This window comes from Nelumbo nucifera, chromosome 1 (genome assembly GCF_055504915.1).
Source record: "Nelumbo nucifera cultivar China Antique chromosome 1, China Antique-T2T, whole genome shotgun sequence".
NCBI classification, from domain to species: Eukaryota; Viridiplantae; Streptophyta; class Magnoliopsida; order Proteales; family Nelumbonaceae; genus Nelumbo; species Nelumbo nucifera.
The window spans coordinates 21,978,629-22,050,717 of NC_142649.1; the positions used below are offsets into that span (position 1 = coordinate 21,978,629).

A 72,089-nucleotide genomic window follows, 5' to 3' on the forward strand; every position below is an offset into this window, starting at 1 on the left:
TTAGTTATCAGATGAGGTCAACTATATTCTCCCTTTGGTATCATGATTACAACTTGGAAAGCTATAAAATTGTACTTTTCCATTTTAAAGAATGCTACTTAGGCTCAGTTTGGAAGGAGTACAAATACAAATATGTAGCCTGCAAATCTATGTATTTTTGTATTATTTTGTATGTATTTGTGTCGTATATATTTGTGTTTGTACTCCTTCCAAATTGAGCCTTAATGACAATTTAAAAGACAGAATCGTGCGTATCTTCCCCAAGTAAAATCTAGAGCTCTAATAGTTGATATAAATAAGATAAAGAGGTTAACTTAAAGCCCATGAATACTAACCCACTCATTTTTTTTTTGGTTTAACGAGTTGCCTGAATATAACTGACATCATAAAAAAAGAACAATTAGTAGTTAAAATATCATATAATTATGACAAGTGCAGAAATCTTGCTGGAAAATATCATCAAATTCCTTGTAATTACCAAAAAGAGATTTTACTCTTACTCTTAGGCTATGTTTGGTTTGAAGGAAAAGGTAAGTATAGGAAGGGAAAGGTAAGGAAACCCATACAAGATTTGTAAAGGTTTCCTTACCTTTCCCTACTTTTTCCTTCAGACCAAACATAGCCTTAGAGTTACTACTTTCCATTTCTATGCAATCAGATAAGCAAAACTCCATCTACAACTTTCCATTGTATTTTGTTCACAACCAATGGGTAATTCTTACTTTCTCCTTGTTATTTTTTTCTTCATTTTATTCTTCAATCATAGTGTTTTAAAATAGAACTTTGTCCATCGTTAGTATCACCTTTAACAAACTTGTTTTCTGGCCTCCTTAACATGCTTATTTGGAACTTGGTAGAAGCAATTGAATGCCTTATTCCAATTCTTCAATCCTTCATACCAATGATCAGAATTAATCATGTATTTGGAATTGGCTTCTATAAGGACAAGTTGTTTTGGAGCTTCTTTTTGTTGGGTATTTATTTAAGGTAGCTATAGACACAATTTGGAGCTCCACTCTTTTCAAGATGCTCATTTTAGGACACATTCTTCCTCTTGCTGATAGTTGGTGGCTTTTGTTCAGAACTTCAAAGGAGGAAATAAGGGTCTGTTTGGTTCATAGTTGGAATCAGAATCAAAATCAAAATCTTCCAGAATCAAAATCAGAATGGTCCATTTCAATAGTTTGTTAGGTTCATGTAGGAATGGGAATGGGAATTAGAATCAGTAGGAATTGGATTTCATTCCCAAGGGGGTAGGGAATGGCCATTGCCTCAAATGGGGGAATGCCATTCCAGCAGGAATGAGAATGGGATTTCGATTTTTCCCAACCAAACAGTTTGAATCAGAATAGCCCATTCTGATTCCGATTCCAGGCCCCTATTCCCATGAACCAAACAGGGCCTAAATATTTTAATTGTTCTAGGTACCAACAATACTAGAATATTCTTGACCCAAAGATATCAAACATGGTGATTGAATTCTTTCACACATAACAACTCCCCCAAGAAATAAATAATACCAATATGGTTTTCATTCTCAAAAATAATGCCCTAGTAGATACATCCAACCATAGACCCATCAACCTCTATAACATACTATATAAAATTATTTCCAAATGGGTGGTTTAAAGGTTATAGCCTATCTTGCAAGAACATGTACACCTCCCCTTATCGGTATGAGTTCTTAAAAGATAGATAAATCTCAGATAATATCCTACTAGCCAAGGAAATCATTCACATGCTAAGAACTCAAAAAAGGAAAAGGGTTATAACTAAATACATCAGTGCATCTCCGCTCCCACATTCTCAAGAAAAATAGGAGGAGAATCACATCACCACTTACATCTAAGCAAAGGATTACGACAAAGAGACACTCTCTCCCTCTACCTCTTCATCATAGGTATGGAAACCTTACCCAACTGCAAGGGAAAGATTTTACTGAAGGAGTTCTATAGGATATTAAATTCAGGCGAAATGGGTTAGAAGTCACACACCTATTATCCACAGATGATGTCATACTATTTTGTAAAGTTGATCCTACACAAGCCTAATCCTTGTCTCGCATCCTACAGGAATTTGAAGCATTGTCTAAACAAAAAATAAATTATGCAAAGTCATCCATCATGTTCAAATGAAATGTGCCACATCAACACCAAAAATTCCTCTCAAACATGCTCAACATTAAACAACCCTTAAAAGGCTCCAAATACCTAGGCATCCACTAAGGTCTCAAGGAGAGAAGTGTGGGCTCTTACAAAGAGTTGACAGAGAAGCTATCTCAAAAAGTAAATCAATGGAGTACTAAAGCCTCTCTCTCAAGCAGGTAGGAACACTCTCATTTAAGTCAACTCTCCAATCCATACCTGTTTATACAATGCAACCACCATTTTGCTAGTAGAGACACATTCCAACATAGAGAGAACAATGAGAGAATTCTGGTGGTATAACAACAAACACAAGACGAAGCATACAATATCTTGGTCCAAGATTTTCCTATCAAAGAAAATGGGAGGTTTAGAGATCAGGCACAGTCTCCAAATGAACAAAGCAATGTTTTGTAAACAGGTATGGAGACTCCTTACTTGCCCCAACATTACATGTGCTAAGGCTATAAAATCCAAGTATTTTCCTAGATCCAATATTGTTAAAGCAAAAAGAGGTCTGTCAAGTTCACATTAGTGGAAATGTGCTCATGATATTTTGAAAGATCTGAAGCTGAACTTGCTTTGGCTACTGAAGGATGGATTGTCAGTTCATGCCTTTCACGATCCCCGGATACCAACTATCCATGGCAGTGTCCCTTCACCATGAGTGGCAATTAAGTTCCCCTAATCCAAGGAACCTAAAAGTCCATGACCTCATCCAAAACAATCAAAATTGGAATCACTCCATCATTTCTCATTGCTTTGAGTCCTCTAGTGTTCAACACATCTTAAAAACACAGTTGAACCACAATTTGGATTCAGACTAACTAATTTAGAAACCAACATCTCTAGAAACTTTTTAGTTGCTTCAACCTATCACTAGGTATCCTCTGCTCTACCATCCTCATCCACTCCACACTTACATGGAAACACCTTTGGAGAACCAAAAATCTGGAAAGATTCCAAATTTTTGTATGGAAGCTTCTATGGAACGGAATGCTCACCAAAGACAAGTGTTCTGCTTGGCTATCAACAAATGACCTAAAATGTCCTTTTTGTCTCTCAACATTTGAGATAGACACCCATATCTTCTTCACCTATTCATATACCAGGGCAATATGGTTGCTAGGACAAGTAGGACTCAACCCGAACAGAGTTACAGATCAATCAACCTTTATCGTTATCTCTGGCTAGTTTCAATCTTTACAAAATTCAGTTGATAAGGAGACCCAACTCTACCTCTTTAGAAAGGGTGGTGTTATACTCTACTACATCTAGACGGAAAGGAACAAACTCATCTATCACAATGAACTGATTTCTCTCATCTCAATCATTAATCAAGTTTTATCATAGCTTGGATCGTATATAATTGCTCCAACTATAGCATCGCCTCAGCATATGCCATCCACTAACACTCATTACCTACAAAATGGTGGTTCTTTTGATCCCACCATAGGACATGCAGGATGCACTTTCATCATCCAATGCTATCGAGTCCAGACCATTGCGGAAGGCATGTCCTAGTTGCTAGAGTGGTCACGTTGATTGTTGGAGTTGTAACATTGAAGATCACATTGTAGGAGATCAATAGACTCCTATTAATTAATAAAGAACTGGAGCAGAATGTAACGTGTTCAAAGACTTCAAAGTCCTTGATGGAAGGACTTTCTGAATGCCTCAAGATTGCCTATAAACAGAGACAGTCACCACTTGTCAAGGCGTCCTCTTAGTTACTTCTATCCCATCGTTGGAAGCCTAGAGTCGAGTGGAGAGTGTCTCAGACCAACAAACTGAGTTAAAGTTTTTTTCAAGTCTCGAGTAGCCAAAATGGAAGGTATATATGCCCCTATTTGATTTTCTCTTTAGTTTTAAAATGCTCAGAGGTGAATGTTATGTGGATTTCCATAATTTTTTTTTTCTTCAAATTGGTATCAGAGCCATCTAAAATGCTTAAAAAAAATTGCATTTACCGGCGATTTGGCTGGATTCCAACCAAATAAATGCCATAAACAGATCCCCATTTGACTGCCGTCCATATTTGATCTATTGGAGGCTGACTAGCCGCCAGAAATGACCAAAAATAGATGGTCTGAAATTGGTGTTTTAGCTCGGGTTGTGCAAAACCCGATTGAGCAAGTCAAGCGAAGAAGACGAATTTTTCGGGTCAACTATAACCCGTTTTCAACAAAATTGTATCGTATATGGTGGGCCATCGCGGCCACGGTACCGTGTCCGGCATAGTACGCACGCCAAACTGTTTCCGTCCGAACCAATCTATTCGAATCAATTTAATCCGGTCTATTCGAACCAAATCGGTTCTAAACTCACCAGAAAAAGTTTTGGGGCTAGTTCATATGTTTTAGAGTGGTTCTTGACTGGTTCAAGGGATATTCAGTATATCAACACCTATTTAATATTTTTTGAATATTTATTCTAAATTAAGTTTCTTTTCTGCACTTTTGTTTGGAAATTAAATGCCTAGTTCAGCCTTAAATAAACTCTTTTTGTATTATATTTGATGATTAAAGGTTTCCCTTTTAATTTAATTGAATGAAAAAATATTATAAGGGTGAATATCATTACTTTTACTTTTAAAAGATCATGCATAGACATTATTACCATCAATCATATTATGTTCTCTACTTATATAGAAACTAAAGAACGTGGAATATAGTGATTGACTATTCATTTGTTCTTAAGAACAAATTGAGGACCAAAAGCCAAAGCATTTGGGTGTCAAATTGGTATCAAATACTTTGTGATTTGGCCATTAGTTGACCATTCCATTGAACCCGTGAATGATTAACCCAAAGGTAATATTATTTATCGTGGTTTAATTGGAGTGATCAAGGGAATTTCATCTGTGTATATTTATTATTAATTACTTGAATCCAAAGCTTTAAGTGATTAATAGTCAATATATGCATATATGATTTGCCTTGTAATGTAATTAAACTCACTTGGTTACTATGAAATCATTCTTGAACCCAAAGGAGAGAGGGTGATTTCATATATAACTTTGTCATTTGCAGTTTGTTTATTTCACTCCCAATGTGTAAATTTGGTATTTATATTTGCATGGCAGCCTTGAACACTCAAAACCTATTTGTTCAATTTCAATCATTCTCCATTGAACTCTTGACTGGAACCAACTACAAGAGATAGAGAAGTCAGATTGACATAGTCTTGGGATCTTGTGGGTATGACATTTTCCTCACACAACCCGAACCTTTACAGCCTTCGACAAATGCAAGTAGCCAAGTTCACACTAGATATAACAGTTGGCAACAAGCCAATAAAATGGTTCTTCTTATTATTCCAAGTCAAATTTTTGAACCATTTAAAGCTGACATTCCCATTTCTGATATTGCTAGGGAAACCCTTGATACTATCAAGAGTCAGTTTATAGGCTCCACAAAGGCCATGATCATGAATTTTATTTCCCAACTCTTTGTTGCAAAATTTGAACAACTTGAGAATATTAGAGAATTCATCAGTAAAGTATCTAGGATTGTTTAACAACTACGTGATTTGAAGACAAACCTGGATGACAATTTCCTTGTTTATGCGGTGTTATATGCTTTTCCTAAGTCATTTGAAACCTTTGTGGTTAATTACAACACTAGTACTCACAAATGGAGTGTGAATGAACTGATAAACCAATGTGTTCCAGAGGAGAGACAATAGAAAGGCAGAATTGAATCTGCACATGTTTATGCTCTAGGATCAAAGAAGAAACAGTTTAAGAAAAACGAACAAAAGGAAAAACCATAAGTATAACCCTAAGGAGCAAAGTTTCACTAGGCCTGAGTAGAAGAGGGTAGAAGGAATTACCTACAATTATTGCAAAAAACCAGGACACTACAAGTCTAATTGTTGGAAGTCAAAGAAGGAGAGCAAGCAAGGAACCCCTTAGCCTTAGTGTGCTTAGAATTGAATTTTGTGGATATACCCTTAAATACATGGTGGATTGATTCTGGGTGCACTATTTACATTTCAAATGCCTTATAGGGGTTCCTAAATGTAAGGAAGGTTGATTTAGAGAGCATCTACATCTACTTGGGGAATGCAGAGCATGTCGAAGTCTTAGGAGTTGGCACTTATAGACTTATCTTATAATCTAGATTCGCACTAAATCTTATTGACACTTATTATGCACCTTCTATTAGAAGAAACATAATTTCACTTTCAAATTTAGATACTTGTGGGTATTCATTTTATTTTTCTAGAGGAAGTCTTACTATTAGTTATGGTTTGAATAATATTGGCTTTGCAACTTGTTTAGATGGGCTTTACAAGTTAAATCTTGATCAATCATATGAAAAATCATTGTTGCTTGTGAATGTTGAATCTTGTCATATTGACAGCTTGCCACTAAAAAGAAAAGTGAGGGAACCTTCATCTATGCTTTGGCATCGAAGGTTAGGGCACATATCTAAAGATAGTCTTAATAGACTAATAAGAGAGGGTGTAAGTACCATGGTAAGGTGGAAGTTGGTCAGTCTCTGAAGGTCCGGAGATAGTGGCGGGAAAGAAAGAGAACATGGGGAAGGGAGGAGAAGAGAGGAGAGAAGGGAGTCATTCTCTTTATGAGAAACCCTAGGTCAAAACTGTTATTATGTTGTCTCCCCCCCTTTGGGGAATAATTGCTCTCCCCCTTTTATAGAGAGAAAGTTAAGATTATTAAGGAGAAGTTCTTTCTTGATAGGAAATGGGATATTTTTTGTTAGGAAAAGATATCTTTCCTTTTGTTTGACTATTAAGGGATCATTATTAGAGAATCATGTCCATTCCGGATTTTCTCCGTATGTGACCATATTATACTGACATGGTGTGGGTGATGTCATTGTTCGGTGGGCCACTTTTATTAGGGTAACATGCGTAATTTAAAGGCGCACGTGTAATCGACATTTATTCCTGATTCCGCAGTTCTGTAATGGTCTCGGGTTCATCACAACTTTGCATGCATCCGAAGTTCATCGCGAATCCGTGCGCGTCTTTATAGATCATCACAGATTCGCACGTGTTTAAGCTTTACCGCAAGTTTATGTATGTCTAAGGTTTATCGCGGATTCACGCTAGCCGATGCTCATGACGACCCGGATCAAGTATGAGTTTGTGATGAACTCATTGCAAATGTGTGATGGGTTATAGATTCATCGCAGGCATCCATGTAGTGTTGATTTGATACCCTCTGTATTCTAATGGTCTTAGTGACCACTATGTACCTACATTAGCCCCCCTACTTATCGGTAAGTGGAATTTTACTGATAAACATTTTTGTCATCGTGTTTTCTTCAAGGTTTCGCGATGGAATGATGAAGAAAAGATTTATAGATGTTGTGGCATTCTGATCTTTTTGCATTAGGTCTGGTGATCATTCATGTTCTTGATGATATGCTCTACAAACTTTGCATGCGGGAAAAAAATTTATTTGGGTATGTTTGATAGCCCCCCTACTTAATGACAAGTATTAACTTGTCAATAAGCATTGTGGTATTCAACTTAATAATGATCTTGGATGGGAATCGAGAATTTTCATTTTGTGATTCAGTCCCTCTGCCTTTTTGAGAGGGTGTCGTGTTAACTCGTACTTGTTTTCTAGGTCATTGGAGTTTTTTGAAGGTCTAAGTGATGGAAACACCATAGGAGCATTTTGTAAGGTAAAGCTCAATACTTTATGTACTTTTGCCCCCTTATTTCTTGATAGAAGTCATTGTATCAATAGACAAGTGAAATGAATTTTTGACTACTTTAATGTTCAACTCTCCTTGGATTTTAATAAAATGTCTTCTATCGAGAAACAGTTAAGTGAGGTTTGCTAGGTGTGTGATCTTCACCTTAAAGTGGCCAAGGCCAGTCTTTTGAAGGCTACTGATGTCTCGCCCAAAATTATTACCCTTGGCTAAGCGGTCATTGAAGCGTAGTTTTAGGTGTCGAATCCACAGAGAAGTTGATTAAACCAACAAAAGGAGTTATCACTAAGAGTGAATAACCTAGAGAAAATGATTTTCTAAAAATAAAATGAGCAAAAATATTTGAATAAAAGTAACGATGATTAAAGGATGAAAAGTAATATTGTGATGAACAAGGTTTCGAGATTCACTTGATCGATTTGCTTAACTAGTCTCGACTTTGATTCCTATTTATCACTCAATTGCAAGTTTCACATCCCAATCAAACAATCGGAAAATATAACTTTGAATCCAAAGACAAGAACAAAAGTATTTGTTCTGAGAGAATTAATTTTTGATAAAGAACATAATGATCTATTCTTACAAACTACCCAAGAACGACAATATATCAAATTGTCAGTATTGCAGTCAATGATCAACTCAGAAAATAAATCTACCAAATCAATTATTTTCTAACAAATTGCACATAAAAAGAGCATGACTAATCTTATATGGAAATTGAAGATTATAACTTTAGGGTTTATCAAAATAATAAAAGAAATCTCTAAAAAACAAAATTAAATATTGAAATCTCTCAAAGAATCAAAGTAAAATAACAAGTAAAACTCATCGATCAAGATCTTCCCAAGCCTTGTTGAAGCTTTAATCTCGCTTGGACGTCATTCTCCCCTCTTCTCCTCTGTGAAAAACTGAGAAAATAATGTCAAAATAACCTCTGCAAGTCGTCCCTTTTTGGTCAGATTTTTCTTTTTTATTGTGCTACCAGACTCCTCAATCTACTCATCCCGGATCCGCGTCTTATCCCCAATTTTTGCCTAGATAGAGATTTATTAAGAGACAGTTATCAACAGATGAATTGTAGCCCTATCTTCTTAGCTATTCATAGCATCAAGAATCATTGAATTTCGACATTTGTAGAAAAATATATGCCCAAATATCGAACCCTGTTCAGAGTAAAGTGGGAAACGAATAAACACTTATACTTGGGTCATTGAACTTGGGTTTGAGTTTCTTGTACCTATGTTTGGGCTTTCTTCCACTTAATTATTAATTCTTTCAACATAAAAATTGCACAAATAATAAAATTGACACTTATAAAATTATTAAAAAAAATATCACTTTTAAGCTCTTTATTTTACAAATGTCAATTGCTAAACACACTTTAGATATACATTTCCATGCTTTCATCAACTGAGAAGGTAGAAGCCCTCATGGAGGAGTGTGGTATCCAGCGGAAGGTAGTGGCCAGATACGAAGCGAAAGCAAAGGATTTGATTGACTTCGAGGCACGGGGGGAAAGGCTTTAGAAAATATAGTTGTTATGAAGAAGGATTGGGCTTCTATGTGAACATCCATAGTCACTCATTTTGAAAATCACATTTGTGAAAAGAATAGATAAAATTTTTGTCTTATGCCAGTGTCAAAGTGCTTTGATTTATTTTGCGTTAATGCCTTTTTCGTAGTACCAATGGGTTATTGGCCTTGGCGTATTACGCTCGGGTTATAGCGAACTTAAACATAGAAGAAAGCTTTCCCATTATATTAGTGCTCCATATGAGAGAGCCTTCGCAACGACAATTTTTTTGATTTTGTAATAAAACTTTATTGCATATTAGTTTGTAGTAAAGAGTCTGAATCAAAGTGGTGTGTAATGCGACTTGAAAATTGCATGGTCTGTGAATTTTTGTCGCAACTTGTATCAGTGCAAATGTTGAATGGTAATCAAATCATTTAAAGTTGATTGTTTTGTGTATTTCGTCTCCAATAAGTATTTTTCCTAAGTATTCTGGAAGTTAATCGCAATTGAATACCATTGTGAGTATAATCGGCCTTTATTTGTGAACTAATATAGAAAAAGGAAAGCGTGTGTGCCCCTTAGTTTGGAGGCTTAGCGCAAGTGTTAAACATTGTTGAGAAGAAAGAAAGTTGCAAGTTTCCAATGGCATTTGAAGGGACTTCGCAGGTTTTTAGATAATATCGGAAATAGTAGAATTCAAGTATTTTAGAGTTGTGCGCCCGTTGGACTCTATCGCAATCAAGTATTAACACATGCATAGTGAACTTTATCGCAGATCATTAGAAAAAAAAATGAACAGTGTTATTCCAACATCTGATATGCTATCAGGTGCGAAGGAGTTATCCCAAATAATGTTGTGTAAATAAGTAGATAATTAATATGTTCATAGAATCGGAAGTTTGAATTACTTTGTAAGGAAATGTAGTTTTGCTACCCACGCAAGGATCGAGGGTAGTCCTGCCTTAAGAAGGCGAGGCCCTTTATGGGCGATATAGTTGGGGTTTAGTCATATAGCATAAGTTGGAGTTTCATTGCAACCATGTTTGGGAAGGCAACTAGCCCTAAGGGTTAATTATGAGCTTCAGACTTTTGTGGCCTAAGGTTTTGGTCATCGCATAAGAGGGCTATCTGAGCTTTCCTATGGAAGTGAGATATCAATGGTCAAAATTAGTGTTGTTCTTTAGCAAAGTGTTATTGTCAATGTACGGAACGAGTGAAGTTTGTTCCCCCTTAGACCATTGCACTTATAAGTTAGACAAAGTATCTGCATTTATAAGTTAGACGAAAATCATACCTGATGTCGCCAAAGCTGTATTGGGGCTGTATGGAACATGAGAGTGCCTGGGATTGCTAGTGCCTTCTTAGGGTTGCTAGGGAATATGAGTGTGTGCCTAGGATTGTTAGGCCTTCCTGGGGTTGCTAGGGAATGTGAGTGTGTACCCGGGATTTCTAGGGAATATGAGTGCAAGCCAAGGGTTGTCAGGTGATATGAGTGCAAGCATGGAGTTTCCAGGTGATATGAGCATGCCTGGGGTTGCTAGGTCCTTCACGGGGTTGCCGGGGAATCTGAGTGCGCTTGGGATTGCCAGGGAATGTGAGTACGCCTACGGCTGCCAAGGCGTTCCGGGGTTGTCGGGGAATCTGAGTGCGCCTAGGGTTGCCAAGGCCTTCCTAGGGTTACCAGGGAATGTGAGCACGCCTGGGGTTGCCAGGGAATCTAAGTGCGCTTGAGATTTCTAGGGCCTTCCTGGGGTGGGTAGGGAATGTGAGCACGCCTGGGGTTGCCAGGGCCTACTTGGGGTTGCGAGGGAATCTGAGTGCGCTTGGGGTTGTCAGGGCCTTCCCGGGGTTGTTGGGGAATCTGAATGCGCCTAGGGTTGCCAGAGAATCTCCTGGGGTTGCCAGGATATATATATAAAATAAGTGTGGTCAAGATTCATTGCACAAATCAAAATATATCCATTATCAACAATTATATCATATTATTCAGAACATATTGATGTATCATAACTTCATTGCAAGACTCAAAATACATTGCAAGATATGTAATGAATGCTTTAAAAACTCGTTTCAAAATTTGTTAGCCTATCTCAAAGTCATATTTTTACCGTAAAAGAAGAACCATGTTTTTAAAACCATGCCTTTGAGAAACAACGATAAATTTTCGAATCTAACATATTTTACATATCTTAGGAATATCTTAGGAAATGGTATTGACAGCATGTTTTTGGAAATAGCTATTCAAATGGAAAAACCTTGCTAGAATAGTGCTTTGTGACAAAAGCGTGCTTTTGGGAAATAACTGTTTGGCCTGAAATACCGTTCTCAAATAGTGTGTTTCAATGGTTATTCGGAAAATAATGTTTTAGTTTGAAAACCCAAGGGTAAAGCCTAAGTTATGTGATTGTGCTATGGATTCAAAGGAATGTCTTCAAATTTGGAAAATGAGTTATGAGAAATGAAATTCCTTAATGTAACAATCCACTGTAAGTGAACTTTCCAAGTGACGGTGATTCTAGTGTAAAACCTCAAAATAGATTTTTGACCTCATGTAAATTCCTGACCACTAGATGCTAAGATGCAAATAAGTTAACGAAACGCAAATGATAGTTTCTATTAATAATCACAATAAATAAAAAATAATAATAATTTCTATTCATTGGAAAATCCAAAATAAAGTACATAAGAGCATATATCAATAGACTACACTAACTCGGTTGGTTGAATTTATTGTTTGACTTTGGATTGGCCAGAGTTGGATTTGGGTTAGGCCCACCCATTAGAGTCACAAGCAGGGTATATAGTCACTAGTTTCGGGTAGATTATCAACAAAAAAATTGAAGGATCATAATATTAGATCGTAATTTAAATATCAATAAACAAAATAATCAAATAAATAAAACAACTTTTCAAAGTCTAACAAACAAAAGCCTCACTAAATTACATAAATAAAATGGCATTTTAGAATCGAACAGAATGATTTTACCAGGATTTTCACTAGATTGTATGGATTGAATTTCAAAATCTAACAATAAGATCAAATGGATTCCAAAACTCATTGATTCTGAAATTTCGAATGGTATTTTGAGACAATCACCCCCCTTTTTTAAGGCGGTTGGTGAAATCAAGTTTTTAATAAAGTGGGTCCACTTCCAAGACATGTTAATCTATCCTTCATTGCGTGTATAAACAGGGTGTCTCTGTGTACAATAGGGATAGAGCATTTCTGAATTGATTGTTACAAAAAAAAAAAAAAATCTAACATAATTACCTCTATTGCAGTTAGTCGTTCTCCCTTTTTAATAAACCCCAATCTATCCCGTTACATGCTGCACCCTCAAGTTTATTATGACTTATGGATCATCATTAGATTTTAAAAGACAGTGGATGGTTACATCCTAAATTAGGTTCTCCCCTACCTGAGATTGGCTAGATAGAGCTATAGGGATGTCAACAGAGAGGTAGCCTTAAAAGCCTAGGTGTTAAATACATCTTCATGCTATATCAGGCAGAGCGCTGCTCATACTATATGAGGATCAAAGAAAACCTAAGACTAGTGCATGATAGTCAAAAGAGGTTAGAACCAACTTAATTATTCATAATATACTTGAATAATATTTTGAGTTCAATATCTTCCATCGTTTCCTAATAGACATGAATATATGTCAAGTGTAGCAGTACACTAAAGCAGGATATAATGTGCAACATGGTCTATTGTGCAGGTGTCATGTGTCCTTTGCAACATCCAACCATATTTTTTTCTCTAGGTTAGCCTTGAGAACAAGCATTTTCCACGATTTTCCACGATTTTTTTTTTACCTAAAAGGAATACAGAACAAAAGCGTCTACTTAGTAGAGAACAAGCAAAATACCCCAATTTTACAATTTCCAGACCCTCAAATCTTCCTCCCCCGTTTATTTTTAATCGCAGGCAAAAGGATCTGGCGAAACTTTCACATGCTTTTGATTAGGCTCTGAGTTCTAGCTAGGTTTTCAAAATTGAAAATATCATTGAAATAACTTCAGTAATTCTAAGGAATCTCATAGGAAATTTCCAAAACTCTAAATTAATCCGAATGGCAACCACCGACCTAAGATTTTAGAATTTTTTTTATCAGTAACAGAGTTTAAAATCATAGATTGTACGGGACTTACCTGAATCGGCAAAGTGAATGGAAGCGGTCTTCTGGGCACTGAGAATCACTCCCCCTTTTTTTATCCAAATCGTTTCGCATTGTTCCCTTCCGCAAGCGTCAACTAGAAGTCTGGTCTTCTCATCTTTCCGATCGGTGCACATTTATGTGTCGCAGGTGCCAAGCGGTCGCTGTTAAAAGGCGTTGGTGATGGACGCGGGAGTTTTAAATATCCCAGTTGTCGATTCCTTTGATTTCTCGGCCTATTCTTCGTTACATGAACAGCAAAAGTTTGACTGTCGGGCGGCTGGCGATACCCTATTGTAGGTTCCATTCTTGACTGATTAAAATATGGCCTTTCGGTTGCAGTTTCTCTGTCTACTGATGTATCTTCGTTGTCTGCGACGACAGGTTCGATTCAAGCGACCAGGTTTGCGAGAACTGAGGATTCGGATAGTGAATGGGGTAGCAAACAGTAGGACAATGAGAAAAACAACATGATGGAAAGAAATAAAATCAAGAACAGTTGGGCTTCTGCCTGATTCGAGTGGGAAACAAAGGAAATCTCGTTGCTGTGCATCTGCTTTTGTCGAAAAATGACAGTAAGCAATAAAAAAAAAAGAGAGGAAAACAATGGGAAAGGATAAAAGAAAGTTATAGAAGGTAAGAGAAAGGGAGAGAAAGACTTGAATAGGGTTTACCGCCACTATTCAATCGAGGAAGACGATGAACAGTGGCGACGAGTAGTGTTTACGCGAGTGAGGAGGAGAGAGAGGGAGGAAGGTGGAGGGATTGAAAAATTCTAGGTAGGAGAGGATTTAGAGCGAGGATTTGTTGTCACCGTTGGTTACGCGTGAAGACATGCTGCAACGACTTGCAACAACAAGAGAGACACCTTGATGATCGTTGCAGCAGCTGGAGAGACGCTTGGATGATTGGTGGTGGACTTGAGAGATATGGACGGAGAGAATAGAGGAACAGATAGAGTGTCAGAAACTGAGAGAGTTATTGTCGCCCTGCCGCTAGTTCGTTGGTTGAAGACGATGAATAGTGAAGAATCGCGATCTGAAAAAGGAACAAGAAAAAAGACAAAAGAAGAAGAAGAAGAAACAGAGAGGGAGAGAGATCAAGGGCTAGAGAAAATAAGAGGGGGAGAATGAGGGAGGGATTTCACCGCCGATTGGCCGCTGTGTGTCGAGAGGTAAGGGAGAGTTAACAACTGATTCATCCTTGTATTCGAAGGTCTAGAGATAGCGGTAAGAAAGAAAGAGGACGTGGGGAAGGGAAGAAAAGAGAGTAGAGAAGGGAGTGTGATAAACCCTAGGTCAAAACTGTTGTCTTCCTCCCTTGGGAATAATTGCTTTTCCGCTTTTATACAAAGAAAGTTAAAGTTATCAAAGAAAAAGTTCTTTCTTAATATTTTTTATTAGGAAATGAAATATTTCCTTTTGTTTGACTATTAAGAGATCATTATTAGAGAATCTTATCCCTTTCAGATTCTTTCCATATGTGACCCTATTATAATGACGTAGTGCGGGTGATGTCATCATTTGACGGGCGGCTTTTATTAAGCCCACATGCGTAATTTAAAAAATGCACGTGTAACTGACATTTATTCCGAATTCTACAGTTCTGTAATGGTCTTGGGTTCATCGTAACTCTACATGTGTCTGAATCACCTACATGTGTGGGATTGTGTTGTCGATGGTAAGATTCTATCTCCAAGATTACCTAAAACTTCATCCAAATCCATTAGTTGCTACTTTGTGGGGTATCCAAAAAGATCAAAGGGATATAAGTTGTATGATCCGTCAAACCCTAACTCTAACATCATCGAATCTAGGGATGTGAAATTTTTTGAAACAAGTAATGACAATTTTGAAAGGGGTAAAATTCAAATGGAAGACTTGATTGATAAAGTTTTATCGAATCTCACTCCAAATGTTATTCCAAATAATGCCGATGTTGGACCCTCACAGACACCTCAGAGAATTTGAAGACCTGCAATTTCAGATGATTACATAGTATATCTTACTGAACCTGATCATGTGGATAATGATTAAGGAAATTATTCAAAAGCCTTAAAACATCAGAATTCTGAGCAATGGTTGGAAGCCATGAAAGAAGAAATTAAATCTATGGAACATAACTCAGAATGGGAGTTGGTTGACTTGACAAAGGGGAGTAAATCCATTGGTTGAAAATGGGTCTTTAAGACCAAAAGAAGCTCTAATGGAACCATTGAGAAATTTAAGGCACGATTAGTTGCTAAGGGATTCACTCAATGTAGGTACATAGTGCTTGCTCAGTCCCTTAGAGCACATAAAACACTAGATTGATACCACATGGACGCTTGCAATCAGTTTGTAGCTCATCTTTCCTCTGCAATGAACTCATAGTACAACGTAGGTTTGCAATGAACCCACGGTTCATCACACGATTGCGATAAATCCATGCTTAACAAAAGCCAAAAAATAGACTCGAGTTGAACTTGCGATGAGTTTTTATACACTTTTAGTCCTGCGATGAACCCTAGACCGCTATGGGATCCCAGTTCGTTAAGAACCGAGCCTAAATATTGACTGCACATGTAATTTCAAGGAATGAGTGTAATAGGGTGCCATATAGGCTTAATAAGAGGCTACCCGCCACGTGTGACAGGGTGCGCACGTGGGTTATGAGGATCTTCGGGTGAAAGGAAAGTCAGTCCTCGAAGAGATCCCATAGGAACACGTGGCAAAACCCTACCAATGCTTCTTAATGACTAACAACGAATCTAATATTTCCTTTCCTAGTAGAAAACAAACACTTTTTTTGGCTCCTTCATTTCAGAATCTCAGGATCTTCCCTATAAATGGAGGTCCCACTCATAACGAAAGGCATTCATTTAGTCATTGATTAACCCTATCATTAGACTCTTGGTTCAGCCATCTCTCTCCACTCTTCTCGCTTTAGCCCTCTGATTGACTCCTTGCCCCTGGTCTTCCTCTGTCCTTCAAGGAGACCATCTCCTTAGCCTAACCACCCTACCTACACTCAAAGAGGAGTAGATTACGATGAGACTTTTTCGCCAGTATCCAAGAAGGATTCATTCCATGCACTAATGGCATTGGTAGCTCACTATGACTGTGATTTATTTCAAATGGATGTAAAAATTACTTCTCTCAATGGAGAATTAGAAGAAGTTATTTATATGCTTCGACCTGAAGGTTTTGTCATAGAAGGAAAAAAACAAAAAGGTCTATAAATTAAAAAAATCCATTTATGGACTTAAACAAGCTTTGAGATAGTGGTACATAAAATTCCGTACTGTCATAACAGTGCTTGGATTCAAAGAGAATGTTTTAGACAATTGTATCTATGTGAAGGTTAGTGGAAGTAGAGTTGCTTTTTTAATATTATATGTTGATTATATTCTCTTAGTAGGAAATGATCGATCAATGTTGTTAGAAACTAAGCAATTTTTATCTACCTCATTTGACATGAAAGATCTTGGTGAGGCATCCTATGTTTTGGGAATTAAAATATGCCGAAATAAGTAGTTGAGACTTCTTGGCCTTTCACAAGAAACTTACATAAAGAGAATGCTGAAGAAATTTGGCATGGACTCTTGTTCTTTTGGAGTCTCCATTTGTTAAAGGGGACACTTAAAGTCTTAATCAATGTCCTAACAATGATCTAGAGTGGCAAAAAATTTCAGAACATCCCTTACGCGTATGTAGTTGGAAGCCTAATGTATGCCATGATTTGTACTAGACTTGACTTGAGTTGTACGGTAGGAATGCTGGGGAGATCTCAAAGCAATCTATGATGGAAACATTGGAAAATAACTAAAAATGTAATGAGATACCTTCAACGAGCTAAGCACTATATGCTCATATATGACCAAGTTGAAAATCTGGAGGTGACCGGAGATGCTGACTCTGATTATAAGGGATGTCTATATTCCAGAAAATCTACTTCTGGGTATGTTTTTATGATGGTTGGAGGAGTCAAAAACAGACATGTGTGGCATTATCTACCATGGAGGCAGAATACATGTCTTGTTGTGAGGCTACAAGGCATGCCATATGGTTGAGAAACTTTCTAAGAGGATTGTTCGTCATTGACTCTGTATCCAGACCCTTACAACTTTATTATGATAATTTTGCTATAATTTCACTTTCGAAGGATGCACGACATCACTCAAGAGCTAAACATATCAATGTCTAGTATCATTTTGCTCGTGAAAAGGTGCATGATGGGTCAATAAATATATCCTATGTTGCCTCAGAAAGCAATTTAACAGATCCTATAACTAAAAGACTTCCAATTGGCACATTCAAACAACATGTTAGTGATATGGGAGTCCGTGATGTAAATGAATTTATTTAATTAGTGGGAACTTGTTTTGTATTTCAGATATTTGTTATTATGTGCACATTTGATTAAGGTACCTGATCACTACCAGTTATCTCTTGTCATCCTGATATCTAGATGACATATACCATTATGTTTTGTTGATCATTACTAGGGTTGTGAGCTCATTCTATTGTGCCCAGTTTGGTAATTTTGTAACTTGGGGTGGTGATTATGTAAGTACTTTGACATGAAAATGGGTTTTGCTTGCATTAAATTGACAAGTATCTCTTCATGCTCAAGTATTTGCTAAATCATCAAAACCAAGGTAGTTAACATCCTTTCCTCAGTTCTTTAAAAAATTCCAATCTTAAATAAATAAACAACAAACAACAGACTAAGTGGGAGATTACTGGAGTGGTCACATTGATTGTTGAAGTGGTAACGTTGAAGACCACATTGTAGGAGATCAATAGACTCCTATTAATTAATAAAGAACTGAAGCAGAATGTAACGTGTTTAGAAACTTCAAAGTCCTTGATGGGAGGACTTTCTGAATGCCTCAAGAATGCCTATAAATAGAGACGGTCACCACTTGGCAAGGCGTCCTCTTAGTCACTTCTATCCCATCGTTGGAAGCCTAGGGTCAAGTGGAGAGTGTCTCAAACCAACAAACTGAGTTAGAGTTTTCTTCAAGTCTTGAGTAGCCAAAATGGAAAGTATGTGCCTATTTGATTTTCTCTTTAGTTTTAAAATTTTCAAAGGTGAATGTTATGCAGATTTCCAACATTTTTTTTCTTCACCACTAGGTTGCATCCAGCTATGATGTCGAACTGAGAGCACTTATAGCAGGACTGAAAGCAACTTTGCACCTAAAGCTACAACAACTATCGATATTTACTGACACCTTACAACTAGGAACTCTGTTATATGATAAGAACAAGTTGGAGAACTGGTTAGAGCAACTAGGAGTGGAAACAGGGCGGATTCGGGGCGGGGATCATATTCCCCGTCCCTGCCCCCGATTCTAAAATTAACCTCCATCCCCGTTGGGGATAAAATTTGTCCTCCACCCCCGATCCCTGAAGTGGATGGGTTTCCCGTGGAGACCCGAATCCCCGAAAGTTTTTTAGATAATAGTATTTTTTGAAAAATAAATTTACTTAAAATAAATAAAAATTTTAAATTATAAATAATGTTTTAAATATGTTTTGATATATATATATATATATATGTATATATATAATAGACATTTAATATAAATAACATTTATATATATACATATATAATTGGGGTCGGGGCAAGGCGGGGACCTCAATCCCCATCCCCGACCCCATCAGGTCGGGAAAGTCTGGTCCCCATCGAGGATGGGGAAAGTTGCCATCCCTAAGAGAAATTGCAATAGATAAGAATTACGTGTCTTTTGAAAACTTTACCTCATACTTTTTGCATGTAAATAAAGCACTAAACAAGGATGCTCACACTTTGGCTTATATAGCATGTAAAGGCCAGTTGACCATAAAGTATGGAACTCCAGATGCACCTATACTAACAACATAATGAAGTTGCTTCCTTTTTTTGCAAAAAAAAAAAAAGAAGAAGGGAAAATTATAGTCAAAGCCAGCTCAACGTTTAAAATGACATTGCAGGTTGGTTCAGAAACCAACAAAACTCTAACAGTCAACTATACATTTGAAATTATAGAAACCCCTACCATGTCATTAGAGGCTTATGTGGTTGTTGCCAACATGAGATTCTTAATCCATGTTAGACACAGCATGGATTATTTGAAAATAAAGAAAGGGTTTTCACTTTCTTTCCTACTCCAACTTTCAATCTCCTTCCCACTCTCTCACTCTCACAGTTGTCTCTCCCTGCTCAACAACTGTGAGATTTGAGAAAAGGGTTTTACATTCTCTTAGTTATTCTCTCTCGTTCTCTCCCTCTCTATCAATCTACCATTCTTCCTCAATCACTCATTCTGCTTCTTGTTTAATATACCTCCCTTATTTTCTCTCTCTTGGTCGATCTTTCCTTCTCTCTTGGTCGATCTCTCCTTCTCCCCCATTCTCTCTCTCAGTCAATCTCCTTCTCCCTCAATTTCTATTGTTCTCTCTCAGTTTCTTTCCTGCTCCCTCTTGCATTCTTTTTTTATTTTTCTTACACACTTATACAATATTAACCAGATCGTATTAAAGAACATATGACCAACTTGGTATGGTTCTAACTCCCTCAGCCCAATTTGATAACAATTCACAAGAAACTCTTGGACATGAAATTTACACCAACTTGATAGAAATTTATAACTTGATTATACAAGTTGTTGGTCCCTTGACTAACTTATAACTTGTATGGTCTGATTAATACCGTATAAGTTTCTATGAAAAATTAAAACAAAACGAGGGAGGGAGCGAGAGAAAGATTGAGGGAGAATGAGAAATCGAGAGAGAGAGAGAGAGAGAGAGAGAGATTTTGATTTGGCTATAGACCAAAGCTGAGAGAGTGGGAGAGACAGAGGGAGCGGAGGTCGAGAGATGAATGTGAGAGTGAGAGAGTGGGAGGGAGATCAAGAGGGAGAGGGAGTGGGAGAGATAGAGGGAGTGAGAGAGACAAAGGGAGCGGGACATTGAGAGATAGAGGGATTGTGAGGTAGATGCTTTGATTTTGGTATAATTCTTTTGCTGTGTCCAACATGGATTAAGAGTCTTGTATTGGCAATAGCCACATAAGTCTCTGATGACATGGCGGAGGTTTTATAATTTGAAATGTACAACCATCGGGGAAGTCGGGTCCCGTCGAGGAAGGGGAAAATTGCCATCCCTACCATTGGGTATCCTAATTAGGCAAATGATGTTGGGCACTTACATACAAAGACGATAAAAAAAAGCTTTTTTGTTTAAATAAAAAAATCAAATACTCTTTTTCTGTAAAGTTTGGAAGGAATCTGACATTGACACATAAAAATTTAAATTTGCGTTGCATTTGGAATTCCTGATTTTATGAATTATCTCCTTTTTGTAGTTAAAAATTCAGTGTATACATTGTTTATTGTGTTTATTTACTAGGCATTTTTTAGCCTAAGTGATGGGTATCATGTGCTTGGAGTCTACCCTTATGGTTTAGCAAATTAATTAAGTGTACCCTTATTGTTTGAAAATTGACTAATGCTACCCTTAGTGTTTCTGACAATTAACTAATACTTCCTTTACCGTTAAGACCCCTTAATTTTCCGTTAACAAAAAGATAAAAAGACTATTTTATCCTATTATCGCCTGTGAACGGAACTGTTATGCCAACTCTCTATCTTCGACCACTGTAAAGTTAGTGGTCATGAAAAACCCCTATTTCTCATGGCTGCAAAACCCTTATTTTTCTAGTGGCATAGTCTAAACTGTTTGACCTGGCCGATCGAACCGATCACCCGTGACCCGGAGGTAAAAATAATTTGGCCTCTTAGTTGATTTTTAAAACATTGGTGGAGATGGATGTAAGGGTGCATAGAGGTTCTTTGTGTGTGGGCTAGTAAGATTAGTTGAAGTGGAATCTATCTATTTATATAGCAAGACAGTCCACCCATCCCTGTCCTTGCTCCATTAACCTCAAGTTCAGCTTTAGTCAGGACACCGTTTGTGCAAAAGGAGGATGCGCCACGCGTCCACCACTTTGTGTGAACATTTGAAGCGTGTGGGAGAGTTTAAAGCCGTTAAAAACAAAAAAAAAAGTGGAATCCATCCACTTTTTCGAGTTTTCACTTCCCACTCCTCTCCTCTTCTCTTGCTCACTCATAGGTTCTCTTCTCTTCTCTCTCTCTCTCTCTCTCTCTCTCTCTCTCTCCCTTCCAACCGTCATGACAAACAACCATTACTAGTAGCGACAAACAACCATTACCAGCGGCAAACAATAACCATCACCGGTGATTGGGGTCAACCTCAGGTATTGACTTTTTTTCAAGTCTTTTCCTTTGCATCTCTTCCATGAAAAAACTAACCCTAACCGGTTTGGATGGTAGGCATCATCACCAGATACCGGCAACCAACAACCATTACCGGCGACCAGATGTCTCAAGTATTGGTTGTTTTCAAGCTTTTGTTTTTCTTCCCCTTTGCATCTCTGCCATGAAAAAACTAACCCTAACCGGTTTGGATGGCAGCCATTAGCAACTGTGACACCAAATACCGGCGACCAATGACAATCAGTTTCAAGTTTGTACATCTTCCTTCCTTTTTTCCCCAAAACCAAAACTTGTCAAGGTACAAAACAAACTTGCATTCATCCATCCTTGTCAATGTACAAAACAAACTTGCAACAGGCTCGCAATTACCCCTAAATTAGATAAAATTGTACGTATATCATGAGAAGAAACATTTTGAAATGTTGTCAAATGATCAAATGACGAAAGGACCAAAACTGACCCGACCCATTTTAATTTGATGAGGTATTGCACAACCGACAAACCCATGCCAATGTCTTTGGTATAAATAGGTAAACTAAGAAAGTGAGATGCAATTGGTATTGGTGGGGAAACAAAGAAGAAAAAACATACATAGAACAATGACTAGCGATTTATAGAGCTTGAAAATGGCATTGATGCATGTTGCCTGTTGGATATTAAACCCAATATATTGGGTATTAACACACCTTTTGATGTTGCACGATTTGGCGCTCCCTTATAGAGAATAGTATCAGAGTACTCGAGTTGCTTTACCCGGGGTGGGTATTCTGATGCTTAAGTCAGCGAAGTGTTTTGGATGCTTAGAAAGCAAGAATGCAAGAGAGCTGTGAGTGCTATATTGCATGTACCTTTTCTAAGGAATGGGCCACCTTTATATAGGCACATGTTGTCGTGGACTTCACGTAATGCGCCAAAGATCATTGGCTCGACTCGTTCGAAGGTGGTTTCACACCTGGAGACAAACTCTACATAAAGCAATAACTCTTATTCAGTTGCCTCCGAAGCGGGCGGGACGGGAGTCCATTTTGGTGATATGGTTATGTGATCTTAGAGGAATCGGAGACGATAAACCACTCATGAGTTGTGAGGGAGGTCGCCCGTCATGTCTTGTAGGTTGCCAACCGGGCCTCTGTGAAGTCGGTAGAGGCAAGTCGCCTCTTACGCTGACCTGATACCTTTCAAGGCATCCATAGGTCGACCTGCCGAGGTGGGTCAAAGAGGTCCGAAGTGCTCCCGAAGTCAATGCTTATGTGGAACTGAGGTGTCATATGAAGATTCTTGGATGCCACATGTTGTGATGTCACTAGAGGGCCAAATCACCCCTCATCAATTGCCCCCCACTCCCGAGTCGAGGTCGTTACAGAGAAGGGAGTAGTTCATCATGGATCCTTGCCGAAAATATTGGTTCAGTTGGCCAGTTGTCAACTCGGCCTGCTCTCCCATTCCAGTCTAAAGAGTGTGCTAGCACGTGTAGTAGATTTGAATTTCAAATCAAGCACGCGAATTCGAAATTTGAATTCGCTCTCGGAAGTTGAAATGACATGCTCCCCTTGGATTAAGTGCATCTTGTCCATCGATTGTGTGCATCCCTTCTCCATATAAATAGGGGGCCCCTTGACGGGTCCCATTTGCATTGTGTTGGAGTTTTTTGAAGAGTTGTAGAGCAAGAGGTTGAGGAGCTCGAGAAGAACTAGGCAAGGTCAATCATCCTTTAGGCAAGGTCGACCTTCCTTTTCCCATTAGGGATGGCAACTTCCCCATCCCTAACGAGGACCCGACTTCCTCGACCCGGTGAGGCCGAGGATGGGGATTGTTTTGGTGGGGCAGGGACAAGGACGGGGATTAATAGGAATCCCCTGTCGAGGTTGGGGTCAGGGGTGGGGATTGAGGTCCCTGCCCTGCCCCAACCCCGATTATATAAATATAAATATAAATATAAATATATATATATATTAAATGTTATTTAAATTAAATATATTATTATATTATATTATATATATCAAAACATTTTTAAAATATTATTTATAATTTAAAATTTTTATTTATTTTTTTAAAAAATATTGTTATTTGAAAACATTTCTGGGATTTAGTTCCCCATGGGGAGCCCATCCCCATCGAAGATCGGGGATGTAGGACAAATTTTATACCCAACATGGATGGGGTTAATTTCATAATCGGGGTCAGGGACAGGGAATATGATCCCCACCCCGAACCCACCCATCCTTTGGTGAGTCCCTTCCTTTATATTTAAGTTGTGTCCACAAGCAGGTTAGGGAGGGAGTATTACCAGGCCGCTCGAGATGAGGTGGGGACCTCGGCCAAAGAGTGATGAGGGTCCCAAAGAGGGACCTTGACCTCTCAACAACATCCAAGGACGAGGTTGGAGTTTGGTTCTAACGAACTGAGTGGGAAGTAAATTGATGCCTTACTGATGACTTTTTCCCAGTACTTATGATTATATCTAGCCCGGTGAGGGTCAATACCCTTAGAGCCATGGGTGAATAGAAGTTTGTTTATTCGAAGAGGCACTGATTGTCGGACTTTGCTTCCCACTTCACCCTTTTATTTGCAAGGTGCTTACAAATTACGGCATCTCTCTAGGATAGTTTCACCCTAACTCTATCAAGAGAACTAAACTAAGGAAGGTCCCGAAGATCGAGTTCGATGAGGCGCTGGTGGAAGAGGTCAGATTTGTCATAGAATGGCAATCCTTGGCCGATGAATTTTTGACCAAACCAATGCTTGTTTAGGCCAGTCTGAGTCCCATAGGTAGGTTGCCCTTATTGCACTTTGTTCGACCAATTTGATATGTTTGATTTATCTAAGCCTCCTCTCTGTTTTTGGACAGACATGTCCACTACGACATCCATTCTTGTTGTAGCGAGAAGGGAACATCCCAAGAAGAAGAGAAGGGCTATCGCGTCTTTGCACACATCGAAGACAGAGCAAGAGATGGTAGAGAGGAGGTCGGCGACAAGGGAGCCTGACGTGGTGGACATTGACGACGGAAGCGCTGATCCTACGTTCACTGACCCCACTTCTCAAACCAAGTCAGACAAGTTCGCTCTGCCAGGAACTTCTTACATACCACCAGCTCTATCCCCAAGGGCTCTAGTTCGTGCGGCCCCATCTTCATCCAAAACTGGAAGGTCACTACTACAGATCGGGTATGGGATCCTCGCGGCGCACTCGAAGGGAGTGGTGGTATTCTTCTCCCTGAAGATGCCCGACGAGCTTGGTGAGATGATGTTCTGTCATGCATTATCGGTAAGTGCTTTTATACTTCAGAAGCTCGCTTGTGTGTCTATTTCATGCTAATTATCCTTTCATGTAGGTGAACTTCATGGGCCAAGCTCTATTTCATCAAGCCATCACTTTGGAGCAAAATGCCACAAAGATGAAGGTCGATATGGAGTCCCTTCAATCTCAGTTAGAGAATGCTCGGCTTGAGGCTCAAGAAGATTGTTGACGATTCCTCGACACATCAACCAACTTGACATGTCTTCTACAATTTCCTACTTTTTATTATTTTTATTAAATTTCTACAAAATAGTCTCATATGCTATTTTTTACTGCCTTATTTTATTTTATTTTCTTTATTTCAAAATGTCATTTCAATTATTTCTTTTATTTTAATCACTTTGATCAAATAAACCATCATTTTACACTTTCATGTAAGGCCCCATTGGTTTTTCATTTACCTAGGTAAGGTTACCTAGATAAATGCAATAACCCATGTTCTTTTGTTTCCTAGGTAAGTTAAACAATGACTGTTTCACCCATTAAAAATATATTATTAAAAGGGGTAGTCATTTACCATGGGACCTACGATTTATTGGAAAAACTAAAAAGAATATGGGATTATTGATCAATGAGAACTACTTTCCTGTTGACCAACTCCCCCTCTCCTAATTTACTTGAAAAACAAATGGGTCTTAAGAGAAGCAACAATAAGTGCTAGCCTGTTTGAAAAGGGTTGAGTTGGAGATTCAGCTAAGCTAAGTTGGTTCAGTTTCTTTGAAGCATTACAAATAAGCTAAGTTCAGAAAACCGATTGACAACCAATTTGGGCTCTATAGATTTTTCACCAAATATAGCTTATAGGTTGTCTAGGTGGGTCCACCTTAGAATGCCAGAAGTTGTTGTGGGAGGGCTGAACTAGAGATTCAGCTAAGTTGGTTTAGTTGTTTTGAAGTGCTCTACATAAGCTACCAAAAGAGGCTGAGGTAGGCAACCCACAATATGACCAATTGACAACTAGACGACTAGACTTGTTCACAAATCGGGTTTTGGGTTCAATCTTTGGGTTGGGAGTATGGCAACACAGCGGGTTCAAGGTGGGGATCATATTTCCCATCCCGACCCCAATTTTGGAATAAATCCCTGTCCTCGACCCTGATCCCTATTGGGGATAAAAGTTGTCCTTCATCCCCCATCCCTAATGGGGACGGGTTCCCCGCGGGGACTTGGATCTTCAATTTTTTTTCGTTAACAGTATGTTTTGAAAAATAGATTTACTTAAAATAAATAAAATTTTTAAAATATAAATAATATTTTAAATATATTTTGATATATATATATACACAAATTATATAAATAATATTATATAATATATAATATATATAATCAGGGTTGGATTGGATTCGGACTCCCAACAAGCTTTAGGGTGTGATCGCCTACCCACATCTACCAAAAGGAAATCGCAACCGCATAGGGATGAAAGCGGATTGGGTTCAAAATGGGGTATATTCAGATCTGACCCAATAATAAAAATTGCAGAATCAAATCTCACAAACATCAATTCAAATCTGAATATGTAAAGAATTTAAGTTATTCGAATATGATCCAATTCAATTTAATTTCTGAAAATTTTAATAAATTATTAAAACGAAACAAACATCACAATTTATATAAAGAAAAATAAAAAAGTACAAGTATTTTTTCAACTATTTTCATTATATATACATGATATTTTATAAAAAATTACAATAACACAATATAAACGGATTTATAAATAACATACAATATCGGATTGGATTCTTAGAGATTGGATAGGGGTGATCCGAATTAGATCCATTTTAATCGAACCCAAAACTCGAGATAGGGGATCCGAACCCCAGAAAGTATTTGCACCCCTATAGTAGGAGCTACAACTGCATGTAGGGAACATAAATAACAATTTAGGGTCCATTTGGTTTGCAGCCGGAATTGGAATTGGAATCAGAACCAAAATCCTTCGGAATTTGAATCGAAATAGTTTATTCCCATAGTTTGTTTAGTTCAGACAGAAATTGAAATGGTCTGCTGTTTAGTTACGAGAAAGTGATTGCACCCCTATAGCCGCAACTACAGCTGCATGTGGGGAACACCAATTACAATTTAGGGTCCTTTTGGTTTGCAGTCGGATTCAGAATCAGAATCAAAATACTTTGGAATTGGAATCAAAATGATTTATTGCCATAGGGGTGATCCGAATATTAGATCCATTTTAAGCGAATCATATTTCTACGTCAAATGGACCAAGTTTAGACAGATTCTTGATTAACAGATGTCAATAACTAAATATTTTAATCTATGCTGTTGTTGATGTTTTTTTCTTGTTTTAATTTAACACCCCATACGCATAGATCATCTTTTTTCTGTATGTTCTTCAATTTCTTGTTGACTTCTTTCTCGATCACTATGTGTTTTTTTTCCTATGTTAGTGGACTGAGTTTAGACCGATTCTTGGTTTTAACCCTCAATTCCATCCGATGAATACTCTGCACCATTTTGATCAATTATATATAGACATGAAGTAATATTACAAACATATTAGGGTCTATGAACCTGGGAATGGGAATGGCCCACTCCCTTCACTGTTTGGTTCATATTAGAACTGGAACTGGAATTGGCTGAAATGGATCCTCATTCCATTGGGGAGGGGCAGGGAATAGGATTCAGATTACACCCAATCAAATAATTGGAACCGGAATGAACCATTCTGATTTCGATTCCAGACCTCTAATACCACATATCAAACAGACCCTTAATCTTTTTTATCTATGTTTTGTTTTTCTTTTTTATTTGATAAGTAAAAAACTGTATTAACAGAGACAAAAGAGGAAAACAGTCTATACAATGAGGCAGACTGTCCCGAATAATTACATCACTGCCTGAATTATTCATTGGAGAAGCTATTGAATGAAAAGCCCCATTAAAAGACCTAGGCAAAAAAACCTAAACATCTACAAAAGTAGTCGTTAAAGATTTAATAGTATCCACCTAATGGCTAATGAGAGACCTCCCATGGTAAAGGAGAATAACCAGAGTCCAAAAAAATCAACCACTGATTTAGCATCAGAAAATATTAGCACAGTCTTCCACCCCGCTCCGCTTTTCACTGCAATTCATTCTACCTCTTGCAGCAAATAAAATTTCTTTCTCAGAATTATACATGCAAATACTAAAAGAAACAACAACATTCCAAATTACCCCTCCATCACAGGTACAGATAACACCAAAAGAGCTAATAGAAGAAGATAAGATTGAGGGAGGCATAGGTCTAGCGAAAACTGGCTCGGGAGGGGAGTCCATCAGTCAGGATGTGAGAGACCTAATTCAGAGCACAAATTATTTCTTGTTTTCACCATCCAGTTGGGAGAATGAGCAAGATTGTTAAAAATTATATCATTCCAAGCCTTCCAAAATAGAAAATAAACAGTGGCCAACCTACTTAACATATAATTATCCAACTCCTTTGAATGGCACTGACATAAAATAAAAAGCAGAAGTTCATTGACATAATCAAAATGAGACACCATACTTCTAAGGCCACATAAAGAAGCAAACAGAACAGCTTTCAAAAATGAAAATTTCACAAAAAGGTGTAGAACATCTTCTCCTTGCATACCACAGAAAGCAAACATTCTCCACCTGCATACAAATTCTGGTTAGAAAGGACTTAGTGGGAATAAAAGAGTTTGTATTTTGGAGGTATTTTGAGTTTCCAAGCCTTCTGAGCTAGTCATTTATGATTTTCTTCCGTTCTTACATTTGAATCCTGCCCAAGGTAATCATAAAAGAGTGATAAAATATTTAACACTAGGAGCTCCTAGCCATAGAAAAATTTCCCTACCCAGAGTTCTGAAGACATGGGTTCCTAAAATGAATTGAACTTCTTTATAAGAAAACAACTTATTTAGCTTTGTCACATTCCAATCCCTATTCTTCATGATCACCTCTTTCACTGTTAGAGCTTGATCCCCTCTAGCTGGTGGGCCTCCTACCAGAGTTCTAAAATTATTTTCATCATAGATCCAAGGACAATTCCAGATTTTAATTTTAGCATTCCTGTAAATTTGAACCCCCCCCCCCCTGTTTTGGAAACAAAGTCCAAATTGCTTTACAAATTATTTTCCAGATTTGATAAGCTTCCTTCAGAAATTTGTAAGCGAGTAGCTCATCATTTTTTTATTATCTGCACTATAGGAGCTTGACCCATAAGGCAAGCTCATGATTTTTATCTATGTTGTTGATGTTTTAATTAATTTATGCATTTACAGTGGTTCCTACTTACGGTGGTTTGATAAAGGAAAGGTATTACTTTGTTCCAAGAGAGAAGAAATCACATAATGCATCAAGACCAAATCGTGTGGTAACTCACCCTATTAAGGAATGAGGTCGGTGGAAGGTTACACAAGGCAATAAAAAGATTTTTGATGAAAAAAGGAGGATCGTGGGGTACAAGAAGAGTCTTGTATTCTACCAATACAAGAAGGATACCAAGAAATCTAGCAAATCTAGAGAAAAAACCAACTAGATTATGCATGAGTTCAGCCTTGCAGAAGATGATGGACAAGTAGGTAGCAGGTTCCAACAGTGGGTCCTCTGTAGAATTAAAGAGAACAAGAAAGAAGGTGATGATAAAGAAGAAAAGCAAGGAGGAGGAGGAGGAAACATGGTCGGGGATTATAGGAATCAATGATGCATTTGTGTCCTCAATCCCATATTTAGAACAACAAAATTATCATCAGCAAGAAACAATATTGGAAAATCAACAAGGTGCTAACAACATTACAGATGCAGTGTTGTGGCCAGAGGGGGATGAGGAAATGATCAAAGGAAGCATTGGTGTCATTCCAGGGAATAGTGTGGCATGTGTACTAGTGTTACCAGTGGATGATGAAGAGACAGAAATGAATGAACTGGTGGAGATGATTGAAAACTCTATTAGCTATTCTCCGGAAGTTAATACAACTCATCCCAGTGTAGACATTGAAGAACAACAACAGTAGCTACAATAGCCACAACAAGAGGATAGTGTAGTTCTTATGCAGGAGCGTATCTACTATGATGGAGTGCTCTACCAGCAGCAACAACAACCACTACTGCCACAACCACAGCCCATGGAGATAACACTACAGGCAAGTCAACAAGAAAATAATGATGTGAATGTTGTGTATGATGTGATTGATGTTATAATTCTTGGGTATTTGGGGTTGAATAGCAACAGCAGCTACAACTACTACCACAATGTCTACAACCACAGCCAGCAACAAATCAGATAAGGGATGATGGATACCTACAGAACTGGGATTTATACAATGGTCCCATTTCCACATTTTTTATCTCAGCATCATTGGCCACAGGAGCCACAATTTGGAGTGGTTAAAATATATTTGAAGGCAGGAGAAAGGGAGAGATGAGTAAGAAAAAAGAGGAGGATGAGGAGGGGAAGAAGATAATATGATTGTCTCATCCTGCTGGGAGAAGTCCAAGCAGTTGAATCAACAACAAGTTGGAAACAATCAAACACTATCAGAACTCATCTACACATTTATTTATCAGGTAGGGACCGAATCTACCATGACCCAGACCAGACACAATTGCAATTGGCGATCATATTTTAAACCTGTAATTTGATAATAAACTTACTTATTTGTTAAAGTGACGCATTTGAAATTAAAATATGATAACATTTGAAGTGATCATTTCCAGCCTAGCCTAGTCCTGCACAATATATTATTTATTAGCAATACAAATGGATTAGATCAGATTTGGTAAGGGTATATCCAACCCAATTTGATAAGAAATCAGATAAGAATCCCTAAGATTTTCAAGATTATGATTTGAATTCAAATTCGAATATCTTACAAGATATCCAATAAAAACGTGATGATATAATATAATTATGTAAATAACATATAGAATATATATATATAATACGTATAAATAATATATAATATATAATATTTCATAAGTAACGGATGGACTTTTTTTATTCAAAGCAATTTGTTACAATCAAGGGAGATTTCCAAATCCAGCTTCAGATTCCAATAAGATCTGATCCGATTTATTTGCAGCCTATTATTTATATGTTAAATACATAGCTGTATATGTTCCATCTTATATTATATTAACTATTTATATAAATATTATTGTTAAACGGAACTATGGATGTCAATGGGGTCAAGTTCTATACAAATTTTCCTCCACCCTAACTCGAGCCTCCAATGTTCCTATCTGAACCGCTCCACCCTAACTCAGTAACCATGCAATTTCTGAGCCCGCACTACCCCTATAGGGTTCAACCTGGCCAATACCAACCTAAATGGACCCACATCCTTTCAGCTATATTTTTTTTTATAAAAATTTGTGAAAATCTAAATGTCATTGATTTAAGTTGCCACCCATCATTCAAATGAAACGGATGTGATGGAGACTTTGGGAATTATGTCAAAAATTCATTTCTCATTTAATATTGACTCCAAACCCAAGGCACTATCTAAGACTTGGATGGGAAAGGGGAGGGGTTAGGCACCCCCACCCCACTCCCGGGTCCGATAGGTGGGGCCCAGATGGAATATCAAAGAAACATCAATATTAAGCAACAACAAATGTTTTAAAAACCGACCCGAAAGCCAAACCATTTTTATCTCTAGGTCATGGGTCACCAGTTCAATCAACCGGGCCGAACGGTTCAAATCATGCCACATCAGCATATTTTATCAATAAATACATGTGTATATATATATATGTACAAATACATATTTTATTAATAAATAATGTATAATTATGTTTCAGCTATGATATATGTATTCTGTTATATTTAATTTATGTTTTTTTTAATTTAGTCTTTAATTGTTTATTTACAAAAGTATTAAAAATTGCAATTTGAGGCCAAAAAAGGGGTTTTTTCACAAAAATGGGGGGGGGGGGGGGGGCAAGGTGCCTATGGCTTGTTGGGACGCATAGTTCTCAAAAAATTACCCAGAATAAAAAAAAAATCACTTCAATCGGACATTAGGGTGCAAAGTTATGGCCTCCCGAAGTTTGCATAAATAGTTAGTATGCAACCCGTGACCCGGTCACCGGATCAATTGGGTCAATAGTCCAACAGTCCAAGTCGAATGGTTTTTGGCATTTCTTTGGGTTTTACTCAAATCAGACCTAGAATCTTGACCAAGTGACGGTTCAAATGGTTCAATCGGTCAGGTCAACGACAGGTTGAAAACATTGGCAACAACAATGGAGCAAGCCAAAAACAAATTATCATAAGAGAAAAACTTTCCTTTTCTTGCTTTTTATTGTCATTTTTTCTTTATTTATTTTTTTGCACATTTTTTTGTTATCTTATATTTTATTATATATATCTTTATTTATTTATATTTTTTATTACTTATATATTTTTGTCATTTTCTTATTTTCATTTTTTTGTTTTTATTTTATTTTTATTACTACTTCTATTTTTCTACCTTTCCACATATTATATTACATAATTGCCACTCTAATATCATTTTCATTTCACTTTTATTTTTCCTTTTGGATGTATATATTATTATTCACCTTATTCTTTTATATGTAAATAAATATTATCTTATTATTGTATTAATCTATTGTGCTTCTACTTTTATTCATTTATTTCTGGGGAGATGGGGATTGGGATTAAGCTTCTCTATGAAATGGGAACAGTTAACCCCGATTTGGTTAACCACCATTACTGAAACTCTTGTTCTCATCAGAAATTTCTATATACGACAAATTTTCTATTCCTTGAAAACACACGTAGATCGAGTTCATTTGAACCTGAAACCAGCGATCTTCTGCAATGGAAAAGAAAAACGATGGTGGGTTCTGTGTTCAAACAACTTTAGGATCTTCCTATGCTGATGGGTCTCCTACCAATTGACTATGTAGGTGGGGTTTCTAACCCGAGCCAACCCAAGGTGCAAATGGGATAAAATCCTTCGTCGTCGGTGAAATCTCAGTGCTCGAACCGAAAAACAGGGGGGAGGGGAGATGGAAGAAGGATACCGGGGAAAGAGGGACACATTCAAATCAAGGGTAATCATTAATTCGGTATTTTCAAAAAACCAAATATATAATAGGGTAAATTTATTAAACTACCTTATGGTTAGTTCATTGACTAAGTGTACCCTTACTGTTCGAAAATTGATTGTCGCTACCCTTACTGTTTCTGACAATCGTCTAATCTTTTAAGAGTCAAAAGAGGGAGGATGTGTTTTACCTTTGTAACTACATATACTCAAAGGCTCCCGGAAACAAGATATTCGTTGAGCTATCGGAGTCTACCAAGATGTTTTACCTCGAAGTCGTGTATTACAAGCTTGATATGAGGGCGTCGTTATGTGGGTACTGGACTCCACGTGCGTTATCCTCTATGAAGTAGATGACTTCCTCAATACGCGGGTGCTTTGACGGATTCTCTTCTTCATAAATTAGCTCCCGAACTGAATTTTGGCCGGCCATGATGTTGTAGCCAGCAGCTATCAATCCGCCCATTATCATATTAAAAACTCCCTAGAGTGAGTGGTCTTCCTGTAGTGGGTTGCGTGAGGGATGACCTCTCCTTGGCGGAGGCTCATCTCTTCTTGGCTAGTTGGCGGGGTGGTCTCGATCGTCCTTCTTAATGAATTTCTTCAGGTAACCTCTCCAAATCAATTCATCGATCTCGTCTTTAAGGTTACAGAAGTTCTTAGTGTTTGTTCGATGTGTCTCCCTTGAGACGAGGTGGCCACTTCAGGTACTCAACAAACTTAGTCTCCATCAGAATCTCCCCCCTTTTAGCATTTAGGGGAGTGCAATTCTTTGTTCTGACTAGAGGAGTCTAGGAGCGTCAGCATGATGATTTGCTACTTCTTTGCGGCAATCTGGTTCTACAACGGGTGACCTACTACATCTTCTACGAGATGACCTGCTTTTTTTCTCTATTTACTACTGCCTTTTTCATCCTCCAACCTCTTCTTCTTCCCACTCAACTCTATCTGGGATCCGAGCACTTCTTCAGCCTTTATGAACTTGGTTGCCTGATCGAGGAACTCCTCCATGGAATTAGAAGGGTTCAACTTGACCTCCCAGCGAAAGTCAGTGTGTCAGATGTCGTTAACTGCCATGGTGAGCTAGATGGCAGGGTCAAAGTTGGGGATCTATAACCTCTCCAGGTTAAATCTTTTTATGTAGTACTTGAGCTTCTCATCATGGCGCTAGACTATGTTTAGAAGACTGGTTGCAAACTTCAAGCATCGCTTGTTGATCGCAAAGTGAGTCGTGAGTAGGTCCGTGAACTGTCTCCATGTATTTATTAAATCCACGAGCAACCCTAAGTACCACATCCGAGCTATGCCTCGGAAAGTGGTTGGGAAGACCATGCACATGTTGGCATCTGAGGCCCCATGAAGCTGCATTGGAGCCTAAAAGCTGTCAAGATGGTCAATCAGGTCAGTAGTGCCATCATAAGACTTGAGGCGATTGGGGACCTTGATGTCCTTGGGGCAGGGAGTTGCAAGGATCTCAACCACCAATGGGGATGTGTAGGACACATGCATCGTAGATGATGTGGCAATCTAGCTTACCTCTTCCTTCCTTGCTTCTTCCTTCTTCGCCTCATCCTCGTTCGTTGGGGTGAAGCGACTCTTTCCTTTGGCGTGACATAAGTGTTTGCAGTACCTCCTTCGGGACCCCTCAGTAGAGCAGGTGCCAGTTGGCCCAACCGAGGAGGTAACTTAGCTGGTTTCTTCAGAGGGGACATAGGTGGGGTCCTGAGCTTCCGAAATGCAGTTCCCTACCTGATTCTAGTCATTCTGATGGTGGGGGGATCCGACACTTGGTTCTGGTTCTAGTTCAGGCCACCAAGCTATTGGTTCCGGCTCGCATTCAATGCCGGCATGGGGGTCTGACCGATGACCTATTGTTATTATTGTTGTTGTAGTGCCTATGGCATCTACATGTGAGGTACAATTGTGGCAGTTAGATCCTTGTGCTCCCATGTCTGCATATGCAGGTCTATCTCGTAGATGTAGTGCACCAAATCATAGAACTAGAGACCGTCAATCCCGACAGGAACCACTGAGGGCAAAACTGTAGCCTATAGGGAGAGGCACAGTCAGAGTGAGCAGAAGAGGAAGGTTTAGACCCTAGGTATCCAGGATGCCTAGTAGTGTTAGGGGGACGGTAATCTACACAATTGTGATAGATGAAATCTCTACATTTTGCATGGGCTGGTCTACCCCCTAGTGGCAATGCCGTCAACCTGCATGTTGTCGGCATTGTTGATGTTACTACTAGGGTTGTTGCTTGATGAGGTCATTGCTTAATTTAGAGAATTGGTGACAACTTAGCTTTTATGTAGCGGTTCTCATAGATAGTGCCAATTGATATTGTGCAATCTAGTGCTTCCACTAGAGGACAACTCGAATGCCAGGCTGGTTAGGTCACCTAGTCGAGCTACAAGAGAACAGTATCAGAGTACTCGAGTTGCTTTACTCAGGGTGGCTACTCCGATGCTTAAGTCAACGAAGAGTTTTGGATGTTTAGAAAGCGAGAACGCAAGAGAGCTATGAGTGCTATATCGCACGTACCTTTTTTTGAGGAATGGGATGCCTTTACATAGGTGCAGATCATGGGCTTCACGTAGTGCATCCGAGATCACCAGCATGTCTCATTCGGAGGTGGTTTCATGCCCGGAGATGGGCTCTACATAAAGCGTTAACGCTTATCTGGTTGCCTCCGAAGCAGGCAGGACAAGAGTCAGTTCCATCAGTGTGGCGACGTGATCTCGAAGGAATCAGAGACGATAACCCATTCGTGAGGGAGGTCACTTGTCACGTCATTTAGGTCGCCAACCAGGCCTCGGTCAGATCGGCGGAGGTAGGTTGCCTCTTATGCCGACCTGATACCTTTCAAGGCAGTCCATAGGTTAACCTACTAAGGTGGGGTCAAGGAGGTTTGAAGTGCTCCCAAAGTCAATGCTTATGTGGCGTCGAGGTGTCATATGGTAGTTCTGGGATACCACATGTTGCGGTGTCACTGAAGGGCCAAATCACCCCCCATCGCCTTCAATGGTGTTAAAGACTTCAATGTTTATCAACCTGAGCCTAAATTTTTACGAGGTAAGTTTTTTATTACTTTCTTAGCCCTTTTTTCTTCTTTATTTGTTACTTGTTAAAGATTTATCACTTCAACTTCTTTATTGAAAACCTGAATTTTATTTTATTTTATTTTTTATTTTTTTGTTTCTATTACAATATGTACTAAAGACTATGCATCTTATAGAAATATTTGTAAAAACCAGATCATCTATTATGTCATTGGACCAAGGTGCGACCAATTCTTGATAACATCAGAAAAGATCATCATGTACACCTTCTTTTTGGTACATATATGCATAGATGAATATACAAATATATTAGGATCCGTTTGGTTTATAGTCGGAATTGGAATTGGAATCAGAATGGTCTATTCTGCTCACTGTTTGGTTCATACTAGAATTAGAATTAGAATCATAATTGTTGGAATCAGAATGAACCATTTGAATTGTAATTCCGTCCAATCAAATAGTTGGAACTGGAATGAATCATACATTTCGATTCTGATTCTAAACCCCTATTATCGTAAACCAAATGGACTCTTGATCTTTTTTTAGATATGTTATTTATGTTATTGGTGTTTTAATTAATGTATGCACTTACATAGGTTGTAACTTATAGTGGTTTGATAAATGAAAGATATTACTTCGTTCCAAGATAGAAGAAATCAGAAAATGCATCACAACCAAATATTGTGGTAACTTATCCTGTTGAGGAAGGAGGTAGGTGGAAAGCATTGTTTAATTTGAAAACTGGACCATACTGGACGGTCATACCATTCAACCCAAGAACCGGTCAGGGCTTCAAGTCTGATTTTGGACTAAACCGTTATTTAAAAAAAAACTGTTGAAATTGTCAAAGAATCGTTGATCCGGGTAGTCAAACCATTAAACCATTCGATCTGAGCAATAGTCTGTGGGAGACTACTCACAAAATATTATAAGAAGGTGATGGATAAGTGGGTAGCAAGTTCCAACAATTGGTCCTTTGTAGAATTAAAGAGAATAAGAAAGAAGATGATAATATAGATGAAGGACAAAGAGGATGAGGAATCATGGTTGGAGACTATAGAAATATCAATGATGCATTTGCATTCCCAGTGGCTTGAGAATGTTTGGGTTTATTACAATATTTTTTAAAGAAAAATATTTTTTTTTTTATTTTGAGAGTTAAAGGAACATTAGAGAGAGTGATCCTTTACATTTTAGTTGATTTTTTTTTTGGGGGGGGGGGGAGAGGGGGGCAAAGATCTACTTTAATACATTTTTTATCAAGCTTCCACTTAATAATCATATATAAATAATGGTTTTGACAAGAATTTGGGGGGTGGAGGACAAGGACCCCCCCCCCCCCACCAATATAATCAACAAGGTCCCAACGACATTGCAGATGCAGTGATATTGCCAAAGGGACATGATGAAATCAATGAACTAGTGGAAATGGTCTAAAAATCTCTTTTCTATGATCAACAAGGTTATATATTTAGCTAATCCCAATGGAGGCATTGAAGAACAACAATAGTAGTACAAGCTACCACAACCACAACATGAAGAAGTTGGTGTAGGTCTTATGCAGGAGCATATCTACTTTGATGTAGTGTTTTGCCATTATCAGTACAATAGGAGCCACTACTACCGCAACCACAACATGAAGACGATGGTGTAGGTCTTATACAGCAACATATATATCTATTTCGATGGGGTGTTTTACCACTAGCAGTAGCACCAGGAGCCACTACTACCACACCCACAACCACAACTAATGGAGACAACATTGCAATCAAGTTAGCAAGCAAATGATGATGATGTGATTCTTGAGTATTTGGTGCTGAGCAACTACAACAGCTACTACCACATGGTCTATAACCACAACCAACAATAAATCAAAGATGGGATGAACAATACTTGCAGAACTAGGATTTGTACAATGCCCCCCCCCCTCCCCCCATTCACACCTTTTTAGAGTGAACCATGTAAAAACTTGTGTGTGTGCCTTTTTCTTTTTCACTTTCTTTTGTTGGTGGCTCTAAGGCAATAAATTTAGTTTGATACAAAGAAATAGAGACGAAGAGTTGAGTGGATATTCTTAACAGGTTTTGTGAAGTTCGTTAAGAACATTGGCTCAGTTTTTTGTTTCTCTATTTTTCTCCATCAAGCCAAATATAGTCTAAGGTGTAAAAATCTCAAACAGGATCCAAGTATAATTGTCAAAAACAATTTGCTTTATACTAATGAAGAAAAACAGAAATAGAAAAACATTCTTAAACATTTAAGTATGACGAAAAATATTGTTCTTAGCTGATCTCGGCTAGGTAATTAAACTCTTATTGGGTTATAAAAAATAAAAACAAAAAACTTATTTGCACAAGGTTCATTGTCAAAATGGGCATGAAACCACTTGTTGAATAATGTTTTATATAAGGTCCTAGCCAAAGTCCTAGCAAACATGAAACCACTTCTTAAGGGTCTAATTCAGCAAAATCAAGCAGCCTTTATTACAAGCAGAAATATCATTAATAATGCGATTCTTGCAAAAGAAATAATTCACAAACTGAATATTCAAAAAGGGAAAGGAAAATGGGTAGTGCTCAAAATTGATATGGAAAAAGCTTATGACAGAACAGGGTGACGGTTCATTGTCGAGGTATTAAGAAAGATGGGATTCCCTGATCACTGTTGTGACCTAGTTTGGGAGTGCATTTCTACATCTTCATTCTCAGTCAAGTTAAATGGTACTGCATATGAAGTATTTACCGTAGGGTGATCCCCTTTCCCCTTATCTTTTTATTGCATGTATGCAAGCTTTGTCAGGTCTTTTAAATAAAGAAGAGGCCCAACGATGCCTATAGGGTGTTAAGTTAAATCGCGAAGCAGAACCCCTCACACACTTACTATTCGTAGATGATTGCCACCTTTTCTGCAAAGCTGAGCCCAAATCTTTTTACAGTGTTAGGGTTACTCTCTGTCAGTTTGAATAAATTTTTAGTCTAACATGTTAATCTCAACAAATCGGGTGTAATGTTCAACAAGAACACACACAGAGTACATAAGAAATTACTGTAAGGTGTTAGGTACGAAGACAATGAGTCATAAATCCAAGTACTTGGGTGCTTGGCGTAAAGATGATAGGAAAGTATCTCTCTCACTAATAAGGAGTTAATCGCTAAAATAGAAGGTAAGCTGGATGCTTGGCAAGCGAAAACACTCTCTCAAGTGGAAGCGGGTCGTACGACTCTCATTAAGGCATTGTTTGGTATCGAGGCGTTGCATGGCCATTTTGAGTCCATGTAACTGCCACATGAGATTTTGGGGTCTGACGGTCGAAAAACCTATTTGGTTGCACCGTTTTTAGAGGAAAACGAAAAAAAACGGGAATGCATCGAAACTTAAAGATTGCTAATGCACTGTGGGAAAGACATCAGAGGAATCATCCATAATGGGTTTCACAAACGATAATCAATTAAACTCATGCTAATACAGTATACAATAAGTGGCCAAAGTATCAAACAGACAAATAGTAATTGCATGCTAGGTGGTACATTTCATCAGGACTCATACTTACATTGAATTAAGGTAACACACCTGGGAAAATGATCTCAACCAAATAAAATGTAGGTGAAACTATTGCCAATTCATCTTACGTAACAGCAACGTTGCCAAACAAACAATAAGCCATTTCGTGGCCGTTTTCAATAATCTCACTAAAAATGGCCATAGTACCAAACACCTACCAAGTCTTCAATTACACAATGCAAACCTTGTTAGTTACTCCCTTCGGGCATTGTGGATCAAGTTCAGAAAAACGTTTGGTGGCAAACTATGGGTAACAATATTAGGTGGGAATTAATATGTAGACCAAATTAAAATAGAATATTAAGTGCATCTTAATTGACTAAGGCTATTCTTACTATTTCTGAAAATTACCGTTACCGTTAAAATATTGATAGAAGGGTTGAAATATCCATTTTGCCCTTAAATCAAAGTCGAAGCTCCTCCATTAAGGTTTCCTTCTCAGCCACTAGTGTCCGAGAAAGGAGAGCCACTGACAAAATCGCACCACCCCTGAAAGTTGCCTAACCCCTCTCACTCTGACCCTGGCCAGAGAACTTGTAATCATCTGGCATCTTCAAAGAAGCAGGAGGAGAGAGAGAGACGTAGTCACTCTGTGGTCAGGGTCTTGGATTCAAGACGATGCCGCTGCTAGGAGTTGCAGCGGCGGTGACCAAGAAAACGAAGACGAAGAATAGGGTTTGATTGCAAGAAAGACGATGAGTAACCGGGTTCATAGATGCTTAATTTCAAAGAAGATGAAGAAGAGGGTTCGTTTTAGGACAGGGGACAACGGTTCGATTGCATGGAAGACGAAGAAGAGGAGAGAGAGCCCTGTTTGGTTTATTCGATTGTAGAGAAGACGAGTAAGAGGAGAGAGAAAGATGAAGCCTAGCAGAGTTGTTTGGTTTTGTTCGATTGTAGAGAAGGCGAAGAGGAGAGAGAAATCCCTGTTCGACTTGTTTGATTGCGGAGAAGGCGAAGAGAGAAGTCCCTGTTCGATTGCGAGCTCCCCACCTCACCTCGCCGCTGCATCTCCGGTTCAGTCAATTAGGTGCTTACAGTTTTCGCCGGTGATGAGGTACTACAACACAGCAGCTGTAGTCACCAAACCCTCCCTCCCCCACCTCACCTCGCCGCTACATCTCTGGTTCAGTCGGTGAGGTGCTTACAGTTGTCACCGGTATTGAGATACTACAACACAGCAGTTGTCGCCGCCAAACCCTCCCTGCCCCACCTCACTTCGCTGCTACATCTCTGGTTCAGTCGGTGAGGTGCTTATAGTTGTCGGTGATGAGATACTACAACATAGCAGTTGTTGCCGCCAAACCCTCCCTCCCCCACCTCGCCTACCTCATCTCAGGTTCAGTCGGTGAGGTGCTTACAGATCGAAAACAGCAGTCGGTGATGAGGTTCGGAAATGGGCTTGGTCGGAAAAACCTCTGCAGTACTACTACGCATTTGAAGGGTTTGGGAAGTTTTCGACCATAAAAGAGTATATTAGAGATTTTTAAAAAATATAACGATCGTTTAGACGGAATGTTACGGATGGAAAAGTTTTAGGTAATTTTTAGAAAAAATAAGAACCTTAATCAATTTTCAAACAATAAGAGTAATGAACTAAATCATAAGGGTGGTTTAAGAAATTTATCCAAAAAAACTATTAATTTATTTTGGGCTCTATCGAGTGCCAGCAACTACCCCGTGTGGCCGTGTCTCATATCGGGAGTATATCCACCAGTCGTACCACCATCAATGCATCAACCGGGTCCCAATCCCAGAAAACAAAGTAGAGATCTGACTATTTTCAGCCATCTGATTTGTTGAATTGTAGTTTGGAAATAACTAACGCTAAGGCCAATTTTTAGTGTAAGAAAAGCTGTGGAAAGTGGAAGCGTCGGACCTATCCAACGGCTACCTGCCACGTTGCAAGTAACTTGGAGCGTTTACACTATCCAGGGAAAAAATCCCAATTCATTAACTACCAACTAACTCAGTAATTCCCGTCAACGCTGACAGTTATACACACTTGGCAAATCTAAGAATCATACTGATTCTGGTTGTGTTTGGCATACAGTTTTTAGAAACATTTCTTATTAATTGTAGGGTCAAGATGTGGCGACACATTATCGATCAACCCAATTAGTGTCTCAGTTGCAGCTCCCCACAATTCCGTCATCCTCTCCATGGCCTTATCTTCTGCTACAGAAGCTACTGCGATCAACATTCGCTCCACCGCCGCTCTTTTTACAGGACCCAGATCTTACTCTTCACTCATCTCCTTGAGTTTCCCAGCCAGACCCAGCAACGATGGCAGCATCAAGAAGCTGTCAATCGCTACGGGTGATTCGAAATGGAGAACCAGGGTTTCTTTTCTTCCTTCTTTCTTCAAGAAAGCAAAGGACGCTACGGCCCTCAAGGAGGAGCTCCTAGAGGCCATTGCTCCTCTCGACCGAGGCGCCGAGGCCACTCCTGAAGACCTAGAGCAAATCGATCAGGTGAACTTTACTCTCTCTCTCTCTCTCTCTCTCTCTCTCTCTCGCTTCAGGATAAGATGCGCAAATTTACAAGAATCAGAACTTGGGATATTTCGAATAGTCAAATTTTAGTTCCTGATTTTTCTCCACTGAATGTTTATTAGATTGCGCGCAAACTAGAAGCTGTTAATCCAACAAAGCAGCCACTTAAATCTGATTTGCTGAATGGAAAATGGGAGCTTATATATACTACTTCAAAATCAATTTTGCAAACCCAGGTATGAATGATGGTATTGCCTCTCTTTTTTTTAATATTAAAAAAAACTATGGAAAGTCCTATCAGGAATTGGGTTATATGTTGCTTGTCAGACAAGATACTAAGAAAGTTGATTTCCTTGTTTTGTTCACATAACAAGAAATTGTAAAATGACAGTGCATATAGTCCACTTCAGGAATTGAGTTCAATTTCCTAAGCACATCTTTTCCTCCCCTGTTCGAAAAGTTTTGTTAGTACTACTTGTGATTTGGGTTTGTGCCATATTGCTCATGAATGCATCCATACTGATATTCTTATTAATGAGGGAGAGTGCGATCATATCTGATGAGGACAATGGTGGAATAATAGGACATAGGACAAAAACGTTGGAGCAATATACTCTGGTTATTAAAGAGGAAGAATTCAATGCCAGCAATGTTTTATGAAACAGTGTTTGACAATAAACAAGCTAGATATTCAAATGAGTGGACATGAAGAATTTCTTCTGGATGAGAGGCAAAACTAGAAAGAATAGGATTAAAACGAGTATACTTGTGAGAACTTGGGAGGAACTCCAATAGGTCATGAAATGAGGGAAACTAGAAGAAGGTTAGATATGCATAAATTGGAGCATTAGAAAAAAGTCCCTAATCTTATGCAAATTGATGGTTTTAGAAGAGCTAGGACCAGGCCAAAAAGGACAAAGGAAGAAGGTAATGGCAATTGATTTGAGGTCTCACAGTCTATCAAAGAATATGGCCCTTAATATAGTATTGAAAAAAAATTCGTGTAACTAGTCCCATATGGTTGGATAGAACTTTTCTTGTTGCAATTAAAAGAGAAGATCAAAAGAACGAAATTATTCATGCTAACTTAGTTGAACTGGTAGATATAACCGTTCATGAGAGTACTGGCTAAACAAAATTCATTCATGGTTCTGTTTGACAAAGTGGACAACATATGTATTGGTTTAGTGAATATTATCAATAGAGGTATGATTTGGAGTTTATAATGGGGGTTTTATTAAAATATGATTCCTTATATTATCTCTGCTGTCTTAATCCCAGGGGAGGATGGGAAATGGGGGACATGTACTTATAAGCATGTTGTCAATAAGATGAATACCAAATTGGCCTTTGATTCAGACATAAATGAGATCCCTTTCACATATGTTTCCATGTCATTCTTTTGGATCCTTATAACTCCTCTCTTTTTGGGATGCAGATATTCAATCCCTTGACACATAATGGTCCTAATTGATTTTCTTTTTGATTTATAAATATAAAATATGATATGTGCACTTCCCTTGCAATCCAGTATGTTCAATCAATTTGCTGTTTTCTCTCTATTTCATATCGTTAACTTTCTGAAGAATACACATGGTTTGCTTTAAAGACTTCATAAACATTATAAAGTTACTTCATCATGTTCCACATTTGTTAGCCTCTTTTTAGCATGTATAAAATATACCATTAGGTCCTGTTTGATTTTCTCTTGCTTTCCAATAATTCATGTAAAAATATGCTACTCACTTAGTCATATTGTGGCAGAGACCAAAATTATTAAGATCACGTGTAAACTACCAGGCAATTAATGTGGATACATTGAGGGCCCAAAACATGGAATCTTGGCCATTTTTCAATCAGGTGGTGTTTCTGAGTAATGCTTCCTTTTTATTTATTTAGTTTTGTATAACTTTCTTCTTTCTCTTAATTGAAGCATCAACAACATGAGTTTTCCTAATCTTAATCATTGAGCTCTGGGAGTAGATGAAATCCCCTCTTTTTGCCTATCCTCAACGAATTTTATGTGAACATGCTTTTTTATGCTCTGTATTGCCTTGGACAATAGACCGGGGAATATAATTTGGATGTTTTAGAGATAATATTTAACTTGATCTTTATATGATTTGATATGATCTATGTTCCTTAAATTGTTATCTGTTTCCAAAATATCTTTGGTGTAGATTAAACAAAGAGTTAACACACTAATAATCTGGAGGAATAGTTAGCTAAACACTAATAGCCTGGAAAATAGCTGTTATATAATCAAAGGAAATCCAGTATACTGCTTTATAACAAGCTTGATAACCTGAGAGTAGTGGGTACTCTCAGTCCGGCTATTGCTGCAGCAACTTTTCAGGCCTGTACCTTACTTTCTTAGTTTAGTTTTGAATCTTTTTTGGATCAAACTAACTTGTAAACATTGTACTTGTACAACCTGTTATTTTGTACAGAACCTTAGTTTACATGGATTCTGGTGCATAGAATCTTTGGTACAGAAGTACATAGAATACTTTACCATTCTCAAGAAAAAAAAAATCTAATAGCACATGAAACAGATTGCTCGTATAACATCCATAGACGCGGACTAAACTCCAAGGTTTCTATGTAAATAGTGTTGCTATTGGCATCAAATCATAAAGGACTTGAAGGAAAACTTAAAACATACTTGTGACATGGTTTAACAGAAGAGGTTCTAGAGTGTCAAGTTTGAATTACATTTTGAAACTTTTTTGCTCCATTTCACATCTGATTTTTCTTGAGAAGTAACTTTATACATTTTCTTCTGAGGTTTTAAATAGGTGATACAAGCCTATGCCAGAATCATCCGGTTTGATTGGGCAGGCACTACTATCTCTTTGGAACCAGTCCCATCACTTAAGGCTAATGGACTTTAAACTTGGCCCACAGTCCAATACTCTAAGCCTGAATAAGAAGATGACAACAAGAAAATATTCCAGAAAATGCTCAGGAGATATTTTATGTTTTCCTATTTTGTTTTTGTTTCTTTGTCTTATTAGGTTGTTTGATTGGCAAGTTAGGATTACCATTTCTTTGTAAAGAGAGCCTTGCATCTCTATAAATAGCTTTGTTCTATTAAATTTTGAAGCCAGTAAACCAATGACTGAGGAGTGCAGTTCAGTTTTCTAATAACTGTTGGACTTCTCCCTTTTTAGTGTCTAATTTATGGTAAAACTCATCATAAGCCTTATTTTTTATTTCATTCACTTTCTTTTTAACTTCCTTTCTTATGATTTTATATTTTTCCCAATTTTCTACATTTCTAGTTTTTTGCCATTCTTTGTAGTGTGCTTGTATTAGTCTAATTATATTTTGAATCTCTTCATTCCACCACCAAGTTTCTTTAGTACCTTGCCACTTCTCTTCATATTCTCCTAAGACATTCATTGCTACTTTCTTTATATTTTTTGCTATTTCAGCTCAAATACCACTGATCTTTCCATCTAAATTCCAATTCGCCTCTGTTCTCATCTGTTTCTAAATTGAGCTAGCTTTCCCCTTTCAGGTTTTCTCACATAATTCTTGGACACCTATTTCTTCCCTACTTCTCTTTCATTTCCTAATGTGCACATCTACCACCACTAGTCTATGTTGTGTTGTCAAGTTTTCTCTCTGAATGACTTTGCAATCTTTACACGTCATTTGTTCTATTCGCCTCGTAAGGAAAAAATCTATTTGACTTATGTTTGACCCACTTTAAAATGTAATGAAGTGTCTATCATTTTTTTGGAAAAAGGTGTTTAAAATTGCTATATCATAAGCTATGCAAGATCTAGTATTGCACCTCCTAATTCATTCCTCTCCCAAAACCTAAATCCTCTATGCACCATATCATATCCTACACTTCTTTTCCCTACGTGCCCATTTAAGTCTCCTATAAAATTTTTCCCCACTTAAGTCCAAGTGTTTCTTGGAACATTTCAGGTTGAGATGAATTTTTTTATCTTTGTGAAATTGTATTTCATCTTCAAATGTTGCATGCTAGGTCAGAACTAGGTCATTTCAACAAATATTTTTTTGGAAGTTAAAAAGGAAAAGAATGATGATGGTTTAAGTTCTTTTCTCTTTCCCTCAAAGTCTCAGCCTAATATTTTCCATTTACAAGTTGAGATCAATGTTTTTACAGGTAACAGCAGACTTAACCCCTCTCAATGCAAGAAAGGTGGCTGTTAAATTTGATAAGTTCAAAATTGTTGGTCTGGTTAGTGATTCCTCTTACTGAAGCATATTTGTTGAATGTAAATTCTCGATGTTTATGTCTGCTATATTAATTACTTTGACAATAGTCATGATGGTTGAGTCTCATGTTATACTGCATAAACAATAGGGTTGATCATTTGGGCACGCATTTGTAAGTCCAGCCAGGCCTGGAAATTTTGATATTTTAATATAATAAAATGCATATAACAAATTATATATATTCTGTAATTTTGATTATAAAAATTAAAATATATATGGGCGAAAATAGATGCCTATCCCAATCCAGCCTGGGCCATGGTCATCCTTAATACACCACCCTATATACAATGGGTTTTAGGAGCAAGATTCATGCGGCTGACTGCACGTAGTTAGAAAAGGCTTACAAGTTGAGAAATAGGGGAATTTCTACAATTTGGCTCAGTTATTTCTTTAGGAATCTTGTAATGCAACTATTTTGTCTCAATAAATTAAATATGGTCATTCAAATATTTCAACTTTTTACATACATATGCATTAACTATTGAATATAGGGGACAAAACTATTTAACTAAAATTTCCAAATTCTAATTGGTAGAAAAGTTTCACGTTAAATTCAACTTGTATCTGTTGTTGCTTATTTTATTTTGTTGCATCTATGGTGTGCAGATACCAATTAAGGCACCCGGAAGGGCTCGTGGTGAACTGGAAATTACATACTTGGATGAAGAATTACGGTATGCTACAACGATCAGATTCAGTATATATGGTAGACACATTCAGAAAGCATGGTCCAAGAAAAACTATAAATGCTCAGAATTTATTGCTGTTTCTGAAATAAGGTCTCACAGAACTACAGTTAAAACATGCATTAGAATGTTATTTTCTTTGATTAGAGGTTATGAAGAAGACCAACAGAAACCAGAAGTTATATTGGAAGTTGAAGGCTCTTTTTTCTTTAAGTCCTAGTATCATGGCTTGTTCATTCTAACTGCTTGAAAGCTAAGATGATCAGGTTCAGAATTGAATACTGGAAATTGGGCTAAGATTCTGTCTTTTGAGGTCTGGAACATGGATATGGGTATGGGTACCGCATTTAATGTGCTTATACATTTTGTTTCTCAGTACTTAGCTACTGCTTTTAGTTGAGCTTCTAACAAATACTGATTGTTTACAGTATTTGATGTAGGATTGCTGCTTTGATACCAAATTGATGTAGGACTTAAATGATCGAAGGATGAGTCTAGGAGGTTTAGGACTGATTTAGGGTGATTTTAGGACTACAAGTAGAGGTTGGTTAGTTTAGAAAAGGTATAGGGGCTTAATTGCAAGAACTGCAAATTCATCTTAAGACTGACAACTTTGAAAAGGAAAGTTGTAGATGGTGACCAAGTTTGTAAGGTTCAAGTATGTCTTCTAGGTTGTGAAAAGTAAAAATGATAACTATAGAATGTTGGATTCCAGGTGGAATTTGGGGAGATGAAAGGTTGTGAATAGATAGGCAGTATCCAAACATGGAAGCAGTCAGATATGGTTTGGCACAAAGGACAAAAATGAATGGAATGGGGATTTCTTCTTTTGGTTTGGACAGAAAAATAACAGAAAACTCACCTAGATCAGTTCCAGTTCTTTGAGACTGTTGAATTGATGCCTTTTGATGAACTTATGACTCTTGATAGTTGTAATGGTTGCTTTCAAATTGCAACATTAAAGAGGAAATAGATAGAGAAAGAAGAGAGAAAACCCCAAAATCACTCAATGGGATGCCTAAGATCTCAAGAACCACACAGACAACATATAAAATGGCCAATAACCCTACTATCTAGAAAGCAAAAAATGCATTAAGAATCAGAAAATTCCATATTTGGATCTTTAGTTTTTGCATCAGTATTGTATGTTAGAATAAACTATTTACCAAATTTTACAAGTGTTGATTCTATAAAGCATACTCTGGTCCAGCTATCATAGATCAAAAGCATCTTGAGAATATCAAAATCAAAACATAAGGAACTCTAACCAGATAGTCTGGATAACATCAGAAACAAATTATATCATCCTGAAAGATAAATGCATTGAGAAGCTATAGTGTGGATAGATACAGGTTCCTAATCGTACATATTGGATTTTCATCTGCTATTCAAATTTGATAGAAAACATGGCTCTTGATAGAGCAAAATGGCAAGGCGTGATTCATTTAGATTATCCTAAATAGTTGGAGTTCAGGCTGAGTTGACTTAATCGAGTTTTATGGATGATATCCAAAAGCTTCGGTGAAAGAAAAGAAATTAAAACAACAGGATGTTCACAGTGAGATCTTTTTGCAATAAACTCATTAAGGGGAAAGCTGTTTCTGGTGAAGATCTGGGAATGATTCAACGATCTCCTATTCTCCAAGACTGGAAGCTTTTATGTGGCTAATTGGTGGGTCTACTAAAGGTTCTTATGATCATAAACTTTTATTGAAAAAATGGTGTCTTATGTATGGAGTTACTCTGATTTTCTTCTTCAAGGTTGATTGAAAACTTCCTGCATCTCCTGTTCAGACAATTCAACAATGACCAAAAGTCTTGAGGAGAAACATTCAAGTTTATGAATGATAACAATTTATTCTTTTTTTTTTTTTTTGAAGGCTATTGAAGGAAAGGAACATGAGTTTTTTTTTTCTTTTTGTTTTTGACAAAGTTAAGATCACTTCTTTGAATTTGTAGAGACATCCATTCTAACACTTACATTGACTTTGAAAGAGTTCCAGAATATGCAGGAGATCAGCACAAAGGCTTTTGGGATGTGATTGTGAAACATTGATCTTTTCTTATTCATGGGGAGTGAGGCATAATGTACTTTTGTGATTGTTGTATATCCTTTTTTTGATCCACAATCGTCTTGGTGTTTCTTTTTTTTATTTAAATCTGCCTGCCATAGTTAACTTTTCACATATTTAGTAAAGTTAATTCTTACCTACAAAAAAAAGATTGGAACAAAGAAAACCTTCACCATGTTCGAAATCTGGATCAGCATTTTTATCCACTTGTTACAAGCTAACGAGCAACAAAAGATTAACAAAACATTGTTCAATAATCTGGAAGGAATGTATAAATTCTTTCAGTTTATTACAACAACCACATCAGTAGCTACTAGCTAAATGGCAAAAAGAATACAAACAGAACTCAACTTTTTTGTTTGTCTGAACGTTTTTTGGTAAATTTACTACTACTGTTCTTGTATCTACAAGATGCCTTAATGAAGAGTGGAGAGCTAACAATTTTATAAACCTTCAATATTTATTTATAACATTAACACACAGTGGAAAGCATTAGTCTAAATTGAGATGACAAAATTAATCAGCATAATTCCATAGGTTCTTTCTTCACTCACTCCAAAGTTTTATAGTTTATGGTGAGCTCTAGCTTGTGAGCAAGTTCCTTTTCTCCTTAAAGTGGTGAATTAATTTTTATCATAATTGTAATTGCTTTTTTTGTTATTTGGTGCAGAGTTTCAAGGGGAGACAAAGGAAACTTGTTTATCTTGAAAATGGTCGATCCATCTTACAGAGTCCCTGTCTAATCTGCAAATTCCAATGCAACTTACATTTGCATATTATGTTTTCTTCCCCATAAGAATGGGACACCCCTGCAAGTCTTCTTGACCATACCTCCCACCATATTTCAGTTGAAGAGGATAGATGGATTCATCTTGCAGGCCAAATTTTGTTTTGACTTTTGAGCACGTATCTGAATGCAGAATTGCTTCTCTACATTCTACAGATGATTCCTTGCTAGCTACTTCAGACACTAGTTGGTCAATGTGCTTTGTATTTTCATAATAATTTTGGTAGAATCTAATTATAATGATTATATAACCAACAGACTCTGTCAGTTTGGGCCCTGTAGTGCTAGAACTTAATTAAGTAAAGGACCTAGGGGATAGTTTTTGGGGAAGGTCTTGGGATTACAAATATGTAACTTGGATGGTCTGTCTGAATTGGTGTTTCTCTTTTGTTGTTATGTTTGTAGGAGTTGCCTTAACACCTACCCAATTTGTATTTCGTTTTTTCCTTTTAATGAATTTTTTAATATTTACTTATCAGAAAAAAATCCTAGAATGGAGGTTCATTTACTGGAGATTGTTTGTAAGAAACAAGAACAAGATGGCATAGGATAACTGAGACCACATGAGAGATAATACAGGATAATTCTCACTACCATGGAGTAAGGATGGTACTCAATTGTTTTATCATACTTAAATTGGATTACTTGAATTTTTGTCTGCTTTTCTTTTTAACCTCAAATTCCATATTATTGATGCAGGAGCCAAGTAGTATTCATCAACATGTATGGTTTTGGCACCCTCTGATTGAGAAACACATTGATAGTTTAAATTTGCATTAAGAGAACCAAACCTCCGCTAAGGAAATGATTTACAGAAAAATATTAGGATAGTCATTTCTTACAATTGCTGCTAAGCACTAACATTTCAAATCTCTGGAATTCATGTTCCTCTGTGTGCTTGAGCATCATATTGGGGTAACCTGTTTCATCCCCTAATTGAGCACGGATCTATCGCTTTAGCCTCAACAGCAAAACACAATGCAGAAGCTCAGTGATTGATATTTGGACAAGAGAACATCTCTTGGGGCATCTAAGAAAATATATCTAGAGATTTGGAAATGCTCCAATGGAGTTTCAGGTTTCCACCCCCTCTCTCTCCCTCTTTCCTCATTTTCTTCATCAACTGTTCATTGTGGTCTCTCCCCTCTCCTTTCTTCTTCATCTTCTTTCTCTTTTTTATTCTTTTACCCCCATCTCCCTGCCGCAACTTGACAACTTGCAACAGATCGTTTCTCCCCATGTTCAGCTACAGCCCCCGACTTTTCCTCTCCTTCCTTTTTCTTCTTCTACTACAATAAATCATTAATTTCTCTTCAATTGGGCGGCAACCTAATTAGACTCGAGTTTGAACAGCAGCCAGCAAATCCTCCATTTCTCTTTTCCTGCTCGGCAGTAATATAAAAGCAGATCTCTTGAGAAAGAGTGCAAATGCAAATGTGTACAGTATAAATACAAACAAAATAATAAAAAATACTAGCGGGGCCCATGTGATGGACAGGATGGGGCACTCCTCCCAGTCCCTCTACCCCATCCCCACCTTATCCCCAGTGGGGGGGTGGGTTTGAGGCAAGGCATCCATTCCCTATCACTTAAAAATAATTTAATTTGTGGATATTTTACAAATAGGATTAAGGGAATTTGGGGTATTTTACTAGATATTTTATAAATGGAATTGTTGAATCCTAAGATTATAAAAATATGAGGAAAACTTAGATCTATTATATATACTAAAACGGTTGAATCTAGTTCAACCGGATTCCAGTTGCTAACAATAGAAAGTCTGTTAATTAAAACTAAAATATAAAATACTACGTGGTAACTCTTTATTGGTGGGTTCATGCATCCATGAACTCAATGAAAGGTGAGGAAGAGGATAAATAAGAATTATAGATAATTTAAGAGATAAATAAAAATTAGGGAAAGATAAATGATGAGGGGCATTTTGGTCAACCCACTTGATGATGGACACGTGGATGCTGTCAATAACGCAACATCCCACTCAGCAAGACAACTCGTTGGCTCGACATGCAGCAGTCAATATTAGGTACGAAGCCAAGCTAGAGCAAGGTCAGCCCATAACATCCGACACAATAGAACAGCTCGCTGGAGTAACATGTGGCAGTCAGCATCAAATACGCGGCCGAGCTAGGGCGAACTTGATCCTCCATCAGCCCCCAGCTTGCCCGAAACAGCCCCGCGAACAACGCCCGCGTAAGCGTTATAACCGCAGCACAGAGAACGGTCCACCGAGTTGACCGCCCCAAACCAGCAGGTGACCTATAACTACCGCATGGATCTAGCAAATAACTGACCAATACACCCTGGGATTTAGGAAACAGCTCTGTACAAGGCTTAGAGACATTACCAGACAGCATCTAAACCTCAGGTAGCTATAAAAAGACCTCAGGACCACTCCAAAAGGTATGCACACATAAACTCTCACTCTCTCATATCCTCTCTCACAAAGGATCAATCACTAACTTAAGCATCGGAGTGCCCCCCGGGTCAAAATATACCCAGGCACTCTAACTTCTCTTCCTTTTCAGCTCTTAGCTCGGACCCCCAACTTGGCCTCATAGCTCGGCACTAAAGTTCAACTCACACCACAGGCTAAACCCGATTTGAGCCACCTCATCAGACCTAAGGGAGTGAACAGGTTATGTGCCTCATCTATTGGTGTGACCATTTTTGGCTTCATCAATTGGCATCGTCTATGGCAAAAGCAGCAAAAAGCCTGTGTTCCCTTTCATTCATCTTTTTATCCCTCTCATTTTACTAAGAAAAAGCTCTTTAGATGGCACTTTCAGGAAATCCCTCCACCAACAACATCAATGCCAGATCCCAATCATCACCATCAGTCAAATCGACGTTCCACTACCGCAAGCAGAGAATGTGAGTATACCTCCCCCATCCATGGAACCAACAACACCTCCTATAGCGGTGGATATGCAACAGTTTAATCACTTGGTACGATGTGTCAATAACATGACTGAACAAATGTAGTCGTGGGAAAATCAGTTTGTATTTATCACTGGATAACAACAACAGCAATCCCAGTAGCCACACCAGCAGAAGCCTCAACAACAGTTCCGTCAGCAATCCCAGCAACCCCACCAGCAATCTCAACAGCGGAGTCAACCTCAGCGCCCGGTGATGACTAAACTACCGGCACCCAGGGGCGGTCAGCTTTACGACAATCAATAACACCCCCCATCTAACCACCAGAATCAAGAAGGCTTGCCTCAATCTCAAGTGTGCAGTCAGATCCACGTTCCAAACGAAGAAGGTGTTGCGGCACTGGATGAACAAGGACAAGCGGAGGCCCGAGCTGAATCTAATGCGGCGAGCTCCACCAAGGTTACTAAGGAAAAGCATTGTGTAGGGAGAAAGACACGGCTCGCCCGGGCAGGGGATGAAGCATAACCAAGAGAAGGTAGCACGACAACAGGGAGAATAATTTCCTTATCTGATCAACCTGGTCTAACTAGGGAAACCCTGCTTGCACCGGAAATACTCAAAGCTCCATGCCCTAATAACTTCCCGGCACCTACCCTGGAATCTTACCAAGGGAAGTCCAATCCAGTGGAGCATGTTAACAGCTTTCAAGCTTTAATGCTCTTTCACGGAGCTAATGATGCTAGTATGTGCATAGCATTCCCCACCACTTTGAAAGAAGAAGCTTGGTTATGGTATTCAGGATTGACTCCAAGGTCCATAAAAAATTGAGAGCAATTCACCTGACTCTTCATCAACCAATTCATCACAAGCATGCCGCATTCTAAATCAGCTACATGCTTGTTCAACATAATTCAGAAATCCAAAGAGCCACTTAGGGAATACATTCGGCGTTTCAACATGGAAAGGTTGCAGATCCCTGATTTGGATTCCTCCGTACAGTTGATAGCAGCCAAGAAAGGCGTTAGGCACAAAAGGTTGAAATGGGAGCTAGAACTCCACCCTCTAGCTACCATGGAAAAATTCCTCACCATCGCCCACGAATACATTAGGACGAAAGAAGCAGTAGGTGGGGAAACTCAGATTACAGGAAAAAGGTAACAAACAGATGAAGAAGTAAGCACCAGTTGAACCAGGCGAAGGAGTAGATCGCCTCATAAAAGCAAATCCCCAAGGAGAAGGAACAGCAGCAGCTCGCCGCGTTGAAAAAGTATGTCACTGAACAGAAGAGCAGGACGACGACCAAAAACACCTCCCGCATACAACAAGATATTTACACCACTGAATGCTCACAAAAAGGAAATTCTCATGCATATCCAATCAAATGATTACGTGAAATGGCCTCCCAAGATGAGGGGAGACTCCAACACCAGGAATCCAAACAAGTATTGTCATTTCCACAAAGACTACGGGCATGACACTGAGAACTATTGGAACCTGAAAATTGAAATCGAGGACCTTATCAAGCGAGGCTACTTGAAACGCTTCATCAATGATGAGTGGATCCAAGGAATAGAAGCCAATAAGGAAGCACCGTAGAACAGTAGGCAGCAAGAACCACCAACTAGAACTTCATAGGCCCTATAGAAATAGGTTAGGGGACAATCAACGTAATCACAAGGGGACCCATTATAGCAGGATACACCTCATCTGCTGGGAGAAACGCGGTATGTAAGCTGGAATAGGAGAATGACCAGCCCCACAAACGTCCCAGAACGGAAGAGGTCATTTATTTTATGATGATGACATGCGGGGGATCCAATACCCTCATGATGATGCACTGGTGGTAAAATTGCTAATCAATGATTTCAAGGTAAAAAGGATTTTGGTAGATTCAGGCAGCTCGGATGACATCTTATTCGCTGAGGCCTTTAAGAGAAAGGAGTTGAGAAAGGCTGACCTGCAGCCTGCTAATATACCTTTGGTAGGATTCAGCGGGGAAGTAGTTCGCTCGATTGGTAAGATTAGGTTACCGATTGAAGCCGGCTCCCCACCCCACACAGTTCGCCTGGAACATAATTTCTTAGTAGTAGCGGCATCATCACCTTATAATGCAATCTTGGGACGACCAATTCTACATGCATTGCGAGCTGTAGTATCCACATACCACTTAGCATTAAAATTTCCAACAGACACCGAGGTAGGAGTGCTACGTGGTGATCAAATAGAATCTCGGAAGTGCTACGTAGACTCATTGAAAGCTAAAGGGAAGATGATAGTCGACATCGACCTGAACCCACCACCAGAAAACACTGAGGAAAGAGCTCGCCCAACCAAAGACACGGTGGCAATACAAGTCTCTAAAACCGACCCAAAGAAATGCTACGGATAGGAGCTCACCTAAAAGATCCCCAGCGGTCCAAATTGGTAAGTTTTTTATTAAAAAATCTAGATGTTTTTGCCTGGTCGGCAACTGTAATGCCTAGAATTGACCCTAAACTAATAACTTATAAACTTAATGTGGACCCTACAGTTAGACCAGTCCAACAAAGGAAGAGAAACCTTGCCCCGGAAAGGTGGGAAATAGTAAATGAAGAAGTAGGAAAGTTGTTAGCTGCAAACTTCATAGAAGAGGTCCAATACCTGAGCTGGGTAGCGAACCCAGTCTTAATGAAAAAAGCAAACGGAAAGTGGCGGATGTGTATAGATTTTACGGACCTAAACCGCGCCTGCCCAAAAGACAACTTGCCCCTACCTAGCATAGACCGCTTGGTGGACGCGACCTCAGGATTCGAACTGCTCAGCTTCATGGATGCCTATTCGGGATACAATCAGATCCTGATGGACCCTGAAGATCGGGAGAAGATTGCATTTACTACCGAGATAGGCCTATACTGTTACAAGGTCATGCCATTCGGTTTAAAGAATGCTAGAGCGACCTACCAACGATTAGTGAATTGTGTTTTTTCAAAGTTAATTAGTAATAAAGTAGAATGCTATGTGGATGATATGGTTGTAAAGATTATGTTTTCAAAAGAATTGGTTTCCGACTTAAATCTTGTATTTGAAATTTTGCGAAAACATAACCTAAAATTAAACCCAAACAAGTGTGCTTTTGGTGTGACCTCAGGAAAGTTCCTGGGCTACATCGTCAGCTAGAAAGGCATAGAGGCCAACCCGGAAAAAATCCAAGTGATCTCAGATACGAAACCACCCAAGACGGTTAAGGAAACCCAAAGACTAACAAGACAAATAGACACCCTGAACCGGTTTATGTCCAAGTCAGCTGGGAGGTGTCTTCCCTTCTTTAAGGCCATAAAATAGAACCAAGACTTCGAGTGAACCAAGGAATGTCAGCTCGTCTTCGACGAATTGAAGCAATACCTCAGCTCACCCCCTCTACTGACCAGGCCAGAGGCGAGAGACGAGCTCAAACTCTTACCTCTCTACAAGTGATGAAGTGGTAAGCTCAGTCCTTGTCAGAGATGTAGATAGAACACAACTACCCATATATTATGTTAGCAAAGTACTTCAAGCCGCCGAAACGAGGTATCCAAACATTGAGAAGCTCACCTTCGCCTTAGTATTAGCTGCCCGGAAGTTGAGACCCAACTTCCAAGTACACTCCATAGTGGTGCTAATGGACCAACCGCTAAAGCAAATTCTCTTGAAGCCTAAGATCTCAGGAAGACTCACCAAATGGGCAATCGAGTTCAGTGAATATGATATCCGATTCGAGCCGCACACAACGATCAAAGCACAGGTCCTGGCAGATTTTATTGTCGAGTGTACTTTTAGCTCGCCATCGACCGAGCAGATGGTGCTAACAACGGAAGCCTTATCTAGCATGACATCCCCACCTCGCGAGAAAGCGAGCTGGGACGAGGAGCCCTAGATACTTCACGTGGACGGTTCGTCTCATCGGGGCAAAAGCGGAGCTGGGTTAATACTATACGGACCATATGGAACAAAGCTGGAATATGCGCTCCGGTTTCTATTCCAAGCATAAAAAAATGAAGCTAAATACAAAGCCCTACTAGTAGGATTGGCATTAGCAAAGGAAGTAGGAGCCAAACACATGGTGATATGTAGAGACTCACAGCTCGTCGTAAACCAGGTAAATGGGAATTATGAGGCTCGAGACTCCTCCATGATGGCATACCTCGCCAAAGTTAGAGAACTCCTACCAGTGTTCAAGTCATAGTATCTCCAAAAAATCCCGAGATCAAAGAATACAAAGGTTGATGCTCTCTCCAAATTAGCGAGCACGTTGGACTCAGCAAAATGAACTATCTAAATCAAAGAACTATCATGACCCTCAATAGAAAAAGCGAGTGAGGAGGTCGCCAATATCACTACCACTGAGCCAAGTTGGATTGACCCACTCTACAATTACCTGAAACACGGTGTGCTACCAGCGGAAAGAAATGCAGCTCGCCAGGTAGAGCGACAGGTGATAGTAGGCGAGCTACTCTACAAAAGATCCTTCACGATGCCCTACTTACGATGTCTGAGGCAAGATGAGGCAAATCAAGTTCTACGAGAAATCCACGAGGGCCTTTATAGATGACACCAAAGGGGGTAGGGTCCTCACTCAAAAAGCCCTACAACAAGAATACTACTGGCCCACCATGAAAGTAGACGCAACCGAGTTGGTCCAACGCTGTGATCAGTGCCAATAGCATGTGAACATCCTACATCAACCCGCTACTGACCTAAGATACTTAACCAGCCCATGGCCATTTGCGTAGTGGGGCATAGATCTATTGGGGCCCTTCCCATCGGTCAAGGGACAAAAAACGTTTTTGGTGGTAGTTGTCAATTACTTCACTAAGTGGGTGGAAGCAGAACCCCTAGTGACAATAACAGCTTGCAGCGTCCAAAATTTTTTATAGCGAAACATTGTGTGCAGGTTCAGCCTGCCAAGAGTGTTAATATCCGACAATGGAAAACAGTTTGAAGACATTAAATTTCAAGACTGGTGCGAACATATGGGAATAGAACAAAGACTCACATCGATGGCATATACCCAAGCTAATGAGCAAGCCGAAGTCACCAATAGAGCGATACTACAAGGACTCAAAGCTTGGTTATCTCAAGCCAAAGGACTATGGGTAGACGAGCTACCCAGTGTTCTATGGGACTACAAGACCACTGTCAAAACGACAACCGGTAAAACACCCTTTAACCTGACTTATGGGACCGATGCCATAATACCGACAGAATTATAAATTCCAACCTTGCGATCTGAAACGTACGTCGAAGGAACAAATGGGAAAGAGCTGTGAGCTAACCTCTACCTACTAGAAGAAACAAGAAAACTCGTCTACATTCGGACTGCAGCGTACCAACAACGTGTTACGCAATACTATAATGCTAAAGTCAGGAAACAAAATTTCAGGACCGGCGACCTAGTGCTCAAGAAAATCATGGCACCTGAGCCTTGGAGTAGGGAAGCTCGGTCCGAATTGGGAAGGACCCTAGAGGGTTTCTAAAGTTTTCGGTGGAAACACATATGAGCTCGAGACACACGAAGGGAAAAAAGTTCCTCGAGCCTGGAACATAGATAATCTATGATGATATTACGCATGAACAAGGATCCAAATAGCTCGCCCGTACCAAAAAACAACTCGGCAGGTCGCACAAGAACTCGGAACAATACGACGCGATTGAATGGCGTAGAATTGACATACATGGAATATCAAAAAAAACAAGATTTCTTTACTACAAAAAAAAAACTTCTTTAGCCAAATGTGGAGCATGCAGGCCCCCAAAATCTTGATAGGAGCTTGAAAAGCCCCAAAAAACAATAGAGAAGAACCATCAGACAACACAACAGATCCCTCAGCCGAGCTGAGAAGTAGGCTACTCATCACCATCAACACCGTCATAAGCCTCTTCACCCTCTCCCCCATCAAGCTCCTCTTCATCATTTTCCTCCTCCTCCTCCTTCGGGGTTAGGGGGCTCTTCATCCACCCAGCTGACAAGTTCAGGTGGCACTCTTCGAGAAGTGATGGAGCTGACATCAATATTGGGGTAGAGAGACTTGAGATAGCGGCGACACAACTTGAAGCCCTTCTTCATTGAAGGAACACCGTCCAGTGCCTGTTGATTTTCATACTCAGGAGACTTCAGGTAAGAAGCCACCGCCTCCACCCTAGCTCGCTCAGCCCCTAGACACTCCTTTTGAGAACACCTCGACCTCGCCTCGGACAGCTCATGTTGCAAACGTTGGCGCTCTCCACTCTCCCCCTTTGAATCCAACCTGAGCTTCTGCACTCAGCGTTGAGCAAGCCGACGTTGACCTACAGGCCAACTCGCTCCTTTTGACAGGAATAGGCACGATCCAGCAAAGCCTGGCCATAAGAGTTCGCCTACAGGAGAAAAAGAACCAGGGTAAAAAAAAAAAAAAACCTCTACTCTCTTCGTCTACTAAATAGCGACTCAAGAGTGGGGCTATTGATGATGGGCATTTTGGTTAACCCATTTGATGATGGACACGTGGATGTTGTTAGTAACGCAGCGTCCCACTCAGCAAGACAACTCACCGGCTCGACATGCAGCAGTCAATATCAGGTACGAAGCCGAGCTAGAGCAAGCTTGGCCCACAACGTTCAACACAATAGAACAGCTCGCTGGAGTAACACGTGGCAGTCAGCATCAAATACGCGACCGAGTTGGAGCGAGCTCGATCCTCCGTCAGCCCCCAGCTCGCCCGAAACAGCCCCGCGAACAACACCCACATAAGCGTTATAATAGGAGCATAGAGAACGGTCCACCGAATTGACCGCCCCCAGACCAGCAAGCAACTTGTAACCGCCGCATGAATCTCGCAAATAACTAACCGGTATACCCCAGGATTTAGGAAACAACTCCGTACAAGGCTCAAAGACATTACCAGATAGCACCTAAACCTCAAGTAGTTATAAAAATACCTCATGACCACTCTAAAAGGTATGCACACATAAACTCTCACTCTCTCATATCCTCTCTCACAAAGGATTAGTCACTAACTTAAGCATCCGAGTGTCCCCTTGGGTAAAAATATACCCAAACACTCTAACCTCTCTTCCTTTTCAGCTCTTACCTTGGACCCCCCAGCTCAGCCTCATAGCTCGGCACTAAAACTCGACTCACAACATATGCTGAACTCGATCTGAACCACCTCATCAAACCTGAAGGAGTGAATAAGTTGTATGCCTCATTTATTGGTAGGACCATTTTTTACTTCGTCAATAAAGATAATTTAAAATAAAGCGAGGAATAATTAATTTTTAATAAAAAAAAGGAAATAAGTGGCTTGCACCCCTCATTATTCCCTTTGGAGATATATAGATAAGACTTTGCACTTGCATATTTGAATGGTCGAGATAAAAGATAAAAAGCGAGAGCAAACGGATCTGTTATTTCGGAACAAGAAAACAAAATTTGTTTAGATTGCATGTATGCTTCCTATTGGTCTTTAGATCTCTTGGATTAGTGTGAATCGGTTGTTCCTTTCACTCACGTCAGCTTGGTATAACACTGCGCCAATATTAATCCAACTATCCAATCATATCGCATGATGTGTCCTCCGAACTTCTACTCCTCAGACTTTTGCTTCCTCTTGGCCATTTATTAACGAGCGTCCAATAACCGACCGTCAGATGATCTTCAGAGCTTTGAAAAGATTCGGAAAAGTATGCAGATTTCTAAATTGGGTTTTTAGCAGATAAGGACAACTTTTTGTCCTTAATATCAATAAAAAATATTCTTATTATAAAATAATTAAAATAAGATAATTTTTTTTAGAAAAATATAAAAAAAGGGTAATGATACTGTTCATCGTCTTCATCTGCCTTCTTTTATATTCATGCCAGCCGTTTCAACGGATTAACAGGTCCCGACCTACGCGAGACTGGTTCTTCCAGCAAAAGAAGTAGAGAAGGGCTGGCAAAAGGACCCAACCCTATGCCAGACGTTACGGCACCAGGGATAAATATATTGGCTGCCTGGCCTCCTACAGTGAGCTTCACTCGGCTGAAGAGTGATAAAAGAAGTGTTGAATTCAACATAATCTCAGGGACATCCATGTCATCATGTCCACATGTGAGTGACCTGGCTGCCCTCCTTAAATCTGTACACAGAGACTGGTCTCCCTCAACGATCAAATGAGCTCTAATGACAACAGCTTATATGCTAAACAACAAATTTACTCCAATCAGAGATGATGCTGCTGGTTCTTCTTCCTCTTCAGATTTAGCAACACCTTTTGCATTTGGATCAAGACGACATGTCAACCCCGAGAGAGCATCCAATCCGGGGCTAATTTATGATCTCGGCACTGCGGACTACCTGAACTACCTGTGCAGTTTGAACTATATTTCATCTCAAATGGCTGTCGTAGCTCGGCGGAGTTTCACTTGTCCTCCAACTAATCGAGTTCTTTAGCCAGGCGACTCGAACTACCCATCATTCGCTTTGCTTTTTGACAAAACTCCCTTTCAAGGAAACTCCATCATTGGCTTCATTCCCTGCAACAAAACTCCATCGACGAACCTAACTTCATCGGGGATCCTTTTGCCAGCCCTTTCAAGGAGCTGCTCTATTTTTTTCTGCTAGAAGAGCCAGTCTGCATAGAGCCCATCGTATTTTCGACTTTAGAAACCTCCGGCACATGGGATGGATTGTCGGGACCTATTGACCCGTTGAAATGGCTGGCATGAATACAAAGGAAGGCAGAGGAAGATGATAAACAGTACCACTTGATATTTTTCTAAAAAAGTTCTTTTATTTTATAAAAAAAAAAACCTTTTATTAATATTGAGGGCAAAAAGTTGCCCTTATTAAAATAATTACGGAGACGTACGGAATTCTGAATTCCATCCCCCAGTCTCCGCTTGTAAATTACATCATGCCCGTAAATTTGACATCAATTTACGGTCAGATGCATTTCCCTGTACTGTACTATAGGGGTTATAAAATTCTGATATGGGCTGATTGGTCATTCTCCAATAATTTCTCTCTCTCTCTCCCCTGTACTATAGGGGTTATAAAATTCTGATATGGGCTGATTGGTCATTCTCCAATAATTTGTCTCTCTCTCTCTCCCCTGCGACTCCTAAACTTGTCATCCCCAGAGCAAGCTCTCGTCAGGAGAAGAAGAGCCCCCATAGATGAGGCTTCGATCATCTCTCAGCCTCTTTCTCTATCTTTCCACCATCGTATTCTGGATAACAGCGGATGATGACGGACCATGGAGCTGTTCGAGCAGCAGCAGCATAGTCTTCGCTACGCTCGGGAGGGCACGGTACGCATTCGACATCTTCACCCAGCCGACTTCTCACACACCAAGCCACGACGATGAGCTTCAAATCACAGACGGCGAATCAGTCAATTATAACGGCCACTTCCCTTCTCCCTCCTCTTCTTCAGCCTTGTCTCTTCTTTTCTCAAACCATACCTTAACCCTTGACCCACACCCTTTGCAATTTCTCCTCTATGTCACAGAGCGCTATGGCTCCTTTAACATCTACCTCCATGCGTTTGACTACAACAGCCCCACAAGAAGGGCTGCTATTGAAACCACAGGTCGAGTTCAGGTTCCCCTGTTGAACCCAGAACAGAGCGACGCAGATCGGATTTCCATGAAAGACCGACCTTCTTTCTCGGGTGATTATCTCATCTATGTGTCGACACATGAGGATTCCAAGGTGCCCAGAAAAAGTTGGGCTGCGGTGTACTCGACCCATGTCGGAACAGGGGAAACTCGGAGGTTGACGCCTTACGGTGTGGCCGATTTCAGCCCTTCTGTGTCACCTTCTGGGCTTTGGACGGCAGTGGCCTCGTCCGGGGAGAGAGGATGGGACGGGGAAGTTCAGGAGCTCGATACGGATATCTACGTTTTCAGGACTCGTGATGGGTCCGGGAGGATTAAACTGGTCGAACATGGCGGTTGGCCATGTTGGCTTGATGATTTTACCTTGTATTTTCACCGAAAAAGCGATGATGGTTGGTGGAGTGTCTACAGAGCGATTCTTCCTCGACAGAGAACGATTCCGTCGATTCGTGCTGGGTCGGTGGTAGTAGAACGAGTCACACCACCGGGTGTCCATGCTTTCACGCCAGCTGCTTCACCTGGGAACAAGAGTTTCATCGCTCTGGCCACGAGGAGACCCACTTCCGATTTCCGCCATATCGAGCTGCTCGACCTTGTTCGCAATGAGTTTAGAGAGGTCACTCGACCTGTTTCGCCACAAGCCCACCACTTCAACCCATTCCTGTCCTACGATTCGACCCGAGTGGGTTACCACAGATGCAGAGGCAGCAACAATGGAGGAACAAGAAGCCCGCTTTTACTCGAAAATCTACCAAGTCCAGCACCAGAGATCTCCCTCTTCAGGATCGACGGGTCTTTTCCATCATTCTCCCCGGACGGAAACAGAATCGCCTATGCCGGATTTCCAGGCGTTTACGTGGTGAATCGCGATGGCTCCGGCAAGCGTGAAGTCTTCCCCGGCACCGCCTTCGCCACTGCTTGGGACTGGAAACGAAAAGGGGTGATCTACACCAGTGCCGGCCCGACCTTCGCCGAGGAAAGCACAGAAGTTGATGTAATCTCCATCACCGTCGACGGTGACGAAATGGGTCAATACAAGAAACTAACGATCGGAGGCCAAAACAATGCTTTTCCGTCACCGTCTCCGGACGGGAAGTGGGTGGTGTTCAGGTCAGGCCGCTCCGGTCACAAGAACCTATACGTGATGGACGCTTTAGAAGGGGAGAGAGCTGGGGTCCGCAGGCTCACAGAGGGGCCATGGACGGACACGATGTGCAACTGGTCTCCAGATGGTGAGTGGATCGCCTTTGCGTCGGACCGGGACAACCCGGGCGGAGGCAGCTTCGCAATCTACTTTATACATCCCAACGGGACCGGGCTCAAGAAGGTGGTCCATAGCGGTGAAGGCGGTCGGACCAACCACCCATGGTTCAGTCCGGACGGGAAGAGCCTTGTGTTTACGTCCGACTATGCGGCGGTATCGGCTGAGCCCATAGCGAACCCGCATCACTATCAGCCGTACGGTGATATCTTCATAGCTAGATCGGACGGCTCGGGCATCCGCAGGCTGACGCATAACTCATACGAGGATGGTACGCCATCTTGGGGGCCCATGTTCATGAGGCCCATTGATGTGGTGGAGTCCCCGTTCGGTGGGCCGCGGTGCTCGTTTGATGATTGTCATTGGCTGGGCCTGAGACCTGACAATAAGGCTGGGAACCTGGGCTGTCAAACTCGGACTCAACAAGCCTCAGCATAGTGAAACAGCATTAGGGCAATATATACATTTACTGTAGCAAAATAGTATGTTGTATGCACGTGTGATACCGTGTAGGTTATAATTGCTTTTCGAGAAGTTACTTATCCAGCTAAATGCATTTATCTATGTAAGTGTTTCCTGAAAAATATATTCGAGTGAGTGCATTTTTCCACGTTCTTTTATTTTCCAGGTAAATAAGATAATGACCAATTTAGTTATAACAAATTATTATTAAAAGGGGTAATTTTTGTTCCATCCAAGTGTTGGCAACTTTTCCCTTAGGTGAGAAAGTTACTCATATAGGTATCATTTACCCAGGTAAGTGATACCCAGGGGAAATAAATTTTTCATTTCATTTTTTTTTAACCGCCCACAAGCTTCATATTCTATTCAATCAAGAAATTGATAAAAAAATTGCCAAAAAGGCCAATCAGAAAAACCTATAAACAATTTCTCAAGAGAACAAAACATAGAACTGGATGAAGGAGAACATAAAGAACTTCTGCAACCAAATAAAGGTGAATAAACGTCACCAATAGAAGTAGATAAGCACATCTCCAATCCACCACATACGGTGAGTGAATCTGTTAGTAGAATTCCAAACGACCACCATCGATGGAGAAACTACGAATGGAACTCACCTTGAACAGCATCTGTCGGAAAACCACGAACAGATTTAAACTGCAAACAAAAAACAAAACCTTGAGAAAACTCAAGAGGAAGCCTCGAGAAAAACTTGAGAGGAAGGCTCTCTCAAAACAGATAGAGAGGGAGAGAGGGAGAAAGACCAAAAGGAGGAAGGGGAAGGAGAGCCTAGATGGGCCCCCAAACAAAACCCTTTGAGAGCGCCTCTAACGAAAATCCTAGATGGGCATTCGGAAATAGTTTTTTCATTAACCCCACATAAATTTGAATAAAGAATATGGTATCTTGGTGAATGAAAACCAAAATCCATTGACCAACTTTTCTCCCTCTCAAAATCCAAAAAAGAACCATAAATGAAACATTTATCCTCACTATCTAAGTCCAATGAACACCCCTTGCCATGAGGTTAATCAACTCCTCAACCCCCATATATACTTTTGAAACTTAAAATTAGATTGGAGTATTGCTTGAACCATCAACTGGTTGAATCACCCCATTTTAGTGTTACCATGGAACCAGATGGGTCTGTGGACTAAAGCCACTCTATGTTCTTAGTTAAAGAATAAAGACGAAGGCCTGAAATCCTTTTACTATTTTGTAAAAATCCAATAAAGAGCTGCTATGATAGAGCAAGGGAATATGTAGTTTGAAGTTAGGGTTATAGCTTATGAGTACAGGGTTGCTAGATTTAATTGGGATAAAGCGATGCTTAATCCACTTATGGAGTAAGTTTTGGAAGGGAATTATGCCTTTTCATCAGTTGTTTATTTATTTATTTATTTTTGTCAATTGTTTATGGATTTCACAAAGTCTAAGTGGATTAAAGCCACTCTATGTTCTTAGTTAAAGAATAAGGACGAAGGCCTGAAATCCTTTTACTATTTTGTAAAAATCCAATAAAGAGCTGCTATGATAGAGCAGGGGAATATGCAGTTTGAAGTTAGGGTTATAGCTTATGAGTATAGGGTTGCTAGATTTAATTGAGATAAAGGGATGTCTAATCCACTTATGGAGTAAGTTTTGGAAGGGAATTATGCATTTTCATCAAGAAAAACAGAAGTTAATGAAACAAGTAGCATTCATTGGGGACTACCTATTACCCCATTTATTCAAACTTAGTAGAATTAATTAACATGGGAATATGCAGATCAAGATACTAACCCACACATTCCCTAATGAATGCACTCTATATTTGAGAGCCCTATTAGAAATCAGCAACTACCAAAACATTGAAATGTATTAGGGTACTAGTAATTAAGTACATGTGTTGCACATGAGAAAATTTTCTTCATATTAATTATTTGAATTTTAGATATATCATAGTTAAGATAGAAATTGAAAATTAGCAAAAGTAATAATATGATTAAAAAAACTTAAATATTTGTTATTCAATTATGACATCATGGGTTTCTTGGAAAAGTTGGATTATTGATCCACCATCTAGATAAGAAAATAACATTGCTTTTGGATTAATTTTAAATTAGGGAAAATTATAGTTAGAACCGGTTGTACATTTAAACTTAAGCTACAAGTTGGTTCATGAAGCAACATAACTCCAACAACCAGCTCTACATTTTAAATTATAAAAACCTTCACCATGTCATCGGAGGCTTATGTGGTTGTTTCCAACATGGGGTTCTTAATCCATGTTGGACACAACAAAAAGCTTATACTGAAATTTCCCTTTAATGTTGGGTGATTGGAAAATAAAAAAAAAGGGTTTTTAGTCTCTCTCTCACTCACACACACATACACACACACACACACCATCTCACTCACAATCATCTTTATCTGCTCAATGACTATGTGATTTGAAAATAAATAAAAATGGTTTTTTGTTTATGTATTTAGTTCTCTATATCAATTTCTCTCTACCTATAATTCTTCCTCATTCTCTTTCTTGGTCAATCTCTCATTCTCCCTTAATTTCTATCATTCTCCTTCAGTTTCTCTCTCTCTCTCTCTCTCTCTCTTGTTTGTTTTATTTTCTTACATACTTATATGGTATTAATCATATTGTATAAAAGAACATGAGGCCAATTTGGTATGGTTTAAAAATTATTACACCAATTTGATAAAAATTCACAAGAAACTCTTGGCTATGAAATTTACATCAATTGGAGAACAACAGAGATTGGGGGAGAATGAGATATTGATTGAAAGGGAAAGTGAGGGAGAAAAATGAGAAAGATTGAGGGAGAACAATAAAGAGAGAGATAGATGTTTTAATTTGGCTACAAATCGAAGCTGAGAGAGTGGGAGAGACAGAGGGAGCGGGATTGTGAGAGTGAGAGAGAAGGGAGGGAGATCGAGAGACAAAGGGAGTGGGAGAGAAACTGAAAACCTATATTCGGTATAGGTTTTTTGCTGTGTCCAACATGGACTAAAAGTCTCATGTTGACAACAACCACATAAGCCTTTGAAGACATAGTGGGGGTTTTTATAATTTGAAATGTAGAGCTGGTGATCAGAGTTTTGTTGGTTTTTGGACCAACCTGCAACCTAATTTTAAATGTACAATCGACTTTGACTATAATTTTCCCTTTAAATTATATATTCATTTATATTACATAAAATATTTTTACTTTTCACACTCAATTTTTGTTTGCCTATGATATCATTTGGCTCAAACCACTAACCCACCATGTAAAAACTAAAATTGTTTGATTTCTAGGTTGGCATTAAATTTTGTATTACATTTCCATCATTGAAAAAATTATTTATTATATATAAAACTTATTTTTGTTTAATATAATGAATGCACAATATTAGAGATGTACCGAATATTTTATTTTATTTATAAATATATAACATTAGATATATGCCCAAAATTTTCTCTATCTTTTTTTTTGTGATTCTTTGTGTTTTTTATTATTAAAAATTTTATTATTTGACTATGACATCATTTAATTTTTAGGTAGATTTTGAATTTGGCATTCCATTTTTATCAATTGATAAAAATACTTCTTACATTTCATAGTTATTTATTTTAATTTTTTATTATTTAATTATGGCATTATTTATTAATCCATTTAACTCCAAATGGTTGAATTGCTTGCCCACCACTAGGAGGGAAGAAAATGGTTTTGTTTTTAAATTACTTTTCAAAATATTTATTTTTATATTATTAAAATTAACATTGTGGACTTAATTACAAGAATTTAATGATGAGAAAAATATATCTTAAATATAGGGTTTAATGAGAGAGAATAGGAAAATATTATTATTTCCAATTGGTTTTAAATTTTACATTCCATTTCCATCATTAATAAAAACATTTCTTATTTACCATACTTGTTAAAAATGTTCCCATTTTTTTTTTAATTTCTATTTTTTTCATTTTATCTATTTTTTAATTTTATTATTTAGTCGTGGCAACATGGATTATCCCATTTGACCCAAAATGATTTAATTTTTTACCACCACCTAGATGAAAATATTATTTTTGCTAGGTAAATTTTAAAAGTATAAGTTTTTATGTTATTGGAATAATTAGTTCATTAAGTATGGATTTAATTAATAGAACTTAATGATAAGAAGAAACAAAAATGACTTAAATATATGATTCAATGAACATGAATGCAAGTTAATAACTCAAATGTTGGATTTAATGAGAGAGAATTAAATGAACTGAATATCTTTAAATTACCTATTTTCAACTCATTTAAAATCAAGAATTAATCACACTATTTGCCCTAATTTTTTATTAATAAATTTAAATATAGAGGAGTAAATTTTATCCTTAGGAAATTTCAAAAATATTATTGAGGCCATTCGTGCTTTTTAAAGTAGTATAGATAATGGCCGACACATATTGTATTGATGAACTCCCAATACACCACTACAGCGGGTGTTTTGGGGTCTGACCTGGTTGAGAGGGCAGACAGACCTTAAATCGACCCCATCACCTCCCTGAACCAGTTTGGAAAAAAAAAACAGAATAAAAGCGCAGATTGATACATGCTGATACGCCCTAACCAGCGTATTGTCATGTCTTGATATTTTAAACCTTGGCAACTCATATCATAAAATAAGATATGAAGATTTATCTAACCAGAAGTGTGCACTCTCTGGTATACAATCTTTACAGGAACAATAGACCAAGAGGTACACTTAAAAAATCAAGTACGCTCAATTGCTCAAATACTCAAATGTGACCTTTTCTTTATAAAGAATTCAATAAAGGGGAAAGATAATTTTTTGAGAGAGAGTGAGATTCTACACTATTAATCAAAAGTAAACTTAGAATGTGAAATCAATTGGACATATATTACCAAAACAACCAAAGGTTCTCGTCTCGCCTTCCGGTGTCATGGTAAGCATAACCTCTAAAGAATTGATAGAAGGCACCAAGCTGATACCATCGAACTAACAAATCCGGCTCAGGATTGCCGGAAAATGCACCAACATCAACACTTGCATGGAGTATATTTATCGAAACAATTTCCTGTATGAAAAGAAGAATTTCCATAAATAAATGAGTTCCACTAACCTGATAATGACATTCCGGCTGCGTTTGGTTGGAGTGCAAATCTGAACCGTTGCAAATTTGCACTCTGGTTTAGATTTGCTTTTATTTGGTTAGGGTTCAAAAATACATTTATTTTCGATGCAAAAATGTTTACAGACCAAGGTTTGCCATAAAAAAATAAGAGGGAATTTTGTTTCAAAATAACCAAAGTGAAATTTGCATTCTCCGAGAATTCGAGAGAGAAGAGACTGGTTCTGAGCCTTATCCGATAGTTCGAAAGAGAAGAAAGAGAAGAGACTAGTTCTGAGCCCTCTTCGAGATTTCGATAGATTTACGTCATTGTCTTCATTTGCTTCTTTTCTTCATGTTCATATTCATTATTCATATATAATTTGCTAGTTTGCCTTTACAGTTTCCTTTGATTGGATTTTAAATTACTTTTGTCTCTTCCATTATTCATATATAGTTGCTAGTTTGCTCCTAGTAACAGATAATAGTTGCTCTTCCATATAAAAAATAAATTGATTGATGTTGAGCAGTGTTTAGAAATAGATGTTAAATTAACCTTGTTAATTGGTTTCAAGTGTTGGGATGAGAGAAACTAGAGTGGGTTGTCTGGTACCGACTAAACTTAAGGCATGTACAGTGGGATTGTTGAGAAAAACAGAAAGAAAAAAGATTATTAACATGGTTTAATTTCATGTTAATATGTACATGTATGCTTTCTTTACCCATCAAAGATAAAGGCTAGCTCTATTCTGGTTTGTGGTGGCGATTTGTTGTTGTGATAGTTGTAATTAGTTTCAGTAGCCTTACCTCACTTGGAATTAGTTTCAAAGGGGTACTCACCAGATTCCAATTTAGGGGTTTCTTTTCTTGGATTTTGAGAGAGGGGGGGGGGGGGGGGGGGGGGGGGGGGGGAAGTTGGTCAATGGGATTTTGGTTCCCATTGACAAAGAATCCCATATTCTTTCTTCAGATTTACGTATCCATCTCCTAGGTGGGTAGATAACTTTCCCACCTAAGGGGAAGTTATCAATACTTGAATGGGACAAAAATGCCCCTTTTAATAATAAAACTATATGACTAAAATGGTCATTACCTTATTTACATGAGAAGTTAAAAAACATAGATAAATGCAGTTACCTAGATAAGTTTTTCCTGAGAAACACTTACCCGGATAAATAACTATCCGAAAAGCAAACAAGGCCTTAGTACCATCTATAATCATGTTTCAGCTGGAATTAGTGAACTTTTGTTTTAGTTTGACTTCAGCTTTTGTAAACTTTTGTAAATGGCACATGGTCGGTACATTGTAAATTTAGATGAATTTGGCAGCCCACAAACCCACTAGAAGAGCTCTCTAACTTCAGCTTCTGAAGCATTAGCTACACCAACTGGCCCACTGAAACCCCAAATCACATTGCCACCTGATTTGAGGATTAATCCCCGAATGCTGGCCTGAGAAACTTTTACAACTACCATTGAACTTCAGGTTGAGTTCAATATACAAGTGATTTTTGGGTGTCTTAATATACCTACTGGCAGAACTCAAATTACACTACTAGCAGAACATATCAACCATGTTCAGAATTTTTGGACCAAAAGGTTTAGGATTTATTTACTTTTAATTATATGTTTATGTCTGCATGTAGGAGCATGTTATGTTTATTTACATGAAAATGTTTTAATGCATGTTCTGATTTTTTACACATTTATTTGATTGATTATTTTACATTGTTCTTCAGCTTTTTTGGATTTTGTTATAAATTGTTAAAAATAAACCGATATATTGTTTGTTGCAAATTTATTAACAGATTTATATATAAAATATGCTCCAGCCTTCTTTGTTCAAATGTTCATAATTTTATATGTTATTTGTTTACTAACAGATGTACATACTTGTTTGGGTCAAATTAAATATGAAGAAGAACAAAATATGATCTATTAATTAATAAATTCTATAATGCTTTATAGAAAATACTATAAGTTTATCAATTTATCAAACTCATTATTTCATTATTTTTCTATTGGTATTGGTATTTATGTTATTCATATTCAATTAATATATATATATATATTTTTTTATTCTAACCGTTCCCCAAACTGTATTAAAAATCGCACCAAATTGATTTAATTTGATCTAAAAAATTCTAAAACCTTAATTTATTGATTTGGTCTGTGATATACTCCAAACCACACCAAACAGCAAGGGAACGAAGTCAACGAACCAAAACTCACTTGATCAACAGGTTAGATTGAGTTTAGCCAATCATCAACTTGGCCATGGTACCATAAGTCATAAATCAAGACCGTCCAGTCTATATGTGGTAGATTGCTTCCGTTCATCCGAACCGTTGAATTTATAAATTCTGGAACCACTCCAATAATTCATGCTTGCTTGCCACGTGTACAGTTGCCTCTCCTAGACGGTCTTTATGATATACGGACCAAAATGGCCAAATTTTACACAGGAGTCCTCTAATAAGGCGGGAAAGGAGAGTCGCAGAGAGAGAGAGAGAGAGAGAGAGAGAGATGGCACCTGTAGTTCCGAGCTCGCAGCCGTGGGTGGAGAAATAGTAATATCATCCTCTTATCTTTGTTTCTCCATTAAACAATCGTTGCTTCTTCTGTTTCTATTTCAGGTTTGACGAAGAAAAATGAAGAATCTCTTTCTTTTTTTTTTTGCTGTTTTCTTTGGTTAACAGTCGACCAAAGCAAGTGAAGGACGTAGCTCACCAGGATGAGGTTGTTCGGGTTCTAACC

The 72,089-nt window shown here is 38.7% G+C and overlaps 3 protein-coding genes and 2 long non-coding RNA genes across 9 annotated transcripts in view; 3 read left to right on the plus strand and 2 right to left on the minus strand.

The window, feature by feature from the left end:
* Positions 1-8,390: 8,390 nt before the first annotated feature.
* LOC104605805 (uncharacterized) lies at positions 8,391-14,836 on the minus strand. The gene is made up of 2 exons (XR_736697.3): positions 13,512-14,836; positions 8,391-8,874 (listed from the first exon to the last, which is right to left on the minus strand). It is a non-coding gene; the product is annotated as an uncharacterized LOC104605805 (long non-coding RNA).
* Positions 14,837-39,585: 24,749 nt separating this feature from the next.
* LOC148802994 (uncharacterized) lies at positions 39,586-41,216 on the minus strand. The gene is made up of 2 exons (XR_016081243.1): positions 41,090-41,216; positions 39,586-41,046 (listed from the first exon to the last, which is right to left on the minus strand). It is a non-coding gene; the product is annotated as an uncharacterized LOC148802994 (long non-coding RNA).
* A 514-nt stretch (positions 41,217-41,730) lies between these two features.
* On the plus strand, positions 41,731-50,631 carry LOC104605804 (putative plastid-lipid-associated protein 4, chloroplastic). Of its 4 annotated transcripts, none has more exons than XM_010270706.3 (6): positions 41,731-42,191; positions 42,335-42,448; positions 43,977-44,072; positions 46,357-46,431; positions 47,076-47,143; positions 49,898-50,631. In XM_010270706.3, the coding sequence occupies exons 1-6, from the start codon at positions 41,880-41,882 to the stop codon at positions 49,968-49,970; spliced, it is 738 nt and encodes a 245-aa protein (XP_010269008.1). In that variant the 5' UTR covers positions 41,731-41,879; the 3' UTR covers positions 49,971-50,631. The 4 variants fall into 4 exon arrangements, with proteins under 4 accessions (XP_010269008.1, XP_088752540.1, XP_088752542.1 ...); XM_088896414.1 differs by lacking the exon at positions 49,898-50,631 and adding an exon at positions 49,159-49,887; XM_088896416.1 differs by lacking the exon at positions 46,357-46,431.
* Positions 50,632-61,665: 11,034 nt separating this feature from the next.
* Positions 61,666-64,379, plus strand: LOC104605872 (uncharacterized). The gene has a single exon (XM_010270809.2). The coding sequence runs from the start codon at positions 62,066-62,068 to the stop codon at positions 64,205-64,207; it is 2,142 nt and encodes a 713-aa protein (XP_010269111.2). The 5' UTR covers positions 61,666-62,065; the 3' UTR covers positions 64,208-64,379.
* Positions 64,380-71,776: 7,397 nt separating this feature from the next.
* EMB1968 (ATPase family associated with various cellular activities (AAA)) overlaps positions 71,777-72,089 on the plus strand; it is a 14,283-nt gene continuing 13,970 nt past the window's right edge. For both annotated transcript variants that reach the window (XM_010270703.3, XM_010270704.3), the window contains exons 1-2: positions 71,777-71,902; positions 72,032-72,089. The exon at positions 72,032-72,089 is cut by the window's right edge and continues 21 nt beyond it. In XM_010270703.3, coding sequence (XP_010269005.1) covers positions 71,859-71,902; positions 72,032-72,089 — 102 coding nt within the window. In that variant the 5' untranslated portion in view covers positions 71,777-71,858. The remainder of the gene's footprint in view (positions 71,903-72,031) is intronic.

Bases quoted from the DNA above. Each gene is read 5' to 3' on its own strand.
- LOC104605872 (XM_010270809.2), top strand. From the start codon at position 62,066: ATGAGGCTTCGATCATCTCTCAGCCTCTTTCTCTATCTTTCCACCATC.
- LOC104605804 (XM_088896414.1), top strand. From the start codon at position 41,880: ATGGCCTTATCTTCTGCTACAGAAGCTACTGCGATCAACATTCGCTCC. The intron at 46,432-47,075 runs GTTAGTGATTCC...TATGGTGTGCAG, and splicing joins AGTTCAAAATTGTTGGTCTG to ATACCAATTAAGGCACCCGG. The intron at 47,144-49,158 runs GTATGCTACAAC...AAAGAGTTCCAG, and splicing joins TACTTGGATGAAGAATTACG to AATATGCAGGAGATCAGCAC.